General features: G+C 46.0%; 1 protein-coding gene across 2 annotated transcripts; it reads left to right on the top strand.

Annotated features, from left to right (window-relative positions):
* Positions 1-26,152: 26,152 nt before the first annotated feature.
* Positions 26,153-59,365, top strand: ASRGL1 (asparaginase like 1). Of its 2 annotated transcripts, XM_025357669.1 has the most exons (7): positions 26,153-26,423; positions 26,815-27,015; positions 42,247-42,389; positions 42,911-43,068; positions 55,125-55,243; positions 57,498-57,608; positions 58,051-59,365. In XM_025357669.1, exons 2-7 carry the CDS (start codon positions 26,826-26,828, stop codon positions 58,254-58,256), a joined length of 927 nt encoding a protein of 308 aa, XP_025213454.1. In that variant the 5' UTR covers positions 26,153-26,423; positions 26,815-26,825; the 3' UTR covers positions 58,257-59,365. The 2 variants fall into 2 exon arrangements, with proteins under 2 accessions (XP_025213454.1, XP_025213455.1); XM_025357670.1 differs by lacking the exon at positions 26,153-26,423 and having other exon boundaries at positions 26,459-27,015.
* Positions 59,366-71,868: the final 12,503 nt, after the last annotated feature.

Raw genomic sequence — 71,868 nt, 5'->3', positions numbered from 1 at the left:
CACCACCTGCTCCTCCCCACACCACCACAGCTGATACTCTCTGGAAAGCACCACCTCCTGGCAGGAGGCCAACCAGCACAAAAGTAGTGCATTAAATCAACAAAGCTAAGAACCCTCACATAGTCCATTTCACTCCATTGCCACCTTCACCGGAACAGGTGCTGATATCCACGGCTGAGAGAACCACAGACGGTTCATATCATAGGACTCTCTGCAGACAACCCCCAGTAGCAGCCCAGAGCCTGGTAGACTTGCTTGGTGGCTAGATCCAGAAGAGAGATAACAATCACTACAGCTCAGCTCTCAGGAAGCCACATTCATAGGAAAAGGGGGAGAGTACTGCATCAAGGAACACCCCATGGGACAAAAGAATCTGAGCAACAGCCTTCAGCCCTAGACCTTCCCTCTGACACAGCCTACCCAAATGAGAAGAAACGAGGAAACCAGCTCTGGCAATATGACAAAACAAGATTATTTATCACCTTCAAAAAACCACAGTAGCTCATCAGCAATGCACCCAAACCAAAAAGAAATCCCTGATTTACCTGAAATAGATTTCAGAAGGTTAGTTATTATGCTAATCAGGGAGGCACCAGAAAAAGGCAAAACCCAATGTAAGGAAATCCAAAAAATAATACAAGAAGTGACGGGAGAAATATTCAAGGAAATAGGTAGCATAAATAAAAAACAATCAAAACTTCAGGAAACAATGGACACACTTATAGAAATGTAAAATGCTCTGGAAAGTCTCAGCAATAGAATCAAACAAGCAGAAGAAAGAAATTCAGAGCTCGAAGACAAGGTCTTTGAAATAATCTAATCCAACAAAAGCAAAAACAAGGAATAAGAAAATATGGACACAACCTTTAAGAACACTGGAATTATGTTAAACAATTAAACCTAAGAATAATTTGCATTCCTGAGGAAGAAGAGATATCTAAATTTGGAAAACATATTTGAGAGAATAATTGAGAAAAACTTCCTCCAACTTGCTAGAGACCTAGACATCCAAATCCAAGAAGCACATAGAATACCTGGGAAATTCATCACAAAAATATTATTGCCTAGGAATATTGTCATCTAAAGGTTATCTAAAGTTAAGACAAAGGAACAAATTTTAAGTGCTCTGAGGCAAAAGCACCAGGTAACCTATAAAAGAAAACCTATCAGATTAATGGCAGATTTCTCCGCAGAAATCCTACAAGTTAGAAAGGATTGGGGGCCTATCTTCAGCCTTCTTAAACAAAACAATTGTGAGGCAAGAATTTTGTATCCAGTGAAACTAAGCTTCATATTTGAAGGAAAGATACAGTCTTTTTCAGACAAACAAATGCTGAGAGAATTTGTCATTACCAAGCTACCACTACAAGAACTGCTAAAAGGAGCTCTAAATCTTGAAACAAATCCTGGATACATATCAAAACAGAATCTCTTTAAAGCATACTTCTCATGGGACCTGTAAAACAAACAAAAATACACTTTAAAAAACAAAAACAAAAAATCAAGAAATACAGGCAACAAATAGCATGATGAAAGAAATGATACCTCACATCTCAATACTAACATTGAATGTAAATGGCCTAAATGATTCACTTAAAAGATACAGAAGTGCAGAATAGATAAGAATTCACCAACCAACTATCTGCTGCCTTCAAGAGTCTTACCTAACATATAAGGACTCCCATGAACTTAAGGTAAATGGATGGAAAAAGATATTTCAGGCAAATGGACACCAAAAGCAAGCAGAAGTAGCTATTCTTATGTCAAACAAAACAAACTTTAAAGCAACAGCAGTGAAAAAAGACAAAGAGGGACATTATATAATGGAAAAGGCCTTGTCTAACAGAAAAATACCACAATCCTAAACATGCATGCACCTAATGTGGAAACTGTAGTTTCCACATTTATAAAACAATTACTAATAGACCTAAGAAATGAGATAGACAGCAACACAATAATACTGGGCAACTTCAATACTCCACTGACAGCACTAGACAGTTCATCAAGACAGAAAGACAACAAAGAAATGGTGAATTTAAACAATACCCTGGAAAAAACTGACTTAACAGATATTTACAGAACATTCCATTCAACAACTGCAGAATATACATTCTATTCAACAGTGCATGGAACTTTCTGCAAGATAGACCATATGACAGGCCACAAAACGAGCCTCAATAAATTTAAGAAAAATTGAAACCATACCAAGAACTCTCTCAGGCCACAGTGGAATAAAATTGGAAATCAACTCCAAAAGGAACCTTTGAAATCATGCAAATACATGCAAATTAAATGACTTGCTCCTAAATGATCATTGGGTCAAAAATGAAACCAAGATGGAAATGTAAACATTCTTCAAACTGAATGACAACAGTAACGCAACCTATCAAAACCTCTGAGATACAACAAAGGCGGTTCTGAGAGGAAAGTTCATAGCCATAAATGCCTACATCAAAAAGTCTGAAAGACCACCAACAGCAATCTAAGGTCACATCACAAGCAACTAGAGAAAAAATAATAAACCAAACCCAAACCCAGCAGAAGAAAGGAAATAACAAAGATCAGAGCAGAACTAAATGAGATTGAAACAAAAAAATGTAAAAGATAAATGAAACAACAAGCTGGTTATTTGAAAAGATAAATAAAATTGATAGACCATTAGCAAGATTAACCAAGAAAAAAGGGAGAAAATCCAAATAAGCTTAATAAGAAATGAAACAGGAGATATTACAACTGATACCCCAGAAATACAAAAGATCATTCAAGGCTACTATGAACACCTTTACACACATAAACTAGAAAACCTAGAAGAGATGGACAAATTCCTGAAAAGATGGAAGCCTCCTAGTTTAAATCAGAAAGGATTAGATACCCTGAACAGACCAATAACAAGCAGTGAGATTGAAATAATAATTTTAAATTTATCAACAAAAAAAGTCCAAAACCAGATGGATTCACTGCAGAATTCTACCAGATATTCAAAGAATTGGTACCAATTCTATTGACACTATTCCACAAGATAGAGAAACAAGGAAACCACCCTAAATTATCCTATGAAGCCAGTATCACCCTAACACCAAAACCAGTAAAGGACAAAACGGAAAAAGAAAACTACAGACAAATGCCCCTGATGAACATAAATTCTAAAATCCTCAACAAAATACTAGCTAACTGAATTGAACAACATGTCTAAAAGGTAATTCAACATGATCAAGTGGGTTTCATATCAGGGATGCTGGGATGGTTTAACACACACAAGTCAATAAATGTGATAAACTACATAAACAGAATTAAAACAAAAATCACATGATCATCTCAATAGATGAAGAAAAATCATCTGACAAAATCCAACATCTTTTAATGAATAAAACTCTCAGCAAAATTGGCATACAAGGGACATACTTTAATATAATAAAAGCCATCTATGACAAAACCACAGCCAACATAATACTGAATGGGGAAATTTTTAAAGCATTCCCTCTGAGAACTGGAACAAAACAAGGATGCCCACTCTCACCACTCCCCTTCAGCATGGTACTGGAAATCCTAGCCAGAGAAATCAGACAAGAGAAAGAAATAAAGGGCATCCAAATTGGTAAACAGGAAGTTAAACTGTCGCTGTTTGCTAATGATATGATTGTTTACCTACAAAACCCTGAAGATTCTTCCAGAAAGCTCATAGAACTAATAAAAAGATTCAGCAAAGCTTCCAGATACAAAATTAATGTACACAAATCAGCAGCTTTTCTATACACCATTGACGAAGCTGAGAATCAAGTTGAGAACTCAATTCCATTTACAATAGCTGCAAAAAATAAAATAAAATACAAGGAATATAGCTAACCAAGGAGGTGAAAGACCTCTGCAAGCAAAACTACAAAACACTGCTGAAAGAAAGCACAGATGACACCAAACAAATGGAAACATATCCCATGCTCATGGATAGGTAGAATCAACATTAAGAAAATGACCACACTGCCAAAAGCAATCTATAAATTCAATGCAATTCTCATCAAAATACCACCATCATTCTTCACAGAATTAGAAAAAACAATATTAAAAGTAATATGGAACCAAGAAAGAGCCCCGATAACCACAGCAAGACTAAGCAAAAAGAACAGCTACTAGGGAGGCTGAGGCAGGAGAATGGCAAGAACCTGGGAGGCAGGGCTTGCAGTGAGCTGAGATCACAACGCTGCACTCCAGCCTGGGTGACAGAGCAAGACTCCATCTCAAAATAAAAAAAATAAATAACAAATCTGGAGCCATCACATTACCTGATTTCAAACTGTACTATAAGGCCATAGTCACCAAAACAGCATGGTACTGGTATGAAAATAGGCACATAGACTAATAGAACAGAATAGACAATGCAGAAATAAACCCAAATACTTACAGCCAACTGATCTTTGACAAAGAAAAAAAAACCCATAAAATGCAAAAAGGACACCCTAGTCAACAAATAGTGCTGGGATAATTGGCTAGCCACATGTAGGAGAATGAAACTGGATTCTAATTTCTCACCTTATACAAAAATCAACTCAAGATGGATTAAGGACTTAAATCCAAGACCTGAACTATAAAAATTTGAGAAGATAACATTGGAGAAACCCTTCTAGACAATGGCTTAGGCAAGGACGTTATGATCAAGAACTCAAAAGCAAATGCAATGAAAACAAAGATAAATCATTGGGACTTCATTAAACTAAAGAGCTTTTGCACAGCAAAAGAAACAGTCAGCAGAGTAAAAAGTCAACCCACAGGGAGTGTTCCAAAATGGCCAAATAGGAACAGCTCTGGTCTGCAGCTCCCAGCATGATTGATGCAGAAGACCGGTGATTTCTGCATTTCCAACTGAGGTACCTGGTTCATCTCACTGGGACTGGTTGGACAGTGGGTGCAGCCCACAGAGGTTGAGCTGAAGCAGGGCAGGGTGTCGCCTCACCTGGGAAGTGCAAGGGGTCAGGGGATTTCCCTTTCCTAGCCAAGGGAAGCTGTGACAGACTACCTGGAAAAACAGGGCACTCCCTGCACAAATACTTATTATTTTCTGCCTTAATTTCATTATTTACCCAACAGCCATTCAGGCGCAGGTTGTTCAGTTTCCACGTAGTTGTGCAGTTTTGAGTGAGTTTCTTAATCCTGAGTTCTAATTTGATTGCACTGTGGTCTGAGGGACTGTTTGTTATTATTTCCATTCTTTTGCATTTGCTGAGGAGTGTTTTACTTCCAATTAGGTGGTCAATTTTAGAATAAGTGCATTGTGGTGCTGAGAAGAATGTATATTCTGTTGATTTGGGGTGGAGGGTTCTGTAGATGTTTATTAGGTCCACTTGGTCCAGAGCTGAGTTCAAGTCCTGAATATCCTTGTTAACCTTCTGCCTTGTTGATCTGTCTAACGCTGACGTGAGGGGTTAAAGTCTCCCACTATTTTTGTATGGGAGTCTAAGTCTCTTTTTAGGTCTCTAAGAACTTGCTTTATGAATCTGGGTGCTCCTGTATTGGGTGCATACATATTTAGGATAGTTAGCTCTTCTTGCATTGATTCATTTACCATTGTGCAATGCCCCTCCTTGTCTCTTTTGATCTTTGTTGGTTTAAAGTCTGTTTTATCAGAGACCAGGGTTGCAACCCCTGATTTTTTTTGCTTTCCATTTGCTTGGGAAATATTCCTCCATCCCTTTATTTTGAGCCTATGTGTGCCTTTGCACATGAGATGGGTCTCCTGAATACAGCATACTGATGGATTTTGACTCTTTTTCCAATTTTCCAGTTAATGTCTTTTAACTGGGGCATTTAGCCCATTTATATTTAAGGTTAATATTGTTATGTGTGGATTTGGTCCTGTTATTATGATGCTAGCTGGTTATTTTGCTCGTTAGTTGATGCAATTTCTTCATCGTATCTATGGGCTTTACAATTTGGTATATTTTTGCAGTGCCTGCTTCCGGTTGTTCCTTCCCCTGTTTAGTGCTTCCTTCAGGAGCCCTTGTAAGGCAGGCCTGGTGGTGATAAAATCTGTCAGCATTTGCTTGTTTGTAAAGGATTTTATTTCTCCTTCACTTATGAAGCTTAGTTTGGCTGGATATGAAATTCTGGGTTGAAAATTCTTTTCTTTAAGAATGTTGACTATTGGCCCCCACTCTCTTCTGGCTTGTAGGGTTTCTGCAGAGAGATCCACTGTTAGTCTGATGGGCTTCCCTTTGTGGGTAACTCGACCTTTCTCTCTGGCTGCCCTTAACACTTTTTCCTTCATTTCAAACTTGGCAAATCTGACAATTATGTGTCTTGGGGTTGCTCTTCTCGAGGAGTATCTTTGTGTTGTTCTCTGTATTTCCTGAATTTGAATGTTGGCCTGTCTTGCTAGGTTGGGGAAGTTCTCCTGGATAATATCCTGAAGAGTGTTTTCTAAATTCGTTCCATTCTCCCTATCACTTTCAGGTATGCCAATCAAATGTAGGCTTGGTCTTTTCACATAGTCCCACAATTCTTGGAGCTTTATTCATTCTTTTTCATTTTTTTTCTCTAATCTTGTCTTCATGCTTTATTTCATTAAGTTGATCTTCAATCTCTGATATCCTTTCTTCTGCTTGGTTGATTCATCTACTGATACTTGTGTATGCTTCACAAAGTTCTCATGCTGTGTTTTTCAGCTCCATCAGGTCATTTATGTTCTTCTCTAAACTACTTTCTAGTTAGCAATTCCTCTAACCTTTTATTTTGTTTGTTTATTTTCCCTCTAACCTTTTTTCAAGGTTCTTAGCTTCCTTGCATTGGATTAGAACATGCTCCTTTAGCTAAGAGGAGTTCGTTATTACCCACCTTCTGAAGCCTACTTCTGTCAACTCATCAAACTCAATCTCTGTCCAGTTTTGTTCCCTTGCTGGCAAGAAGTTGTGATCCTTTGGAGGAGAAGAGGTGTTCTGGTTTTTGGAATTGTCAGACTTTTTGTGCTGGTTTCTCCCCATCTTCGTGGATTTATCCACATTTGGTCTTTGATGTTGATGACCTTCAGACAGGGTTTCTGAGTGGACATCCTTTTAGTTGATGTTGATGCTCTTCCTTTCTGTTTGTTAGTTTTCCTTCTAACACTCAGGCCCCTCTGCTGCAGGTCTGCTGGAGTTTGCTGGAGGTCCACTCCAGAGCCTGTTTGCCTGGGTATCACCAGCAGAGGCTGCAGAACAGCAAAGATTGCTGCCTGTTCCTTCCTCTGGAAGCTTCGTCCTGGAAGGGCACCTGCCAGATGCCAGCCAGAGCTCTCCTGTATGAGGAGTCTGTCAGTCCCTGCTGGGAGGTGTCTCCCAGTCAGGAGACACAGGGGTCAGGAACCCACTTGAGGAGGCAGTCTGACCCTTAGCAGAGCTCGAACGCTGTGTTGGCAGATCCACTGCTCTCTTCAGAGCTGGTAGGCAGGGACGTATAAGTTTGCTGAAGCTGTGCCCACAGCTGCCCCTTCCCCCAGGTGCTCTGTCCCAGGGAGATGGGGATTTTATCTATAAGTCCCTGACTGGGGCTGCTGCCTTTTTTTCAGAGATGCCCTGCCCAGAGAGGAGGAATCTAAAGAGGCAGTATGGCTGCAGTGGCCTTGCTGAGCTGTGGAGGCCTGGTTTTGTTTACATTGTGAGGGGAAAACCACCTACTCAAGCCTCAGTAATCGCGGATGCCCCTCCCCTGACCAAGCTCAAGTGTCCCAGACTGACTGTAGACTGCTGTGCTGGCAGAGAGAACTCCAAGCCAGTGAAACTTAGCTTACTGGGTTCCACGGGGGTGGGATCCACTGAGCTAGACCACTTGGCCCCCTGGCTTCAGCCCCCTTCCCAGGGGATTGAATGGTTCTGTCTCACTGGCACTCCAGGTGCCACTGAAGTATGGAAAAAAAAAAAAAAACTCCCGCAGCTAGCTCGACGTCTGCCCAAACAGCTGCCCAGTTTCGTGCTTGAAACCCAGGGCCCTGGTGGCATAGGCACCCAAAGGAATCTCCTGGTCTGTGGATTGCAAAGACCATGGGAAAAGCATAGTATCTGGGCCAGAGTGCACCATTCTTCATGTCACAGTCCCTCACAGCTTCCCTTGGCTAGGGGAAGGAGTTCCTTGATGCCTTGTGCTTCCCTCGTGGGGTGACGCCCCACCCTGCTTCAGCTCACCCTCCGTGGGCTGCACCCACTGTCTAGCCAGTCCCAATGAGATGAGCCAGGTAACTCAGTTGGAAATGCAGAAATCACCCGCTTTCTGCATTGATCTCGCTGGGAGCTGCAGACTGGAGCTGTTCCTATATATATAGGTTTAATTTTCCATCAATCCTTTAACTTATTAGTACCTGTGTTGTTCCCCAAATAAAACAAGTGCACTAGCTCAGTCTCACCTCCCTTCAATCACTTCTACATTATACCTCCATCCTCACCATTTTACAACATCTAAAATTAATCCCTGGTTGTCTCAGTTCACTTTCTCCTTTTTTAGATCTTGCTTTCTTGGAATACAATAAACTTTACTAAAATATTTGCTTTCCCACACCTCTCATATCAGCATTCTGGTTTTATTTCTCTTCTTACTGAAGTTCTTTCTTTAAGATTCTGTTCACAGAAAGTTTTTGTGTGGCAAGTCGTATTAGGCTACGTATTAGTCCATTCTCACACTGCTATAAAGAAATACCTGAGACTGGGTAATTTAGAAAGAAAAGAGGTTTAATTGACTCACAGTTCTGCAGGCTGCACTGGAAGCTGGTGGCATCTGCTTTGAGGTTTCAGGGAGCTTTTAGACATGGTGGGAGCCAAAGTGGGAACAGGCATCTTACATGGCAGGAGCAGGACCAAGTTGGGGGGAAGACCACACACTTTTAAACAACCAGATCTCACGAGAACTCACTATTGTGACAACAGCACCGAGGAGAAATGACGTTAAACCATGAGAAACCGCCCCCATGATTCAATCACCTCCTACCAGGCCCCACCTTCAGCACTGGGGATTACATTTCACTATGAGATTTGGGTTGGGACACAGATCCAAACCGTATCAGGCTACATGTATCAGTTAGAAATATATTTGGCTACAAATAACACCCAAATGACTGACATAAACAAGATGGTGGTATTTTGTTTTGTTTTGTTTTGTTTTGTTTTGAGACGGAGTTTCACCCTTGTTACCCAGTCTGGAGTGCAATGGTGTGATCTCGGCTCACTGCAACCTCCACCTCCAGGGTTCAAGCCATTCTCCTACCTCAGCCTCCAGAGTAGCTGTGATTACAGGCGCACGCCCCCATGCCTGGCTACTTTTGTATTTTTAGTAGAGATGGGGTTCACCATGTTGGCCAGGCTGGTCTCAAACTCCCAACTTCAGCTGATCCACCAGCCTCGGCCTCCCAAAGTGCTGGGATTTCAGGCATGAGCCACCGTGCCCGGCCGGTTTCTCTTCTTTTATATAAAAGAAATCTGGAACTAGTTGTTGTAAAGTTGGTACATTGACTCCAAAATAATCAATTTCCCAGGCTCCAGGCTCTTTTTCTCTGTCTGAATTTCACCCTACTCAGTTCATGGTTTCAATACTCAAGGTGGCCTCATATTCTAAGAATGCCAGAGCTCCAATCATCATGTCCATGTTCTGCGAAGGGACAAGGAGAGAGGGAGAGCAAGGGGCACATTTCCCATCCAGATGTGCTGCCTGGGCCGGGTGGGTGAGGGCTGCACGCAGAGCAGAAGTTCATCTGGAGACTTACACATCCACCACATAGAAGCTCATCTGAGTCCCTGGCCGAGTCCTGATCCGGCTGCAGTAGCTTTTTCCCTGTGAAAGTTAATCTTCAGGAAATGGGCATCCCACTCCGTATGTGGCAATGAATTCCAGGGCTTCCAGGTTGAAGCTCCTCTGCCTCTGTCACCCGCAAACGTCAGGCAGCAGCGGATGTTCAACAGGACCGGCCCGCGGTGCTCTCTGCCGCTGCGTCACAGCACCAACTGCTGGTCAGGAGACTGCTTGGCATCCCCGCCGGGGCTGGAACTACTGCCACCTCAGGTCAAGAGCAAGTGGAACCTCTCCTGCAGATAATGCACGATGAGAGGACATTACAAGAGGCCCCAAGCCTGTAATCCCAGCACTTTAGGAGGCCAAGGCGGGCAGATCACCTGAGGTCAGGAGTTTGAGACCAACCTGGCCAACATAGTGAGCACCCCGTTTCTAATAAACTACAAAAATTAGCCGGGCATGGTGGTAGGTGCCTGTAATCCCAGCTACTTGGGAGACTGAGGCAAGAGAATAGCTTGAACCTAGGAGGCGGAGGTTACAGTGAGCTAAGATTGTGCCATTGCACTCCAGCCTGGGGGACAAGAGCGAGACTTCATATGGAAAAAAAAAAAAAAGACATTACAAGGAAGTGCCACAGCCGGCTGGGTCCTCTGCTCTGGCTGGTACTATAGAAGGAGGCATGGAACCCTTGACAGCATTTTCAGGGCAGGGTAATTCCCCATTTTATGCTCAATCGCAAGACCTTATTTCTTTTCTTTTTGTTTATTTTCTTTCTTTTATTTTCTTTTTTCTTTTTTTTTTTTTTTAGATAGAGTCTCATTCTGTCATCCCAGCTGGAGTGCAGTGGCACAGTCATAACTTACTGTGGCCTCAGCCTCACTGGGCTCAGGTGATTCTCCCACGTCAGCCTTCCAAGTAGCTGGGTCAACAGGCGTGCACCACCACACCCAGTTAATTTTTGTATTTTTTGTAGAGACGGGGTCTCATCATGTTGCCCAGCCTGATCTCAAACTCCTGGCTCAAGCAATCCACCCACTTTGGCCTCCTAAAGTGCTAGGATTACAGGCATGAGCCACCGCATCCAGCCTGGCCGTTAAGCCTTAATTCAAGGCAACCAGTTCTTTCCAATCCCTACACTCTACCTTCCAGGCCAGCCCAGAATAAGACTAGCACCTCCCACCTCATGAACCCAGAACTACCCTTCTTGCCGCCTCAGAAACCAGCTCTCCACCCCAGAATGAAATCACTTCTCATTTAAGCTCTCAAAATACATAGGGTCTTATCATAGTCTTCTCCTCAGATGCACGGGGCCTCCTTCCCTACTCCTGTGCTTCCAAGGATGGCTACTGCGATGGAGGTCTTGCATTGGTACCCACTCCACCTATCATAATTTATAATTCTCTATCCTGCTCTAGGACCTGGTGGGCTAACCTGTGTGTTCTACATAGACAGACCCCTTTGCCCTCTGGATTCCAGTTGGATTTGTCCAATGAGAAGCACTGGCAAGAGATGAGGGAGAGAGCCTGGGCACGATGGCTCATGCCTGTAATACTAGTACTTTGGGAGGCCAACACGGGCGGATCACCTGACCAGCATGGCAAAACCCAGTCTCTACGAAAAATACAAAAATTAGCCTGGGGTGGTGGATGTGCCTGTAATCCCAGCTACTTGGGAGGCTGAGGCAGGGAGAATTGCTTGAACCCAGGAGACAGAGGCTGCAATGAGCCAAGATCTTACCACTGTACCCCAGCCTGGGCAACAGAGCATTACTCTGTCGAGAGAGAGAGAGACAGACAGACAGACAGACAGACAGAGATGAGGGAGAGAGGAGAAAGAGATCAAGTCTTTTTTTTTTTTTTTTTTGAGACGGAGTCTCGCTCTGTCACCCAGGCTGGAGTGCAGTGGCGTGATCTCGGCTCACTGCAAGCTCCACCTCCCGGGTTCACGCCATTCTCCTGCCTCAGCCTCCCGAGTAGCTGGGACTACAGGCGCCCACAACCGCGCCCGGCTAATTTTTTTTTTTGTATTTTTAGTAGAGACGGGGTTTCACCGTGGTCTCGATCTCCTGACCTTGTGATCCGCCCGCCTCGGCCTCCCAAAGTGCTGGGATTACAGGCGTGAGCCACCGCGCCCGGCCGAGATCAAGTCTTTATTTCCCCACTTCCCCCTTTGTAAGGTGGCAGCATCCCTTGACCAAAGGCCACAGCTCTTATCAAGCAGCTTCCTCCGCAGAGCTCTTTCTGACCCCAGGTTCTGGTAACTGCTTATTTCCCTTGTATCTTCAGGGCTAGGAGAGGTCACAGAGCCCTGTCGCTAGGGTACTGTGCTATCCCTTGTGTTTCCTACCTCCGGCCCACACCTTTGTAAAGAGTCCCCCTATGTATTTCTCCTTGATCTGAGTGTGCGCTCTTCTGCCAGGAGCCTAAGACAGTTACCTTCAGTGGCAGTGATTTCAAGGTGGTTTTTCAGTACCAGGATGCGCTGTAAAAACCTAGAGCTTTTCTTGCTAAAGAAAAGAATAATCACAAACTAATCCCAAGCAGGACAGGCCTCTACAGAAGTTTTCCCAACCTAATTTACAGAGATGATTTTCACAAGGGTTATGTCTTTTGACCCTAAACTTTTATATACCATACAAGCAAAATCATATTGACTGCTAGGTGGTTGGCTAAGTCCCTTTGAGAGCTAATTGGCTGACTCCCTCCCACTAACCTTGAAACATGAATGATTTTACTTTATACCTCAACAAAAATACAAACTTCTGGGAATATTCAATCTGGGAAGGCCAAGAGTAGCCAGCTTCAGAGGGAAAACACAGTGACCAAAGAAGGCACAGGACACGGTGCTCAGGCCACCCAGCTCATCCTCACCAGGTGAGGTCACGTAAACCATACCCCACCCCTCCCGTACACGGGACAGCATCTCAGGGAGAGAAGCAGGGGCGGGGTGCAGGCCAGTTGAGAGTAGAACAATTTTATCCAAAAGAGGGTGAACCCTACCTAAAGGTGATTTGCTAATCAGATCCTAAGTTTTTAACTGGATTGGACGTTTAGTGAAATGTTTTTGTTTTTTGTTTTTTTTTTTCTAACCAGTAGGTAGGGGACTTAGGAGGAAGGCCAGATAAGTTACAAGAAAAAAAATTTTAATTATACTTTTTCTGTATTTCTAAGTTGTGATATAGGTTAAATTTTTGCAACTTGTCACGCTTACTAAGGAGCATTTCTGTCAAGGAAATCAAAGGGAAACGTGACTTGGAAAAGAGTCTTCCGCGGAGAGTAAGGAAGTGGGAGACCAACTGGGCGCTGGTGCCAATGTAACCATAGATACTATATCTATCCTATATAGATATGCTATACTATATAGCATATACATGCTACTATTAATATTAAAATAGTATGTATACTATAGTATACATACTGAGTATATATGAGTAATAATATATTACTGTTTATACATAAAAATAATTATATATTATGTAATAATATATTTGTATGATAGATTATTGTATACATTGTTACATTGTTATATTATTAGTATAACTATTAGTATAATAATACATTATTATATATAATCATATATAGTTATATATTATATTATTATATATAATTATAGTTATTACATAACTCTATATACATAGCTAGTTAAGTATATAATAATCTATCATACAAATATAATTAAATTATTACATAATTAATACATAATTATTATGTATAAACAGTAACATATTATTACAGCTTTATATCTGTATACTCAATCATATATAGATACACACTACACACACACGCACACACGCACATACACAAATGTGTACATCCAAGTGTTTCTGGTGCTATCTCCATATATTAATACTTTAGGTGGGAATGTTCCATCTGGGAAGACCAAGAGTAACCAGCTTCAGATGGAAAAGGCAGTGACCAAAGGAGACACAGGACACTGTGCTCAGGCCACCTACGGATATTTTTCTTTTAACAGAATTTGAATATTCTGGTTACACCTGCATTTGATATTTCAGGTGAATTTGTTTCCACAGATCTTACTCATTCCCTTAATGTTTCTGACTCAAGCACAGGGCTTTGTGGCTGGCTTGCAAAGTAAGGCGAGAACACAGTATAAGATTCTCCAACCCCAGCCCTTTCCCTCCAGCAGAAACCTTCGCAGATCCGCGTGGAGACTCTGGCCCAGCAGCAGGGTGTTGGGAGCCCCTTGACATTCTCTTGGTTGCTGGTATCTGGCCCCACCACGAGCGCTGCAGTTGGAAAGCGGCAGAGGCAGGGGCCTCGCATGCACCTGGAGGGCAAGGTTCTGCAGCTTACATCCGACTAACGGGGTCACTGATGGCTTCTTGGCACAGTAAGGGCAGCACATGGAGCTCCCAAGGGTGAGGAGCCAGACTTCGGTCATATTGATCTTTGGTCTTTTCTTCACACCCTCTCCTTGACTCTCCCTCTCCCTCTGCCAGAAAAGTTGCAGATCCCTTCGAGAATAATCTATGGAGCCTCCTTATCAAAAAACTCTCACACTTCAACATGATCCTTCCATGCTGAGTTCCCATAATTTTCTGGTCTAGAGACTCTTTACTGGAAGGTTTTGGGAGAGGCAGCTTGCTCCCCTAAGGAGATACTAAGAAGTTGACGGGGGCACTATTGGGCTGCGGTGAAAAGCACAGGCTCAGACATCCATCGACTCTTGATCCCAGTCCTTTGCTGTGTCACCATGAACAAGTTACTCAACCTATCTAATCTTGATCTCCTCACTTGTAAAATACAGGAAATAATACATACTTCATACAGTTGTTGTAAGGATCAGCTGAGATGTGCCTGGAAACTCCTTATCACAGTTTCTGGCTCTTAGTAAACAGTAAATTATCGTTATAATTATGACTGCAGGGAGCCCTCTTCTCCCCATTCTTTCCAGATGCTTAGTGAGGACCACTGTGCATAACAGAATCTTCCCAATGGGGACCTGTGGCCCATGTGAGCCCTGCGGAGTCAGAACAAAGATCTAGAACCACTTCATTCGCCAATTCTGCCCAACCTCATACATTTGGGCACATATACTTGCTACCCACGCTAGAAAGAAAGTGTCTTGCAGAAATGTCATATTCCTTTTGTATCCTCCACAATGTCTACAAATCCCAGGGTTCGGCATGCTATTAATATTTGATAAATGCTAGTTGATGAATTGTTGCTAGTAGTACACTGGAAAGTAATTAGGATGAACAGTGGCCTATCATCATCGGAAAGCATCTGGCATCATGGAAAAGTATTTACTGCCTACCATTCATCCATTTAGTAGAAATAGCTCCCTGCCTATAAATTAGAAACCCTAATTGTCTTGATGGATGCCTCTTTTGCAGCCTCAGGTAGTTTGATTTTGCTTACTGTTAAGGAGGTGTTCAAATTATTTAAAACAATTACTCAAATTGTTTTGCAAAGCCTGGAGAGCATCATAAAAACTCTAGATCATAAATCAGAAAGAAAAACAAGACAGAGGCAAAGTCACAGATGTGACCTTTGTTTTCAGTATTCTTTCCAATGAACAGCTTGGAACTGCCACGATGTCAAAGCCATGGCTGCCTTAGTTTTCATGTAAAGTATTACTGCCTTTTTCCAATCAATGAACAGTGTCCACTATGGGCCAGGTTCTATACTGAGCTCTGAGGCCATAACAGTGAAGAAGACGGATAAGGCCCCTGTCCTCCTAGAGTTCACAGTCATGGCTTTTGTGTTTGGCGGCGGGGGTACTTGTGTCCTTCAAAGATGTTGTCCATTAACCTAGGGATTAGCACTTTGTAACATTCTGTGTGTCACTTTTAGAGAGGCAGCTCCCAAAAGACAGGGCCCGTGTGAGATCCATGGCATGATGCCTATAATGTGCCACATGGGGCAGCCTCCAGCCTGGGAATAGAGGAGATGCAGAACCGAAAAGAAGATGGGATCTAAACAAAAGTCAGTGTCCACAGGAGACATGCAGGAGAAAGTGAATATCGAGTGACAAAAACAAAAGTCAAAATGAGGCTGGGCGTGGTGGCTCACGCCTGGAATCCCAGCACTTTGGGAGGCTGAGGCAGGCAGATCACTTGAGGTCAAGAGTTCAAGATCAGCTTGACCAACATGGGGAAACCCCGTCTCTACTAAAAATACAAAAACTAGCTGAGTGTGCCAGCGCATGCCTATAATCCCAGCTACTGGGGAGGCTGAGTCAAGAGAATCGCTTGAACCCAGGAGGCAGAGGTTGCAGTGAGCCGCGATCATGCCACTGCGCTCCAGCCTGGGTGACAGAGACTCCATCTCAAAAAAAAAAAAAAAAAGTCAAAATGGATGCGCCTTCGCCAGGTGAATCAAAATCCATCCCTGCCTGCGCCAGGCCCCATGGATACACACGGGAGCCAGAGAGCCACAGAGCTGACAATGCAGACGGGGAGAGCCATCATGGACTCCAGCTGCACGGTTACTGATTTCAGCGGGGAAAGACTCTCCAAGGGAGAAATAGCGGTTCTACGAACGCATCGTACAGGGACCTATCCTGGCCTGAAGGGACTGCTATATCCTTTCCAAGAAACCTAGACATAAAAGATGAAATAAAGGCCAGGCACGGTGGCTCACGCCTGTAATCCCAGGACTTTGGGAGGCCGATATGGGCGGATCACGAGAGGAGATCAAGACCATCCCGGCTAACACGGTGAAACCCCGTCTCTACTAAAAATACAAAAATTAGCCGGGCGAGGTGGCGGGCGCCTGTACTCCCAGCTACACGGGAGGCTGAGGTGGGAGAATGGCGTAAACCCGGGAGGCGGAGCTTGCAGTGAGTGGTGATCACGCCACTGCACTCCAGCCTGGGTGACAGAGCGAGACTCCGTCTCAAAAAAAAAAAAAAAAAAAAAAAAAGGTGAAGTAAAATAAACATGATAGAAGAACTGGACACACGGGTGGGTAAGGAAAAACCAAAAATTCCAACTTAGCAACTGGGAACTGATGGTGCTGTTTATGAGGTGGGGAATTCTGGAGACAGAAAAGATTTGGAGGAAGCATATTAAGTTCAGCTTGGGATGTGCTGAGTTTGAGATGCCTAGAGGACATCAGAGTAGCCAAAGTGATCATTTAAATTGTTCCATAGAGGCTGGGCGCGGTGGCTCACGCCTATAATCCCAGCACTTTGGGAGGCCGAGGCAGGTGGATCTCCTGAGATCAGGAGTTCGAAACCAGCCTGGCTGGCCGGGCGCGGTGGCTCAAGCCTGTAATCCCAGTACTTTGGGAGGCCGAGACGGGTGGATCACGAGGTCAGGAGATCGAGACCATCCTGGCTAACACGGTGAAACCCCGTCTCTACTAAAAAAAAATACAAAAAACTAGCCGGGCGAGGTGGCGGGCACCTGTAGTCCCAGCTACTCGGGAGGCTGAGGCAGGAGAATGGCGTAAACCCGGGAGGCGGAGCTTGCAGTGAGCTGAGATCCTGCCACTGCACTCCAGCCTGGGCGACAGAGCGAGACTCCATCTCAAAAAAAAAAAAAAAAAGAAACCAGCCTGGCCAACATGGTGAAACCTCATCTCCACTAAAAATACAAAAATTAGCCAGGTGTGGTGGCGCATGCCTGTAATCCCAGCTACTCAGAGGCTGAGGCAGGAGAATCACTTGAATCCGGAAGAGGGAGGTTGCAGTGAGCTGAGATCATGCCACTGCACTCCAGGCTGGGTGACAGAGCAAGACTCCATCTAAAAAAAAAAAAAAAAATTGTTCCATAGAACCTTCCAGTGGCTTGCCAGCAGAAGCCACACTTAGGATAGAAGCCACACTTTTTCCTTTTTTTTTTTTTTTTTTTTTTTAAGGCAGTCTGGCTCCGTTGTCCAGGCTGGAGTACAGTGGCACAGTCTCGGGTCAATGCAACCACCGCCTCCGGAGTTCAAGGGATTCTCCTGCCTCAACCTCCCGAGTAGGTGGAATTACAGGCACATACCACCATGCCCAGCTAATTTTTGTATTTTTAGTAGAGACAGGGCTTCACCATGTTGGTCAGGATGGTCTCAAACTCCTGACCTTGTGATCCACCCATCTCAGTTTCCCAAAGTGCTGGGATTACAGGCATGAGCCACCGTGCCCAGCCATGAAGCCACACTTCTTACCAAGGTTTTTGGGGTGTGGACCTTGCTGACTGGCACAGCCTCATCTCATGTTTCTCTCTCTTACTATGCTCCACCCACAGCAACCTTCTCTCTCTTTCCTGAGTACGCCAAGCCTGCTCCTCCTTCCCTGGACAGATCTACCCCTGGATTTTGCACAGCTGATTCTTTCTTACTATTCACAGTTAAACCTAAATATCCTCCCATCAGAAAGAGCTTTCCTAACTAAAGAGGTATTCATATGCTATCACCCTGTTTTATTTTCTTCAAATGCCTTTTGCTCTCTGAAATTATCCCATATACTCGTTTGTGTCTGTCTTTCGACACCCTAATTTTACCCAGAATGTAAGCTGCTCCATGTGGGTCGGGGGAGGATGTACTGTGAGTACTTAAAACATGGCCTGGAACATAATGGAAGCTCAATAGCCATGGAATGAATGGATAAGATATTAAGGAACACGTAATATATGTGGATTTGCAAGTGAGATAAAAGGTCTGACTGCAGGTAAATACCTTGGAGTTGTCAGTGTACAGATAACAACTGAAGCCAGGGAAGTAGTGGGTCTAGGGAGAAAGATTACAGTTAAAAGAAAAAAAAATTTTTTTAAGCCAGTCTAGGCTGGAGCCTGAAAAACACCCAATAGGTCAGGTGGGGCTCATAATGGAAACTGAGAAGGAAGGTCCAGAGAAGGAGGGAGGAAGAGGCCTAAGAGAGTGCGAGGCCACCGAGAAACGGAGAGGAAATTTGGAGGACAGAGCGGTAAAAAGACTCAAATGCTACTGTGAGACCAAGCAAGACAAGAATTACGAAGTGTATTTTAAATGTAGTGCCTTTTAAAAGTTTTTTATTTTTAATTTTGTGGGTACACAGTAGGCGTATATATATTATTTTCGAGTTACATGAGATATTTTAATACAGGCATACAATCTATAATAATCACATCAGGGTAAATGGGGTATCCATCACCTCAAGCATTTACCCTTTGTGTTATAAACAATCCAATTATACTCTTTTAGTTATTTTTAAATGTACAACTGAATTATTATTGACTATACTCACCCTGTTGTGCTAGCAAATACTAGGTCTTATTCAGTCTTTCTATTTTTTTGTACACATTAACCATCCCCACTTCCTCCCACCACCATCCCCCACTACCCTTCCCAGCCTCTTGCAACCATCCTTCTACTCTCTGTTTTCTTTTTTTTGTTTGTTTGTTTTTTTGGTTTTTTGCTTTTGAGATGGAGTCTCACTCTGTCGCCAGGCTAGAGTGCAGCAGCACAATCTCAGCTCACTGCAATCTCCGCCCCCCAAGGTCAAGTGGTTCCCCTGCCTCAGCCTCCACAGTAGCTGGAATTACAGGTACGTGCCACCCAGCTAATTTATTTTATTTATTTATTTATTTATTTATTTATTTATTTATTTATTTATTTTCTGAGACGGAGTCTTGCTCTGTTGCCCAGGCTGGAGTGCAGTGGGCAATCTCAACTCGCTGAAGCTCCGCCTCCCGGGTTCACACCATTCTCCCACCTCGGCCTCCCGAGTAGCTGAGACTACAGGTGCCCGCCACCACGCCCGGCTAATTTTTTGTATTTTTAGTAGAGACAGGGTTTCACCATGTTAGCCAGGATGGTATCAATCTCCTGACCTCGTGATCAGCCTGCCTCGGCCTCCCAAGTGCTGGGATTACAGGCGTGAGCCACTGCCCCCGACCTACTCTCTATCTTTAGGAGTTCAATCGTTTTAATTTTTAGCTTCCATAATTAAGTGAGAACATGCAGTTTGTCTTTCGGTGCCCGGCTTGTTTCACTTAACATAATGACCTCTAGTTCCATCTATGTTGTTGCAAATGGCAGGATCTCATTCTTTTTATGACTGGATAGTACTTCCTTGCCCATATGCACCACACGTTCTTTATCCGTTCATCTTTGATAGACATTTAGGTTGCTAACAAGTGTTGGCTATTGTGAATGGTGCTGCAGTAAACCTTGGAATGTGGATATCTCTTCAAAATCCTGATTTCCTTTCTCTTGGGTATACGCCTACCAATGGGATTGCTGGATCATATGGTAGCTCTGTTTTTAGCTTTTTGAGGAACCTCCAAACTGTTCTCCATAGTGATTGTACTAATTTACATTCCCAGCAACAGTGTACAAGGGTTCTCTTTTCTCCACATCCTCACCAGCATTTGTTATTGCCTGGATTCCGGATATAAGCCACCTTAACTAGGGTGAGGTGATATCTCGCTGTAGTTTTGATTTGTATTTCTTGGATGAGCAATGATGTTGAGCACCTTTTCATTTGCCTGTTTGCCACTTGTATGTCTTCTTTTGAGAAATGCCTATTCAGATCTTTGGCCCACTTTTAATCAGATTATTATTTTTTTCCTATAAAATTGTTTAAATGTGGCCAGGCATGCTGGCTCACGCCTATAATCCCAGCACTTTGGGAGGCCAAGGCAGATGGATCACTTGAGGTCAGGAGTTCGAGATCAGCCTGGCCAACATGGCAAAACCCCATCTCTACTAAAAATACAAAAATGAGCCAGGTGTAGTGGTGGGTGCCTGTAGTTCCAGCTACTCGGGAGGCTAAGGCGGGAGAATCGCTTGAACCCGGGAGGCGGAGGTTGTAGTGAGCTGAGATTGCTCCACTGCACTCCAGCCTGGGCAACAGAGTGAGACTCTGTCTCAAAAAAAAAAAAAAAAAAAAGAATGTTTAAATGTAATGTTTGAGCAGACAGGTTGACCTTGGAGGGAAGAGTTTGGATGACAAGTGTGCTGGTGGCAGGAATGGAGTGGGGTGAGGAGTGAGTGGGTGGTGGGATGGGGACACAGGGAGAGAAGAGGATTTTAGAGAGAAGATAACGCAGTTGGCAGATTCTCTAGAGCCTATTAAGGCATTGCCTTGTGGGATGAAGTCATTATAAATATGGGATCTCAAAAAAACAATGGGTATAGAGATCACGCAAAATCATGAATTTATGTACAAAGCCTCAGCTGCCCACATATAAAACAGGCCAGTGTGAAACTCCCAGTTAACCATGCTTCTGAGGAGAGTGTCTGTTCATCTGAGGCTAAGGCAACACTGACCATTATAGCTCCCACTGAAAGCTGATGGTTCTGGCTTTCAAGTCAGGGACCTGTGGTTATCAGTCCTGGATAAATTTAACAAAAGGAGTGACAGGCAGAATTGCCTGCAGCAGTAATGAGAGAATCCAAAACCAAAAAAGATATATAGGATGACTCCTCCAGGATACTTGGACATGCGCCTGGAGGCTCCGCAGTTAACCTGCATATAGGAAGGGAGGAGCCTGGGATTCTGTCGCTGACACTCCAGCTTCTGTTGCATCCCCTCCCCACTTTTCCCAAAGGCACAGCAACTCCTTGGGTCATCGTACATTGGCAGGAGAAAGCTGGGTTTGCCATCAGACAAAGAGGATGACCTCGGTTAACAAAAGTAAAGCATTTGGGAGGCCAAGGCGGGTGGATCACCTGAGGTCAGGAGTTCAAGACCAGCCTGACCATCATGGTGAAACTCCATTGCTATTAAAACTACAAAGTTAGCTGGACATGGTGGCACATGCCAGTAATCCCACCTCCTTGGGAGGCTGAGGCAGGATAATCACTTGAACCCGGGAGATGGAGGTTGCAGTAAGCCGAGATCACACCATTGCACTCCAGCCTGGGCAACAAGAGCGAAACTCTGTCTCAGAAAGAAACACAAACAAAAACAAAACTAAAACAACAGGAATGCCAACGACAAAGGGCAGCTCTGGGTCAGCAAGCACACCCTTCTTTGTCCAAAGGGCAGAACCCAACACCAGCAGCAGACAAGGAGCCCAGGATAACCTGGAGGAAGACATCAGCTGGCAGTCAGAAAGGCTGCTCCGGGGCTGGTCAGGCAAACGAAATGAACTCAGCCAAGCCTATCTTATAAAATAACAATCATGTCCAATATATCATTCTAGTCTACATCTCATAAAGTACTTTCACATACATTATTTCTTCTCATTAATCAATTGGAAGGAACATATTCTAGAGTGGCTCCTGGAAGAGAATGGTCTAGATTTATTTGAGCATAGGGAGGATAACAGTATTTGTCCAGCTCAGCAGAAGCAAGTGAGGCTGCCAGGGTCACCCAAGGCAGACACACAGCATGGGAATTTTGGCGTGGGCCCTTGACCCTAAGATGCACAGGAATGGAACACTCAGGCTTCATTTTAAGCTTTCCCTGCTTGTGAAGGTTAATTTCAGGTGTCAGCTTGACTGGATTAAGGGATACCCAGATAGCTGGTAAACCACTGTTTCTGGGTGTGTCTGTAAGGGTATATTCAGAAGAGGTTGGCATTTGAATCACTGGGAAGATCACCCTCACCCAGCGTGGGCCCAATCAGCTGAGGGCCCACATAGAACAGAAAGGCAGAAGAAGGGTGAGTTTGCTCTTGCTGTCGCTCTGCTGGAGCTGGGACACCCTTCTTCTCCTCCCCTAGGCCATAGGAACTGGAGGTTCTCTGGCCTTTGGACTCTGGAACATACATCAGCTGCCTCCCAGTTTCTCAGGCCTTCGGCCTCAGACTTCCATTTCACAATATCAACTCCTCTGGTTCTGAGGCCTTTGGGAGTGGACTGAGCCATGCTTCAGGCTTCCCTGGTTCTCCAGCTTGCAGCTGGCCTGCCATGGGACTTCACAGCCTCCATCCTCACATAAGCCAATTCCCCCTAACAAATCCCCACATATATTTATACAGATAAATAGTTATATATAATCTCCTGTTGGTTCTGTCTCTCTAGAGGACCCCAACTAATACACCACTCCATACAGCTGTACAGTAATGGAGGTCTAAATGATAATCTTAGTAAAATGTTTGCTAACTACCTGCCATCTCTAATTAGCTACCCCGTTAGCTAGATCAAATAGCTAATCAACTAGCTAGACCAACATGCAAAGGAGAGAATCCTCCTCTCATTACACATACTTCTGGAAAGGCTAATAAATGTAGAAGAAAGAAAAGTGTCAATCGCCTAACTCACGATCAGCAAACTTTCTGCAATGGGCCAGGAAGTAAATATGTGAGGCTTTGTAGGCCACCATACTCTGTTCCAGCTACTCAACCCTGCCACTCTAGGGTGAAAGCAGCCGGAGGCATTATGTAACAAACAAATGAATGTCAACTAATAAGAAATAAGGGCCGGACACGGTGGCTCACACCTGTAATCCCAGCACTTCGGGAGGCTGAGGCGGTAGATCATGAGGTCAGGAGATCGAGACCATCCTGGCCAACATGGTGAAACCCCATCTCTACTAAATTACAAAAAATTATCTAGGCATGGTGGTGCACGCCTGTAGTCCCAGCTACTCAGGAGGCTAAGGCAGGGGAATCACTTGAATCCAGGAGGCGGAGATTGCAGTGAGCAGAGATCGCACCACTGTACTCCAGCCTGGCGACAAAGCGAGACTCCGTCTCCCCCACTCCTCCCCACAAAAAAAAGAAAGAAAACCCCTGCAGGGCAGCAAACAAGAGAGGAATTGCAATGCAGGAGACACAAATCTAGCAAGCAGCTAAATCATGTTCCCTCCAAGTGAGGTTGAGCAGGATATTATAGAGGTTTACTGTAAATTTACACATGTGGGATAATTTAGCATGGTCTATGATTAATGGTGATTGATTGACAGCTTCGAGTGTCTCTAGCAGATGACCAGCTTATGTTGGCACAGCTCTCTCCCCAGGAGATTTGTGATCAGGCCCAATATAAATAGGTTAAACTAAAAGTACCTGCTTCTTCAGGATGTTTACAGTTTGGCCCAGTTCCACAGGTGACATTCTGTCTGGGTGTATATAGGCCTGGGTCCAACTCTTCCGCCCACCCAGCAACTTTTTAGATGCCTCTGACATAGCCATTTCCATCCTGGATTTCCTTCCATATGAATGTGTTTGTTTCCCAATAAGACTTTATTTCTGAACCCTGAAATTTGATTTCACATAATTTCCATGTGTCACAAAGTACTGTTCTTCTTTTGATTTTTTTAACCATTTAAAAATATAAAATCCATTCTTAGCTTTCAGAATGTATCAAACAAACAAATAACAAAAAAAAATGTAGGGCTGGAGTTGGCCCACAGGCCATGGTTTGTGAACCTCTGATCTAACTCACTAAAGATTGCCAGCCCAGGTAAGATTTACTAATTTTCACAAACCTTCAAGGATCAGATCATTTCCATGCCATTTTGACTGTTTCAGAGCACAGGTCAAACAACAATAGCTAACATTTATTGCGCGTTTAGCGTGTGTCAGGCAATGTGTTATGTTCGTTCTACCTACTATTTAAATAGTCCATGTTCCAGAATACCAAACTGAGACTCAGAAAGGGTGATTTGCCAAAGGTCACAAAGCTAGTAAATGAATGAAAGGATCAGGATTTGAACCTGGGTCCTCTGCCTCCGGAGCCCACACTGTTGCTTTGAGGGTATGAAGGCATCACATCTCTTCTGAGTTTTGAATCAAGTGAAAAACACGCCTGGGAGTAAAATATTACTTTTAATGGCGAAAACCGCAATTACTTTTGCACCAAGCTAATAGCCATCACAAGATCTCAACATCAAGTTAGATTCTAGGCCAAAATGAACTTTGCGAACCACTGTGGCTCCATCTTCAGGCCTGCCCCACTGAGCTTAAAAACATTCAGAAGGGCCAGGCACAGTAACTCATGCCTGTAATCCCGGCACTTACTTTGGGAGGCCAAGGCGGGCAGATCGCCTGAGGTCAGGAGTTTGAGACCAGCCTGGCCAACACGGTGAAACCCCATTTCTACTAAAAATACAAAAATTATCTGGGCTTGGTGGAGGGTGCCTGTAATCCCAGCTACTTGGGAGGCTAAGGCAGGGGAATCACTTGAACCCAGGAAGCGAAGGTTGCAGTGAGCCAAGATCGTGCCACTGCACTCGAGCCTGGGTGACAGAGCGAAACTCTGTCTTAAAAAATAAATAAATAAATAATTTTACAATGATAAAACTCAGTTTAAAATAATAAAGCAGAGGGCTGGGTGTGGTGGCTCACACCTGTAATCCCAGTACTTTGGGAGGCCAAGGCGAGCAGATCATGAGGTCAGGAGATCGAGACTATCCTGGCTAACACGGTGAAACGCCGTCTCTACTGAAAAATACAAAAAACTAGCCAGGCGAGGTGGCGGGCGCCTGTAGTCCCAGCTACTCGGGAGGCTGAGGCAGGACAATGGCGTAAACCTGGGAGGCGGAGCTTGCAGTGAGCTGAGATCCGACCACTGCACTCCAGCCCTGCGACAGAGCGAGACTCCGTCTCAAAAAAAAAAAAAAAAAAAAAAAAAGAGGGAGGCAGGACAGTCAGAGTCTGAGAAGAAAATCGTGATTACGGTGACAGAGAGAGAAGTGACACAGCAGCAGAAACAGAGGCCAGAGGGAGAGAGAGTTAAAAGATGCTAGGCTGCTGGCTTTGGCAATGGAGGACGAGGCCATGAGCCAAGGATACAGGCAGCTTGTCGAATCAGGAAAAGACGGATTCTCTTCTGGAGCTTCCCCAAGGGACTCAAGCCTGCAGACTCGGTTTGAATTTCTGATCACCAGAACTGTAAGATAATGTGTGTTGTTTGAAGCCAATAAATTTGTGGTAATCTCTCACAATAGGTCACTAGAAGGGGAATGACCGATCCTTAGTGGGATGCCAGGGAGGCTTTGCAGGAGGGGTTCATTTAAACTGGGCCTTAAGGCAGGAAACGAAGGTAAAAAGGAGTAAAGGGAATTCCCAAGAGTGGTAAAATATGTTATTAGTGTGGGTAAACAAGAAGGGAAGGGATTCCCTGATCCACAGGAGATCAATCACAGTTTGCCTGGATCTGTCCCTGTTTATGCCCATTGTCCCAGTATAATTTTTTTTTCTTTTGTTTCGGAGTTTCACTCTTGTTGCCCAGGCTGGAGTGCAATGGCGTGACCTCGGCTCACCGCAACCTCCGCCTCCCGGGTTCAAACGATCCTCGTGTCTTAGCCTCCCAAGTAACTGCGATTACAGGCATGCGCCACCACGCCCCGTTAATTTTGTGTTGTAGTAGAGACAGGGTTTCTCCACATTGGTCAGACTGGTCTCGAACTCCCGACCTCAGGTGATCCGTCCGCCTCGGCCTCTCAAAGTGCTGGGATTACAAGCCTTGAACCACTGTGCACAGTCTAGCGTAGATTTTCAATCTGCAATTACAAAACTGTGGCACGCCACTTCACGCTTCTCGCCACCAACCCAACCACCCAGCCCCTGCGCTGGTCAGGAGGAGGAGGGTCCCCGCATGCCACTACTAAGCTCGCGCGGGCCAAGAGCCGAGACTCAGAAGAAGAGTGAGATCTGTGCGTGCCGGCCGGGCTTCGAGGCTTTACGGGAACTGGGCGGTGCGGCGGCCCCGCCCTCGTGCGCAGGCGCAGAACCGTTGTGGCCGGAGCGGTTGCGAACTGAGAGGTTTCAAGCCGGCGTCCGGGAGCGGCGGTACTGGGCGATTGCGGGGGCGGCTCGACCCAGCCTGAGGCCTCGGCGTCCGCCTCCCGCGGTGCCCTGGGTAAGTCGGCGGCCCTCCCGGAGCAGCCGCCCGAGGCGCGGGAGGGCGAACGAAATAAACGAAAATAGACATTTTCCCGAAGGCGAAATAGACATCCTCCCTCGGCGCCGGGGCTTGGAGGGGGGCGGCGGTGGGCGCGAGGTAACGTCCCCGGGGAAACTGAGACCCCAGCAGGTCCGGGCCGGGGGCGGAGATGAACGCAGGAGGGCGCCGGGCCCCTGGCCTGTTCATACCAAGCTCGACCGAGCTGCCCCTACGCACCCCCAGCTGCGAACCCGGCCTCGCATAATAGAGACTGGGCATTATCCCACCGGGGTCTCCCGAGGACCTTGTGCCCGCGCGACTTCCTTGGGCTGGCTTTGGACGACGCTTTCGCCTTCCTACTGCCTAGGATCCGCCGACATGAATCCCATCGTAGTGGTCCACGGCGGCGGAGCCGGTCCCATCTCCAAGGATCGGAAGGAGCGAATGCACCAGGGCATCGTCAGAGCCGCCACCGTGGGCTACGGCATCCTCCGGGAGGGCGGGAGCGCCGTGGATGCCGTGGAGGGAGCTGTGGTCGCCCTGGAAGACGATCCCGAGTTCAACGCAGGTAAATGTGCCTTTCAGCTAGTAAATAATGTGAGTCAGGTCAAGCTCCTTCTTCAGAATAAATATAACCTACGTAAAGCGTTAGGGAATCTAATGAGCCTTGGGGTGAAACTCTGTAAAAAAGAAATAATATTTAATTTTTCTACCTGTGATGAAGAGAGTCAAACGCTAAAATATTTGGAGAGATTTATACTGAGCCAAATATGAGTGACCAATGGTCTGTGATACAGCTCTTGGGAAACCCTGAGAACATGTGCTTTTAGAGACATAAGATGTCAATCAATACATACTAGAGGTACATTGGTTCCATCTGGAGAGGCGAGACTACTGGGGGAGGGGGAGTGGCTTCCAGGTCATAGGTAAGATTCAAAGATTTTCTGATGAACAGTGGTTTAAAGTTTTGTCTAAAGACCTGGAATCCACAGAAGGGAATGTCTGGATTATATAAGGACTTGAGACTGCAGATGGAAGTAATAGAAGGCGGTTTAGCATGGTGGCTCGCTCCTGTAATCCCAGCACTTTGGGAGGCCAAGGCCAGTGAATCACCTGAGGTCAGGAGTTTGAGACCAGCCTGGCTAACAGGCGAAAGCCCATCTCTACTAAGAATACCAAAAAAAAAAAAAAAAAAGCCGGGCATGGTGGCAGGAGCCTGTAACCCCAGCTACTGGGGAGGCCGAGGCAGGAGAATCGCTGGAACCTGAGAGGCAGAGGTTGCAGTGAGCCGAGATCATGCCACTGCACTCCAGCCTGGGGGACAGAGCAAGACTCTGTCTCAAAAAGAAAAAAAAAGCTGAAAAAAGAAGGTGTGCCTTAAGATAAGGGGTTGGGGAGACCAAGATTTCCTTTATGCAGAGGAAGTCTCCAGGTAGCAGGCTATTGAGAGAATAGATTGTAAATGTTTCTTATCAGAGTTGATCTCTTCTGAATCAGGAAAAAGGCCTAGGGGATTTTCAGGATCAGGAAAAGGAAGGGGATTCTCTTCAGAATGTAGATTTTCCCCACAAGAGATAACTTTGCAGGACTATTTCAAGATATGTCAAAGAAACATAATTTGGGGTAAAATACTTCACTTTCAAGGCTTACTGTCATGTGATGTCATACTAGAGTCCCGCTGCAATTTGGTATGTTATTGCTACAAAGTCTGCTTTGTCTGTCTTAAGATCTGTTTTATTGTAAATGCTAGTCAACTGGGCTTGAATTCCAAAAGGGAGGAGGGAATAATGAGGCATGTCCTACCTCCCCCGAGAAGGTTCCAAAGTTTTCAGGTTAACCTTGGAATGCAGAGTGTATTCCTTTGTGTTTCGCTCCTTTCACTCAGTTCACTCTTTTTTAGAATACTAATCATTATAGCTAATATGAGTATCTACCATGTATCAGGACGTGGTCTAAGAAATTTACTTGATTTATTTAATCTGAACATTAAATGAGTTGATCATTTAACTCAGTTAAGTTGGTTAATTTGTGTTAAACTAACTCATGCTAACTCTTAATGAACATTAAATGATTAATTCACTTATGAGTTAATCACTTAAACTCACTTGAGTTAAATGAGTTAGGTATAAGTTAGGAATAATTATTATCCTCATTTCTCAGATCAGACTAAGGCACAAAAAGATTAACTTGCTGGAAGACATTCATCTCTTTGTTTTAAAATGGAATACCTAACATCTAGGCTAGGGATTGAAATACTTCTTGGAATTATACCACCCACCCAACATCTGTCAGGGAAAAGAATTTCAGGAAATCTTAATTAATCATCAAATATTTACTGTTCGTTCTGTCCCCTTTACACAACACTCTTTAACACTTGTGAAAAATTGTGTGAGTCTTCCTGAGACTGGCGCAGTGGCTCACGCCTGTAATCCCAGCAATTTGGAAAGCTGAGGTGGGTGGATCACTTGAGCTCAGGAGTTCAACGCCAGCCTAGGCAACATGGCGAAACCCCATCTCTACACACAAAAAAAATACAAATATCAGCTGAGCATGGTGGCATAAGCCTGTAGCCCCAGCTGCTCAGGAGGTTGAGAAGGGAAGATTCCTTGAGCCCGGGAGGTCGAGGCTGCAATGAGACAAGACTGCGCCACTGCACTCCTGCCTGGGTGACAGAGTGAGACCCTGTCTCTGAAAATAAAACTAAGTCCATCTGAATTTAAAATGAGACCTAATAGTGTGCTTTCATGGCTCCGTTTGTAGAGCCAGAATTTACCAGATAGGGACTGACTTTGCCAGCAGAGGGAGCAGCCAGCTCTTTCTGTGGGTGACTTGTTAAACCATGTGCCTCTTAGCACTCAGAGCCCCCTGGGCTGACAAACCCTCACTTATTTATACAGGACCTTCATTTGAAATGGGTCATTCTGGTTTCCGACCATCTCTTATTCTAACCATTTGTCATGTGCATGAATTGGGAAGCACAGATTAGGGAATTGGAGCAGCTAGTTCTCATTATTTTTGCTCTGTATCCAGAGGCCTTCCTTCTCAATGTCTGCCCTCTCATCTTTCAAATGTCGTCTATTCAGCACATTGAGGAAGAAAAGAGTAGAGCTGAAAAGAAGGAAAGCAAAGATTATGGGGGGAAAGGTGGGACTTTTAACGGCATACTGTGTACCTTGGCTTTTCCCGAGGTCAGTACAGGCAGGCAACATTCCCAGCAGCCTCTGCTATAATTCTCTAGAATAAATAACTGTTTGGGAACTTCGTACAAAAAGCTGACTCTCAGTAGATATTGAGTTCAGTGGCAGTGATTAGCATTCATGACAACTTCTCTGAACATTTGTAAAAACATTGTTTATTTACATTCTACTCCTGTTTCAGTATGGATTTTACTTTATGTTTAAAGCTTATTTCATAGTAGTTTATTAAAAAGTAGTTGATTTTTAGATACCAACACTGTAAAGATTGAACTTTTAAATTTGAATGCTAGAAATATTCTTTAAAAACTTACTTAGATTGGCAACCAAATGACCATTTGCTTTCACTAGAGTTCAACGATATTTACACAGCACTTGAGATATTCTCTCTACAATTCAATTTTATAAGCTATTAGAGAATCTTTGAGATAATAGGATTTTTTCTTTTTTTTTTTTTTTGTTTTGTTTTGTTTGAGACTGAGTCTTGCTCTGAGACTGAGTCTCACTGTGTTGGCCAGGCTGGAGTACAGTGATGCGATCTCGGCTCACTGCAGGCTCTGCCTCTCAGGTTCAAGCGATTCTCCTGCCTCAACCTCTCGAGTCGCTGGGACTATAGGCGCCCACCACCACGACTGGCTAATTTTTTGTATTTTTAGTAGAGATGGGGTTTCACCATGTTAGCCAGAATGGTCTCAATCTCCTGACCTCGTGATCCGCCCGCCTCGGCCTCCCAAAGTGCTGGGATTACAGAGGTGAGCCACCACGCCCGGCTGAAAACAGGATTTTTTTTCATTTATCCACTCTCTTTCTGGACTTACAATGTAGAATCAATGAGGTAAAATCTGTGGTGGGGTCTAGGAATTGTGATTCATTTCTTTGTTTTGAAGATTCCCAGGCGATTCTGAGATACAACCAGGTTTAGAATCTACTAGCCTAATACCATACAACTGGCCGGGCGCGGTGGCTCAAGCCTGTAATCCCAGCACTTTGGGAGGCCGAGACGGGCGGATCACGAGGTCAGGAGATCGAGACTATCCTGGCTAACACAGTGAAACCCCGTCTCTACTAAAAAATACAAAAAAAAAAAAAACTTAGCTGGGCGAGGTGGCAGGTGCCTGTAGTCCCAGCTACTCGGGAGGCTGAGGCAGGAGAATGGCGTGAACCCGGGAGGCGGAGCTTGCAGTGAGCTGAGATCCGGCCACTGCACTCCAGCCTGGGTGACAGAGCGAGACTCCGTCTCAAAAAAAAAAAAAAAAAAAAAATACCATACAACTTTAATGGGTTTGGTGTTGGTTTGTTGGTATAATTTGCATACAGTAAGATCCCCTTTTTAGTATACAGTTCCATAGGAGTGACAGATACATATAGTCATGCAATTACCACCACGATCAAGATATAAAACAGTTACATTACTCTCCCACATCCCTTTGAGTCCACGCCTCCGTTCACTCCCAGCCCCTGGCAGCAACTAATCTGTTTTCTATCCCTGTCGTTTTGTCATTTCCAGGATGTCATATGTTTGAAATGTTTGTTTTTTGGTGCCATAAAGAAATAGTACTCGAACATAAATTTATTTAGTAAGGCCATTTTTATTTTTTTGTAGGAAGAGTACACTTGTCACCAGTTTCGTCACGAGAGTATACTGAACACAGGGACCAGGGTTATTTATAACCTGACGCATTTACCCTACTGCTGTGTCCAGTTTCTATTGGCTGGAACGGGACCTTACATTTTGTATTTGTTTCGATTGACTAGCAACTTAGAATTTCTTAAAAGAGGCAAAGGTAGAGGAGAACAAAGGAAGGAGGAAGTAACCTGTGGAATGCTGAGAAAGGTAAAAACACCTTTAAATAAGGAAGAGGAACAGGCTATGACCTAATGCTTGCTTGGACCAATATAAGCCTGCCAGGGCAAATATTTAGGCTACATTGTGGGAGCTAAGAACGTAAAGTACAGTGATTTGTTTATTTCGGCTAGCAGATGCTTAAGAACGTTAGCACAGGTCTTTGAATACATTTTGCTTCTAAGAGAAGTTGCTGTTTATTCCTAATTAGACAGGAAGGAAAGTCTTTGAAGAGGAACCTCCACTTTACTTTTTACACATAAATGGCAGCGCTTTCGGAGGCCGAGGCAGGTGGATGATTTGAGGCTAGGAGTTCAAGAACAGCGTGTCCAATATGGCAAAACGCTGTCTCTACTAAATATACAAAAATTAGCCAGGCATGGTGTGGCACACTTGCAATCCCAGCTACTCAGGAGGCTGAGGCACGAGAATCACTTGAACCCAGAAGGGGGAGGTTGCAGTGACTCAAGATTACACCACTGCACTCCTGCCTGAGCAGCAAAGGGAGATTCTGTCCCAAAAAAAAAAAAAAAAAAAAAGTCATAAATGGAATCATGCAATGTGTAGCCTTAGTCTGGATTCTTCGGTTCACATAATGCATTAGAGTGTTACCCGTGTGGACATGGGTATCAGTAGTTTTTCGCTTTGTATTGAGTAGTATTCTACTGTATGAATATGCCACAGTTGGTTTAACCGTGTAACAGCTAAAGGACATGTTCCATTTGGGGCCATTATAAATAAAATCACTGTACACATGTGCATACAGGTGTTTATGTGAACATAAGTTTTTATCTCCCTTAGGTGAATACCTGGGAGTGGGACTGCTGGCTTATGGCAAGAATTTAACTTCAGAGAAACTGCCAGCCGGGTGCGGTGGCTCAATCCTGTAATCCCAGCACTTTGGGAGGCCAAGGCAGGCGGATCACCTGACATCAGAAATTCAAGACCAGCCTGGCCAACATGGCGAAACCCTGTCTCTGCTAAAAATACAAAAATTAGCCAAGTGCAGTGATGGGCCCCTGTGGTCCCAGCTGCTCAGGGAGCTGAGCAGGAGAATCGCTTGAACCTGGGAGGTGGAGGTTGCAGTGATCTGAGATCGCGCCACTGCACTCCAGCCTGGTTGACAGAGTGAGACCCGGTCTCAAAAAAAAAAAAAAAAAAACTGCCAAACTTGGACATTCCCACTAGCAATGTATGAAAGTTCCTCTTACAGGCCGGGCGCGGTGGCTCATGCCTGTAATTGCAGCACTTTGAGAGGCCAACATGGGTGGATCACAAGGTCAGGGGTTTGAGACCAGCCTGGCCAACATAGTGAAACCCTGTCTCTACTAAAAATACAAAAATTAGCCAGTTATGGTGGCACACGCCTGTAGTCCCAGCCACTCAGGAGGCTGAGGCAGGAGAATCACTTGAACCTGGGAGGCGGAGGTTGGAGTGAGCCCAGGTCGTGCCACTGCACTCCAGTCTAACAGAGTAAGACTCCAGCTCCAAAAAAAAAAAAATGTTCCACTTAATCCACATCTTCACCAGCACTAACGAGTGTCAGCATGTTTTATTTTGGCCACGCCAGTAGGCATTTAGTGGCATCTTATTATGGTATTGATTTGCATTTCCCTAAATGGGAAGAGATATTTAACATCTTTTCATGTGCTTTTTTGTTGTTCATTTCTTTTTTTTCGTTTTGAGATGGAGTCTCATTCTTGTTGCCCAGGCTGGAGAGCAGTGGTGTGATCTCAGCTCACCACAACCTCCGCCTCCCGAGTAGCTAGGATTACAGGGCGTGTGACCCCACACCCGGCTAATTTTTGTATTTTTAGTAGAGATGGAGTTTCATCATGATGGCCAAGCTGATCTTGAACTCCTGACCTGTGATCTACACACTTCGGCCTCCTAAAGTGCTGGGATTACAGGCATGAGCCACTACGCTTGGCCTGTTGTTCATATTTCTTCAGTGAAGTATCAAAGTCTTGCAGATTTTTTGGTTGGTGTTGTTGCTTACTATTGAGTTTTAAGAGTTGATATATTCTAGATATACCTTTTATCAGATGCGCCAATGTGGTCTGCAGATATTTTCTTCCAGGCTGTGGTTTGTCTTTTCTTTCTCAATATTTTATTGGAAAAAGCAGAAGTTCTCAATTTTGCAGAAGTCCAGTTTATCAGTTTTTTTAAAATCAGTCATGCTTTTTGTGTTATATCTTAATATTTGCCTAACCCAGCATTGCAAACATTTTTCTTATGTTGTCTTCTAGAAGTTTTAGGTCTGTGATTCACTTTGAATAAATTTTTGTATAAGATGCAAGGTATATATCAAGGTTCCATTTTTTATTTTTGTTGGGTTTTTTGTGGCTACTTAGTAGGTGTATTTATTTGTGGGACTACATGAGATACTGTGATACAGACATGCAATGCGTAATAATCAGGGTAAATGGGATATTCATCCCTTCAAGCATTTATCCTTTGTGTTATAAACAATTCTATTCTTTTAGTTATTTTGAAATGCATAATTAAATTATCAACTATTTGATAGCACTGTTGTGCTATCAAATACTAACTCTTATTCTATTTTTTGTACCCATTGCCTATCCCCCCTTCTGCCCCAATCCCACTGTCTTCCCAGCCTCTGCTAACCATCTTTTTACTCTCTATGTTCATGAGTTCGATTGCTTTGATTTTTAGCTCCCACAAATAAGTGAGAAAGTGTGAAGATTGTCTTTTTGTGCCTGACTTATTTCACTTACCATAATGACCTCCAGTTCCATCCATGTTGTTGCAAATGACAGAATCTCTCCATTGTGTATATGTGTCATTTCTTTATTCATCTGTTGATGGACACCTAGTTAGCTTCCAAATCTTGGCTATTGTGAACAATGCTGCAGCAAGCAAGAAGTGCAAATAACTCCTCCATATACTGATTTCCTTTCTCTTGGGTGTATAGCCAGCAGTGGGATTGCTGTATCATATGGTAGCTCTATTTTTAGTTTTTTAAGGAACTCAGGGTTGTTTTTTGTTTTTGTTTTTGTTTTTTCCTGGAGTGCAGTAGCATGACCTCGGCTCACTGCAACCTCCACCTCCTGAGTTCAAGCAGTTCTCCTGCCTCAGCCTCCCAAGTAGCTGGGATTACAGGCACCCACCACCATGCCTGGCTCATTTTTGTATTTTTAGGGGAAACAAGGCTTCACCATGTTGGCCAGATTGGCCTTGAACTCCTGACCTCAAGTGATCCACCCGCCTCAGCCTCCCAAAGTACTGAGATAACAGACGTGAGCCACCACCCCTGGCGCAGCACCAATTGTTGAAAAGGCATATTGCAAGTCCCCTGGTTATGCACACTTCTGTCCAACGTGGCCACAAATCAAGGGTTACCATGACCCCCTCCTCAGGCTTGATAATTTGCTAGGATGGCTCATAGAACTCAGGAAAACATTTATGTTTACCAATTTATTATAAGAATATGATAGAGCAGTGGTCCCCAACCTGTTTGGCACCAGGGACCAGTTTCGTGGAAGACAGTTTTTCCACAGACACTCGCTGGCCCAGTTCACAACAGGGTGCACACTCCTATGAGAATCTAATGCTGCCGCTGATCTGACAGGAGGCGGAGCTCGGGCAGTAATGCTCACTCGCCTGCCACTCACCTCCTGCTGTGGGGCCCAGTTCCTAACAGACCACAGACCAGTACCAGTACTGGGGGATTGGGGACCCCTGTGATAAAGGATACAGATGAAGAGTTGCACAGGGCGAGGTCAATTCAGTTCTGACGCTGTCTATCTGGGGTCAGAGTCCAATCCCACAGGTTCAGGGCTCAGTCCCGTAAGACTGTGTCCTACTTCAGATGCCAATCTTTAGTAGTAGCTTGTCACTTCTACTTCTGACCAACCAGCTATAAATCGGGGTTCCCGTGACTACCTCCTCGAGTTCAGTTAATTTGCTAGAGCAGCTCGCAGAACTCAGAGAAATGTGTTTACCGGTTTATTGTATGAATAATGGATATAATGGAGGATACAGACAGAGAGATGAAGAGATGCAGAGGGCCAGGTGTGGGGGAAGGGGTGTGGAACTGCCCTGCCCTCTTCAGCACACCACCCTCCTGGCACCTTCACATATCCAGCAATCCAGAAGCTCTCCCGTCATCAGCCCTATGGGTTTTTAGTAAAGGCTTCTGTGCGACTGAGTAACAAATGTAAGAAGTCATGTTTGCTCATTTCTACATGCCAACGTCATTTCACAAAGCCCCAGACTCTGTGACGATGTGCAGATGTGCCGCTCTCTGAAAGAATGATTTGAAGACAAAACTGGATAGAGCACACGGCCTCCATGTCGCTTGCCTGAGTCACTGTATGTCTTAAAAGATAAATGGGCCGGGCATGGTGTCTCACGCCGGTAATCCCAGCACTTTGGGAGGCCAAGGTGGGTGGATCATAAGGTCAGGAGTTCAAGACCAGCCTGGCCAAGATGGTGAAACCCCCGTCTCTACTAAAACTATAAAAATTAGCCAGGTGCGGTGGCAGGCTCCTGTAATCCCAGCTACTTGGGAGGCTGAGGCAGAAGAATTGCTTGAATCGGGGTGGCAGAGGTTTCAGTGAGCTGAGATCACACCACTGCACTCCAGCCTGGGCATGAGACTCTGTCTCAAAAAAAAAAAAAAAAAAAAAAAAGTAAATGATATATGATCCTAGTCCTTGCCTTTACCTACACTTAAGATAACATCTGGGCCGAGAGTGATGGCTCACACCTGTAATCCCAGCACTTTGGAAGGCCAAGGCAGGCAGGTCACCTGAGGTCAAGAGTTCGAGACCTGCCTGACCAACATGGTGAAACCCCGTCTCTACTAAAACTACAAAAATTAGCCAGGCATAGTGGTGGGTGCCTGTAATCCCAGCTACTTGGGAGGCTGAGGCAGAAGAATTGTTTGAACCCAGGTGGCAGAGGTTGCAGTGAGCTGATATCACGCCACTGCACTCCAGCCTGGGCATGAGACTGTCTCAAAAAAAAAAAAATGGTAAATGATATATGATCCTAGTCCTTGCCTTTTCCTACACTTAAGATGACGTCTGGGCCGAGTGTGGTGGCTCACACCTGTAATCCCAGCACTTTGGGAGGCTGAGGCAGGTGGGTCACCTGAGGTCAGGAGTTCGAGACCTGCCTGACCAACATGGTGAAACCCCGTCTCTACTAAAACTACAAAAATTAGCCAGGCATAGTGGTGAGTGCCTGTAATCCCAGCTACTCGGGAGGCTGAGGCACGAGAATCACTTGAACCCAAGAGACGGAGATTGTGGTGAGCCAGGATGGAGCTGAATTTGTCTCACGCCAAGTACTCTAGCCTGGGCGACAGAGCGAGACTCCGTCTCAAAAAAAAAAAGGATAACATCTGACAGGGTTAGTGATTATACATACCTCTGTCATCTATAGCCAGATGCACTCTTGCACCCAAACTGTAATGTGATTCTGCTTTAATGTAACTTCTGAGCAAGTCTCATGTAACCTCTGAGCCTGTACTAACCCTCCACAACCTGTGTATCAGCTGTGAACGGAGACACGGTTTGGGAGCAGTTTGAAGCACCTCTCTGAAGGACCCCTCCGTACTGTAGTCATCAGTCTGTAGTCCTCAGTAAGATTTCTAAATAAAATGAATTCTTTAAAAGCTCAATTATTTTTTTCTCTAGTTGACATTTCATGGCATAGGCACAGTTGATTAAATCGTTGGCCATTAGTTATCAACCTTCAGCCTCTCTCCCCGGAGGTAGAGAGGTGAGACTGAAAGTTCTGGCCCTCTAATCACACGGTTGGTTCCCTGGCAACCAGCTCCCCATTTTGAGGCTATCCAGCCCCTAACCATCGGTCATCTCGTTGGCATACAAAAAGATGCTTTACCACTTTGGAGCTTCCAAGTGTTTTGGGAGCTGTGTGTCAGGAAACAGGAAGACCAAACTTTGTGTCCAGGCCTTCCACATCTGTGGATTTACCTAATCTCAGGTTGAAAATATTTGGGGAAAAAAAAATCCATAGAAGCGTGCCTTTGCAGGCCAGGTGTGGTGGCTCATGACTAATCCCAGCACTTTGGGAGGCTGAGGCGGGTGGATCACCTGAGGTCATGAGGTCGAGGCCAGCCTGGCCAACATGCGAAACCCCATCTCTACTATAAATACAAAAATTAGCCGGGCGTCGTGGCTCACACCTGTAATCCCAGCTACTCGGGAGGCTGAGGCAGGAGAATCACTTGAACCCGGGAGATGGAGGTTGCAGTGAGCCAAGATCGCACCACTGCACTCCAGCCTGGGCAACAGAGCGAGACTCCTTCTCAAAATAAAAAAAAGAGAAATGAAAGGGGGCTAAAACTGTCCTCTTTTGCACTGAATTGTTTCTGGGTGAGGCCACAGGGGAGGGGGTTGGCAGGTCCAGGTAGAGCCATGCATGTCAGACATGCATAAAAACCTAAAAAGATATTGCAAAAGGCCAGTCTGCAGTAGTGGTGGTATCTGAAGGAATGGTTGGCAGTCTGTGTCTACACCTCATTAGAATCAGGTTCCCCTCCTCCCCCAGCTTGATGAACTTTTTATTTTTTTGAGATGGAGTCTCGCTCTGTTGCCCAGGCTGGAGTGCAATGGCATGATCTCGGCTCACTGCAACCTCCGCCTCCCAGGTTCAAGCAATTCTCCTGTCTCAGCTTCCTGAGCAACTGGGATTACAGGCATGCACTGCCACGCCCAACTAATTTTTGTATTTTTAGTAGACAGAGTTTCACCATGTTGGCCAGGCTGGTCTTGAACTCCTGACCTCATGTGATCCACCTGCCTCAGCCTCCCAAAGTGCTGGGATTACAGGGTTGAGCCACCGCGCCCGGCCCCCTAGTCATTCTTTTAGGTTAGGCCTGCTGGCAACAAATTCTTTCCATTTGCCTTTATATGTGTTATGGACTGAATGTTTGTGTCCACCTGAAAATTCAAGTGTTGAAGCCCTAACCTGGCTGTGTTTGGAGATGGCCTCCGAGGAAGTAATTAAAATGAAGTGAGGTCATAAGGATGGAGTCCTGAACCAATAGGATTAGTGTCCTTATAGGAGGAGACACCAGAGAGCTTGCCCGCTCTCATGGGCACAAGGAGAGGTCATGGAGCAGTGTGCACGCAGTGAGATAGTCACCACCTACAAACCAAGACAAGAAGCCTCAAGGCTGGGCGCGGTGGCTCACGCCTGTAATCCCAGCACTTTGGGAGGCTGAGGCAGGTGGATCACTTGAGGTCAGGCGTTCAAGACCAGCCTGACCAACATGGCGAAACCCTGTCTCTACTAAAAATACAAAAATTAGCCGGGTGTGGTGGCACATCTGTAATCCCAGCTATTCAGGAGGCTGAGGCACAAGAATCACTTCGACCCAGGAGGCAGATGTTGCAGTGAGCCAAGATCACACCACTGCATTCCAGCCTGGGCAACAGAGTGAAACTGTGTCTAAAAAAAAAAAAAAGGCCGGGCACTGTGGCTCACGCCTGTAATCCCAGCACTTTGGGAGGCTGAGGCGGGCAGATCACGAGGTCAGGAGATCAAGACCATCCTGGCTAACACGGTGAAACCCCATCTCTACTAAAAAATACAAAAAATTAGCCGGGCGTGGTGGTGGGCGCCTGTAGTCCGAGCTACTAGGGAGGCTGAGGCAGTAGAATGGCATGAACCTGGGAGGCGGAGCTTGCAGTGAGCTGAGATTGCGCCACTGCACTCCAGCCTGGGTGACAGAGTGAGACTCTGTCTCAAAAAAAAAAAAAAAAAAAAAAAAAAGCAGCAGCAGCCTCAGAATGAAACCTACCCCTTTTTGGCACCTTCCTAATACAATCTGAGAGTGTCTTGATTTCTCCTTCGTTCCTGAAGAATATTGTTGCTGGATATAGAATTCTGGATTGATAGTTCTTTTCTTCAGCACTTGAAAATGCTGTTCTTCCTTCTGGCCGCCATGGTTTCTGGTGACAAATTGTTTTGTCATTAAAATTGGTTTCTCCCCTATAGGTAAGGTGTCATTTCTCTCTTGCTACTTTGAATATTTTTTAGTCTTTAGTTCACTGGTGGTTTGGTTATGATGTGTCTTAGTGTGAATGTGTTTGTGTTTAGTCCTATTTAGGGCTTGCTCACCTTCTTAAATTGGTAGATTTATGCTTTTTGCCAAATACAAGGAATTTTCAGCCATTATTTTTTTGAATACTTCTCATTCCCACCCATTTCTCCTCCCCTCTGGGAGTCTAATGACTTGAATGTTAGTTCTTTTGTTATGGTCCCACTGGTCTGGGGGACTTTGTTCATTTTGGTGTTTTCCAGGCCCTGTTCTGCTGTTCAGACTGAGTGATTTCTAAGTCCAGTATTACATTTTTTCAGCTCTAACTTCCATTTGGTTTTTCTTTACATCTTATATTTCTTTGCTGAAACTTAATAATTTTTTTAGTTATTTCAAGTTCATTGAAGCATTTTTATGATGCTGCTTTTTTTTTTTTTTTTTTTTAAGGGACAGGGTCTCAGTCTGTTACCCAGGCTGGCGTATGGTGGTGTAATCACAGCTTACTGCAACCTCGAACTCCTGGGTCAAGTGATTCTCTTGCCTCAGCCTCCCAAGTAGCTAGGGCTTTGAGTGTGTGCTACTATGCCAAGCTAATTTTTTTTTTAAAGATGGGGTCTTGCTATGTTGGCCAAGTTGGTCTTGAATTCCTGGCCTCAAGAGATGCTTTTGCCTCAGCCTCTCAAAGTGCTGGGATTACAAAGCACAGGTATGAGCCACCATGCCTGGCCAATGGCTGCTTTAAAATTCCTGTCAGGTAATTCCAACATCTGTGTCATCTTGGTATTGTCATCTGTTAATTGTTTTTCCTTAGGTTGAGCTGTTCTTGGTTCTTCGTATGATGAGTGATTTTCTCTTGGATTCTAGACATTTTGCATATTATGTTTTAAGACTTTGGATCTTATTTATTTAAATCTTTTATCAGGTCTTCTCTAACCTGTGTGGATCAGTGTAAGGGGATGCTGCCTTGTCATTGCCAGATGGAAAAGGTGTGAGCTGCTTTGGCAGAAGAAAGTAGATGTCTAAGCCACACACCTGGATTTCATTCCTTGCTCTTTACCCAGAAGACATTTGATACTGGGAAAGTTGCCTTTTTGGTTTCCCCACCTGTGAAATTGGCATGTAATCAGGGCAGCATACACTTACTGTTTACCTCCACATGCTAGACATTATTCCAAGTGTTTAATATGCAATACCTACCTCATTGATGGTTGTAAGGATTAAACAAGTTGATGTTCTTACTCATTTTACTCATGAGGAAACAAGCACAAAGAGATCGAGAAGCATAGCTGGATTGGTAGGCATTATCTGGGCAGAGAAGTATGGAGAAAGGGTGCTAGTGGTAAAAACAACAGCATGTGCAAAGGCACAGAGACACGCAGGCTCCTGGTATATAGTAGCCCTCCCTTATCTCTGGGGGATGTGTTTCAAACCCCCAGTGGGTGCCTGAAACCACCAGTAATACTCAACCTTTTAGCAACTGGTTTGGTTTTTTTCTTTTCATATATACATTAATTAGCCACAGTAAGAGATTAATAACAACTGATAATAACATAGAACAATTGTAACAGTATACCAGCATCACTACTCTTGTGCTTTGAGATCATTAAGTAAAATAAGGGTTTCTTGAACACAAGCACTGACAGGTGCTACTGCAGTTGATCTGCTTGATACTCAAGACAACTGCTAAGTGACTAACAGGCAGGTAACCTATACAGTGTGGATATGCTGGACAAGGGGAGGAATCACATCCCTCTGAAGGATAGAGTATGATGGTGCAAGAAGTGTTTATTTCTGGAATTTTCCATTTAATAATTTGGGGCCATGGTTGACCGAGGATAGCTAAAACCCCAGAAGCAAGGCTATAGATAAGGGGACTACTGTATTCAGGGAAAGCTAGTATTTCAGTAAAATATAGCCATAGCCAAGAACAGAAAATGAAGCTGGAAAAGCAGGTCAAAGGCCAGGTTAGGAAGGGCTTTGTACTTTTTATTTTGTAGGTCATGGAGTGCCAAGTCAGATTTCTCTTTTTTTTTTTTGAAACGGAGTCTCACTCGTCACCCTTGGCTCATGGCAACCTCCACCTCCCGGGTTCAAGTCATCAGCCTCCCAAGTAGCTAGGATTACAGGCACGCACCACCATGCCTGGCTAGTTTTTATATTTTTAGTAGAGACAGGGTTTCACCATGTTGGCCAAGCTGGTTTCAAACTCCTGACCTCAAGTAATCCACCTACCTCCTTCTCCCAGAGTGCTGGGATTACAGGCGTGAGTCACCACATCCAGCCTCCAAGTCAAGATTTCTCTCTCTTTTTTTTTTTTTTTTTTTTTTTGAGACAAAGTCTTGCTCTATTGCTCTATTGGAGTGCAGTGCCGTGATCTCGGCTCACTGCAACCTCCACCTCCCAAGTTCAAGCCATTCTCCTGCCTCAGCCTCCCAAATAGCTGTGACTACAGGTGCGGGCCACCATGCCCAGCTAATTTTTTGGATTTTCAGTAGAGACGGGCTTTCACGTGTTAGCCAGGATGGTCTCAATCTCCTGACCTCGTGATCTGCCCACCTCGGCCTCCCAAAGTGCTGAGATTACAGGCATGAGCCACAGTGCCCAGCCAAGATTTCTCTCTTAAAAAAAAAAATAGAGGATGGATTAAAGGGGGCAAAGTAGAGGAAAATCTGGAGCCATTTCTAAATTCTTAATTCTTGCTTTTCAACTTCTTTTTGGTTTTAGGTTGTGGGTCTGTCTTGAACACAGTTGGTGAGGTTGAAATGGATGCTAGTATCATGGATGGAAAAGACCTGTCAGTAGGAGCAGTGTCCGCAGTCCGGTGTATAGCAAATCCCATTAAACTTGCTCGGCTTGTCATGGAAAAGGTATATGTGACTAAAGCAGCCTTTTCTTATGAATTGTTATCACTATACTTCAGTGATAAGGGCTCCAACTGTGTGGAAATACTTGAGATCACTGTTCTCCTAAAATATATATACAAAACAGAAGCAGTGTATTTGAGTTTCTCACATCAGCCAAGATTGTTGACTAAGAATCACTTGACCAGTGAGTGATTACTTTATCTTCCTGTATTGTCTTCATACCACATACAAACTGACCAGACCAGCTATTTAATAGCATGTGTTAAAGATGGATTGAGTTCTCTAAATTTAACGTAATATGTAAATCGCATCTCTAGTAATGTTCCATCAATTGGGGTCTTTTCTTTTTTAATGCAAAAACTCAGTCAGGCTTTTTTCAGCATACAGAAAAGCAAACCACTGGAATTTGTATTTTGGATCCTTTGCACGCAGAGAGAAGTAATTATTTTAACACAGTTGGAACAGTTAAAAAGATTTAAAATTTTCAAAAAAACAATCATTTTCTCTTTTCTTTCTGGCCTCAGACACCTCATTGCTTTCTCACTGACCAAGGTGCAGCACAGTTTGCAGCAGCTATGGGGGTTCCAGAGATTCCTGGAGAAAAACTGGTAACAGAGAAAAACAAAAAGCGCCTGGAAAAAGAGAAGCACGAAAAAGGTGCTCAGAAAACAGATTGTGAAAAGTAAGTTATCAGGGGAACCCACCCCCAATAATTCAACGTAGTTTCTTTTCTATTTGCCTAAGTGTCGGCCGGTCTGAGAAATAAAGGGAAAGAGTATAAAAGAGAGAAATTTTAAAGCTGGGTGTCTGGGGGAGACATCACATGTCAGCAGGTTCCGTGATGCCCCCTGAGCCATAAAACCAGCAAGTTTTTATTAGCAATTTTCAAAGGGGAGGGAGTGTACAAATAGGGTGTGGGTCACAGAGATCACATGCTTCAAGGGCAACAAAAGATCACAAGGCAGAAGGTCAGGGCAAGATCACAAGGTCAGGGCAAAACTAGAATTACTGATGAACTTCCGTGTCCTGCTGTGCACGCATTGTCATTGATAAACATCTTAACAGGGTTCAAGAGCAGAGAACTGGTCTGACTAGAATTCGCCAGGCTGGAATTTCCTAATCTTAGCAAGCCTGGGGGTGCTGCAGGAGGCCAAGGCATGTTTCATCTCTTATCTGCAACTGCATAAGGCAGACGCCCCCAGAGTGGCCATTTTAGAGCACCCCCCCGGAATGCATTCTTTTCCCAGGGCTGTTAATTATTAATATTCCTTACTGGGGAAAGAATTCAGCGATATTTATCTTACCCATTTTCAGTAATAAGAGAAATATGGCTCTGTCCTGCCCGGCCCACAGGCAGCCAGACTTTAAGGTTATCCCCTTGTTCCCTGAAAATCGCTGTTATCCTGTTCTTAAGGTGCCCAGATTTCATATTGTTCAAACACACATGCTCTACAAACAATTTGTGCAGTTAACGCAATCGTCACAGGGTCCTGAGGCAACATACATCCTCAGCTTACGAAGATGACGGGATTAAGAGATTAAAGACAGGCATAGGAAATTATAAGAGTACTGACTGAGGAAGTGATAAATGTCCATGAAATCTTCACAATTGATGTTCTTCTGCCATGGCTTCAGCTGATCCTGCCGTTCGGGGTCCCTGACTTCCCACAACAGTCAGTCTTACCTGCGGCTCACATTATTTGGGAGTTATTAAAATATGAAAGTTTGGCAAATACCTGGTTATCTACAATTCATTTGTTATGTCTTTTGTTTGTTTGAGACTGAGTCTCCCTCTGGAGTTGCCCAGACTGGAGTACAGTGACCTGATCTTGGCTCACTGCAACCTCTGCCTCCCAGGCTCAAGCGATTCTCCTCCCTCAGCCTCCTGAGTAGCTGGGACTACAGGTGCACACCACCGCACCCGGCTAATTTTTTTTTTTTTTTTTTTTTTTTAATTTTTGGTAGAGATGGGGTTTCGCCATGTTGGCCAAGCTGGTCTCAAACTCCTGACCTCAGGTGATCCGCCTGCCTTGGCCTCCTAAAGTGCTGGAATTACAGGCGTAAGCCACCGCGCCCAGCCTCTGACATGATTTAGTAGAAGAATTTCATGTATTAATGTATCAGTTATCTGGATTCTTCTTGATCAGTTTATCTTAAATAGACTAAACAGGTTATCTGTGATCTAATGTATCTTATAAACGTAAGTACTCTTTCATAGTTTAGAGAAATCAGCACAACTCTTAGAAATTCAAATTAGTCACGTTCTGAATTACAGTTTTCTGTTACAGATTTTTAAATCCCAAATAAAAGACCACTTATTTAAAGCAAAATTTGAAAGTAAAATGTGAATATGGCCTGGGAGTTTATAATGGAATTTAATCTATTGACTCTGCGTACTTTTTAGAGTAATAATATTTAACCAGAGGTATACCTTGTATCACCTAGGAGCTTTTTCAAAATATACATGTTTAGGCCACCCCGCCGGAAGAATCAGGTTTAAATAGATCTGAGGTGGAAAGGCCAGACAGGTATGTTATAAAAAGTGTTCCCAGGTCATTCTGATGTGTTCCTCGGGTTCAGACTCTGTTTTGAAAGATTGGCCTTGGCCGGGCACGGTGGCTCACACCTGTAATCCCAGCACTTTGGGAGGCCGAGGCAGGCGGATTGCCTGAGCTCAGGACTTCAAGACCAGCCTAGGCAACATGGTGAAACCCCGTCTGTGCTAAAGATACAAAAAAGTAGCCAGCCTTGGTGGCACATGCCTGTAATCCCAGCTACTCGGGAGGCTGAGGCAGGAGAATCACTTGAACCCGGGAGGCGGAGGTTGCAGTGAGCCAAGATCCCGCCATTGCACTCCAGCCGGGGTGACAAGGCGAGACTCCATCTCAGGAAAAAAAAAAAAGATCGACCTTACGTTGGCAGCTGTTGACGACCTGACTGAGTGTGCTTTTGTGTCTGTGGGCTAGAGTCATAGGAGTGGGGTTGCCTTATTCATGATTTACGTTCATTTTGAAAGATGTCACCACATTGCTTTCCAGAAATTCAGTAACACCTCTCCAGCAGCCCCTGCTGCTTTTCCACGTAAGCAAGAGGGGCTCCTGCCGTGGGCCCCGCACTTTAAGGACCTTCATATCATAAACACACAAAACAATTGACTTATTCCAGAACACATAGGACCCCTTTGTCACTCAACATTGGCACAGCTTGACCCATAACCCTAATCATTGCTCTTGTGACTAACACCATTCAGCCACCGAGGAAATCTCCACATCCCTTGCTCTGTGTCTTGGAAGCAAAAGGCACCTGAGTTCAAAGTTTGGGGGTAATGCCACTGTTGACCTCAGAAATGGACACTGCTTTGGAGTGTGGGGAAAATTCAAACAGCAGAAGGACTTAGGTAAGAGAAAAAGACTAATTAATTAACTGGTGAAATAGATTCTTGCCTCACAAAGTATTATTTCCCTGTAGTGCCAGGTATCCATTTTCTTGCCTCTCTACGTGTTGGAATGTGTGGTTCTGAAGATTTTCACAGGGAGGGGTTCTGTGGTGTAATGGTTAGCACGCTGGACTCTGAAAATTTTCATGAGTTCGTATAGTGTCTGCAGAAGTTGCACATGGGGACTGTTACTTTTCAGTTTGTGTATGGGTAGGTCTAGAACAGCACCGTCCAATAGAAATACTGTGAGAGCCACAAATGTAATTTAACATTTCCTAGTGGCCACATCCACAGTGGCTCACGCTTGTAATCCCAGCAGTTTGGGAGGCCAAGGAGGGTTGATCACATCTGAGGTCAGGAGTTCAAGACCAGCCTGACCAATAGGGTGACCCCTGTCTCTACTTAAAATACAAAAATTAGCTGGGTGTGGTGGCGGGCACCTGTAATCCCAGCTACTCAGAAGACTGAGGCAGGAGAACCGCTTGAACCCAGGAGGCACAGGTTGCAGTGAGCCGAGATCACGCCATTGCACTTCAGCCTGGGCAACAAGAGCGAAACTTTGTCTCAAAAAGAAAAAAAGTGAAATTAATAATATATTTTATTTAACCAAATGTATCCAAAATATCATTTCAACATGTAATGAATATAAGAAATTATGAAATGTCTTGCTCTTTTTTTATACTAAATCTTCAAAGTTTGATGTGTTTTACACTTACAGTACGTCTCACTGAGAACAGCCACATTTAGCTAGCAGCCACTCAGTAGCCACATGTAGATGTAGCTTCTGTAAGTGCACAGCACAGGTCTAGACAGAACCTGTGTGAGAAAAACTGATAACAGAGAAAAACAAAAAGCACCTGTAGTTGCTAATTCTCCATGTTAGCAACTACATGGACGTTAACTATTAGAATTATGAATGGTTTTATTTTGATGAAAATATTTAAAAGATGTAGTTAATTTAAAAACTATAGTGTTAAAATTTTTAGCTTTTATGTATTGTATTTACTAATTATAATTCATGTTTTAATGTTAATAAAATTTTGTATATTTTATAATTACTTATATAACTTTTTGGAAATTATATCTGCAAATTACTGTTTTTTTTCTTTTTTCTTTTTTTTTTTTTTTTTGAGACACCGTCACACTCTGTTGCCCAGGCTGGAGTGCAGTGGCACGATCTCAGCTCACTGCAACCTCTGCCTCCCAGGTTCTAGCAATTCTGCCTCAGCCTCCTGAGAAGCTGGGATTACAAGTGTGCGCCACCACACCTGGAAATTTTTGTATTTTTAGTAGACACAGGGTTTCACCATGTTGGCCAAGCTGGTCTCGACCTCCCACCACCACGCCTGGCTAATTTTTTGTATTTTTAGTAGAGACGGGGTTTCACCATGTTAACTAGGATGGTCTCGATCTCCTGACCTCGTGATCCACCCACCTCGGCCTCCCAAAGTGCTAGGTATGAGCCACTGCGCCCGGCCAACTGTTTGTTTTTTTTTTTTTTTAGATTAGCTCTTTATTTTTTGATGAAAATACATTCTCATTTTTTATACTTTGGATATAAGTACATTTTACTTTTAATCCCTTAGATTATTGAAAATGAGTATAAGTCAAGATTTTGGTAGAATAAGAATGCTAAAGTGGAGCTCACAAAAGAAAAATGAAAAAGGAAGTAAAAATCTTCAAAGAAGCAGGCTGCTTGCATTTTCCAACACTGGAAGCAATAGAAGTAAGCGGTCTTCTTCCAGGGTGACCCACATAAAATTCACTAACCAGACCTTACAAAGGTTTTGTTAAATGAAGATTTACTTGTTAATCAAAACAATGAAAATTAGTAAGAAAATTATTCTCACCAAATCCCAGTTTGAACAAGTCAGATGAAATCCTTTGTAACTTCATCTTCTTTACTAAAGGAAGATTTAATTGCTAATCTCAAAGAATCACACACAAAAAAACACATATCCAGTTACAGGAATTGAGGGAAAGAGGCCAAATAAACAGACAATTGATTTTACCGGAAACAGAACACAATGTAAAATACTGATGTAATATTCTCGAAAGAATAATACAATGTGTCTAATATTTAGCCAAGCCTAATCATTCTTTTCATGACACCATTAGTACAGTGTGTACAAAAAACAATGGAAATTTTCTAGGTTTAGTAAAAGAGATTTCAAAATTTGGTAAAATGCCAAACGGAATTAAGACAAAAGTAATGAAAGTAATGATCATTACCTAGGATGGAGAATTCCAGCAGATTATGAGTTTAATAGGGAATAAAGTGAGATGTGAAGTCATATATAAAAATTTTTTTGTCAATAAATTCTTTGGTTTTGTGGGATTTTTTTGTTTGTTTTTTTGAGACAGGGTCTTACTTTGTCACCCAGGCTCGAGTGCAGTGTTACAGTCATAGCTCACTGCAGCCTCAATCTCCCAGGCTCAAGTGATCCTCCCATCTCAGCCTCCCAAGTAGGTGGGACTGCAGGCATGCACCATGCCTGGCTAATTTTATTTTTAGTAGAGACGGGGTGGTGCCATGTTGCCCACACTCGTCTTAAGCTCCTGAGCTCAAGGGATCCTCCTTCCTGCTTGGCCTTCCAAAGTGCTTTGGTGAGCCACCAAACCTGGCCAAATTTTTTTTTGAGAGAGAATCTTGCTCTGTCACCCAGGCTGGAGTGCAGTGACATGATCCCGGCTCACTGCAACCTCCACCTCCCAAGTTCAAGAGATTCTTCTGCCTCCGCCTCCCGAGTAGCTAGGATTACGGGCACATGCCACCACGCCCGGCTAATTTTTGTATTTTTAGTAGAGACGGGATTTCACCATATTGACCAGGCTGGTCTCCAACTCCTGACTTCGTGATCCACCCGCCTTGGCCCCCTAAAGTGCTGGGATTACAGGCGTGAGCCACCATGCCTGGCCCAAAATTTTTTAATAAAATAGTTACTCAGTTCAACTAGAGTGTACCATGGTACTCATAGTACCATGAGTGTACCATTACTGCTTGAAGAAAAGTCTAAATCATTCCATGTTTCATTGGCTTTATATCTCCTCCTTAAAGTGTGATTTTTGAATTACATGAATAATTGAAAGAAAACTTTCCATTTTAGACATTAATTCAAGGATTGTTGAAGGCAAGCCTGTGATAATGGAGCAAATGTGGTTGGTAAATGAGAGATGTACAAGCAAGAAGCTTGGCTAAGAATCCAGAAGCAAACTATGTGACACATACAGCCCATCGTTTGAAATTTGTTTCTAGGATGCATGACCTCCACTGTGCCACTAGTGCTGATGCTTGGAAACAATAGAGGGAATACATGCAGTGTTTTCTAGATGTGCCCAAAGATGGAATATCCTGATTAAACTTACATTTCACCCTATAACAAGTCTCAGGCGCACCATGAGAATACCAACAAAATGCTGTTGAAGTAATTAAATTGAATTTAGATAAGAAGAATTCGGTCGGGTGCGGTGGCTCACGCCTGTAATCCCAGCACTTTGGGAGGCCGAGACGGGCGGATCACGAGGTCAGGAGATCGAGACCATCCTGGCTAACCCGGTGAAACCCCGTCTCTACTAAAAATACAAAAAACTAACCGGGCGAGGTGGCAGGCGCCAGTAGTCCCAGCTACTCGGGAGGCTGAGGCAGGAGAATGGTGTGAACCCGGGAGGCGGAGCTTGCGGTGAGCCAAGATCCGGCCACTGCACTCCAGCCTGGGCGACAGAGCGAGACTCCGTCTCAAAAAAATAAAAAAAAAGAAGAATTCAGCAAAACCATAAAAAGTCTTCGAAAGAGCAAATCGTGGACTTTAACAAAAAGCAAAATTTTGAACTTGTAGTATTTAGTATAAATCTGATTTCTATTAATAAATTTAACAAAACCATAACCTATATATATATGTGTATATATTTTTTCTGGGAGTACCTCCTTCCTTATCTGACATACACACACACACATATATATATATATAGCTACTTCACCTTTAAAGGATTTAAATTTTTTTTAAGTTTATAGAAACAAAACCGAAACCGCATGTGAGATATACAACAAAATCCAAGGAAATTGAAATAAGGGAACAAAAGTATTTATCTGGCTTGAAGAAAATTCATAGATAATCCCTAAACCAGTTTCCATAGAGACTTTTTTCAATTCATTATAAATCAGAGCGTAGTATCTGAAGAGAGATCTGAACAAAATTGAATAACATTCTCCTGTTTTTGATTTTCTTCAATATGAATATACCAGCATCAAAACTTAAAAGAATTTATCTGCATAGACCTAGATACTGTTTAAAAGATTATAAAAACAACTGTAAGTGATTGTGATTTATATGATCAAGTTAAAAATTTTAATACTCTCTGCAGTCACAATTTATATATAAATCCATACAGTATTTGAGTGTGATGATGTGAAAATCAGGATTCGTCTCTAAATCTAAGTACTGCTTTGAGAATTTTGTTGGTAATTCCAGTTGCTGCTGCTTCAGCAGAAGGAAGCGTCTCCAAATTAAAATTAATTAAAAACTTGCTAAAAACTATGTTGACTCAAGAAAGGTTTTCTTTTTTTTTTGCCATTTTGTCAGTAGAATTCATGTTAAGTATAAGAACATCATCAGGCCGGGCTTGGTGGCTCACGCCTGTAATCCCAGCACTTTGGGAGGCCGAGGCGGGTGGATTGCCTGAGCTCGGGAGTTCACAACCAGCCTGAGCAACACGGTGAAACCCCATCTCTACTAAAAAATACAAAAAATTAGCCAGGCCTGGCGGCATGCACCTGTAGTCCCAGCTTCTCGGGAGGCTGAGGCAGGAGAATTGCTAGAACCCAGGAGGCAGAGGTTGCAGTGAGCCGAAATCACCCTACTGTACTCCAGCCTGGGTGACAGGGCAAGACTCCATCTCAAAAACAAAAAAAAACATCGTCAGTACTCCCTGGAATGAAGCCAAGAAAAAATATTTTTATGGAATAAATACATAATTTATTAAATGTGTCTGCGTGTGTGCGTGTGTGCGTGCCATTCATCTGCCATCACCAGCCAATTAACAAATGACCCTGGTATGCACAATAATAACTAAGTTAAGTCATCATTGGTAGTTTGTCAACTTTCGGTCATGCGAAAACCACAGCTTTTCAATATTTTTCCAGATAAAATAGTATGGAGGTTCCTAAAGAAATTAAAAATAGAACTACCTTATAACCCAGCAGTCCCACTTCCGGGCATATACCCAGAGGAAATGACATCACCATCTAGTAAATATATCTGCACTTCCATGTTCATTGCAGCATTATTCAAAATAGCCAGGATATTGAAACAACTACATTGTCCATCAATGAAGAATGGATAAAGTATAATGTGTATATACAGTGGAATATAATTCCACAGTAAGAAGAGGAGATCCTGCCATTTACAACATGATACTAAGTGAAATAAGCCAGCACAGAAATATACTACATGATCTCACTTACATATGGAATCTTAAAAAAAAAAAAAAAAGAAAAGAAAGATTGAGGTGGGGAGTGGTGGTGGCTCACTCCTGTAATCCCAGCACTTTGGGAGGCCAAGGCAGGCAGATCACCTGAGGTCAGGAGTTCGAGACCAGCCTGTGGTGAAACCCCGTATCTACTAAAAATATAAAAATTAGCTGGGCATGTGGCACACGCCTGTAATCCCACCTACTCGGGAGGCTGAGGCAGGAGAATAGCTTGAACCCGGGAGGCAGAGGTTGCGGTGAGCCGAGATTGTGCCACTGCACTGCAGCCTGGGCAACAGAGCAAGACTCCGTCTCAAAAATAAATAAATAAAAATAAATAATAAAATATTTTAATTTTGGGGGGGCAAGTAGATTACTTGAGATCAGGAGTTTGAGACTGTAACCAGTTTAGGATTACAGTATTATTGGCTGGGCACAGTGGCTCACACTTGTAATCCCAGCAGTTTGGGAGGCCGAGGCAGGCAGATCACGAGGTCAGGAGATCGAGACCAGCGTATGGTGAAACCCCATATCTACTAAAAATATAAAAATTAGCTGGGCATGTGGCACACGCCTGTAATCCCACCTACTCGGGAGGCTGAGGCAGGAGAATAGCTTGAACCCGGGAGGCAGAGGTTGCGGTGAGCCGAGATGGCTTCACTGCACTGCAGCCTGGGCAACAGAGCGAGACTCCGTCTCAAAAAAAAAAAAAAAAAAAAGGATTACAGTATCTCCCCCTTACCTGCGGTTTCACTTTCCGTGCTTTCAGTTACCCACACCCAACCGTGGTGTGATGTTTTGAGAAAGAGACCACATTCACATAACTTTTACTACAGTATATCATTATAATTGTATTATTGTATTATTGTTAATGTCTTACTGTGCCTAATTTATCAATTAAACTTTATCATAGGTGTGTACATACAGTATAGGGGAAAACACAGTGTTTGTAGAGGTCAGTGCTAGCTGAGCTTTCGGGCATCCACTGAGGGTCTTGGAACGTATCCCCTGCAAATAAGAGGGGACTACTGTATTACATCTACTGCTGCTGTGAACACCTTGTGTAAGCTTTTTTGGTGAACACCTGTCCACATTTCTGATGGATAGATACACAAGTGTATAATTTGCTGAGTCATGGGATGTGCATATGATCAGTTCCAGTAGACATTGTGAAATGGTTTTCCAAAGATGTTGGTACAGTCGACACTAACAGCAGTATTGAATGAGAGTTCCGGTTCCTGCACATCCTTGCCAGGTTTGATGTGCCTCTTCATTTTAGCCATTCTACTGGAGGGCGGGTGGAGTGGAAAGAATGCTTTTTTTTTTTTTTTTTCTTCTGAAATGGAGTCTCACTCTGTCACTGAGGCTGGAATTCAATGGCACAATCTCAGCTCACTGCAACCTCCACCTCCTGGGTTCAAGCGATTCTCCTGCCTTAGCCTCCCGAATAGCTGGGATTAGAGGCACGCGCCACCACACTCAGCCAATTTTTTTTTTTTTTTTTTTTATAGTAGAGATGGAGTTTCACCATGTTGGCCAGGCTGGTCTCAAACTCCTGACCTCAGATGATCTGCCTACCTCGGCCTCCTAAAGTGCTGGGATTACAGGCGTGAGCCCCCGCACCTGGCCAAGAATGATTATTTTTAAGATTGAACTGAGATTGTGTCACTTCTTTTTTTTTTTTTTTTTTGAGGCGGAGTCTTCACTCTGTCGCCCAGGCTGGAGTGCAGTGGCACCATCTCGGCTCACTGCAAGCTCCGCCTCCCGGGTTCGCGCCATTCTCCTGCCTCAGCCTCCCGAGTAGCTGGGACTACAGGCGCCCGCCACCGCGCCCGGCTAATTTTTTGTATTTTAGTAGAGACGGGGTTTCACCGTGTTAGCCAGGATGGTCTCGATCTCCTGACCTCGTGATCCGCCCGCCTCGGCCTCCCAAAGTGCAGGGATTACAGGCGTGAGCCACCGCGCCCGGCCAATTGTGTCACTTCTTAACTCAAACTGCCCAGTGTCCTCCCATTTAGCTCACAATAAAAGCCTTTGCAATGGCCTAAAGGTAGGATGATTATATTCTTTAATGTTTAAACTGGAACTTAATTTTGAGAGTAAAAGTGGCACTATAATAATACAGCCATGACAGCAGGCATAAATTTGAACTGGCCTGGGTAACTAGTGTGTGTGGTCACCCCACTTGTCAGAGATGTTGTGATCTGGCCTTGGCTGTCCCTCCGATCATTCTCCTACCACGCTCTCTCTCATTTTATTCTCTGCCACCGCGCTTGCCTCCTTCAAATTCCATGCACGTGACAGGCATGTTTGTGCGTCAGGAACACTCGTCCCCAGTAGCTGGCATGGCATGATTGCTCCCCTGTCCTGTAGAGACACCCTGTATAAAACAGCACCTCCCCACCATCACTCTTCCCTGGGGCTGCTTTGTTTTTTGTTTGGGTTTTTTGTTTTGTTGTTTTGTTTTTGTCACCTGACATATTACTGCCCTGTTACTACCACCGTCTATGCCAAACGCAGGCTCCATGGGAGAAAGACTTTGTTTAGCTTACCACTGTGTCCCAGCACTTAAAACAGTGCCTCAAATACAGTTCATTATAGAATCTTGCTGGTGGGTACGGGGTGTTCGTGTACAATTTCTTCAACTTCGTTACAGTCACGCGTCGCATGACAGGACGAGAAATGCATCCTGAGAAGTGCATAGCTGGGCAATTTCATGGCTGTGCAAACACCATAGGGTGCACTCACACAAACCCAGATTGTGGAGACTAGTACACATCTGGGCTGTGTGGTCCAGCCTGTTGCTCCCAGGCTACAAACCTGTGCAGCGTGTGACTGTCCTGAATACGGTAGGCAGTTGTCTCACAATAGTAAGTATTTGTGTATCTAAACATGGAAAAGGTACAGTAAAAATAGAGTATTATAATCTCATGGGACATGCAATCTGTTGATCAAAACATCATAGGTGACACATGACTGTATTCAAGAATTCATAATAAAATGTTAGGGGAAAATTAACTGATTTTATCTTTACAACAACCCCGTGCACAGGGTGCATAGGCAGGCAGCATCAGCAACATCCTGGAGGTTGTCAGAAACGCAGGATCGGCCAGACGAGGTGGCCCACGCCTGTAATCCCAGCACTTTGGGAGTCCAAGGCAGGCGGATCACCTGAGGTCAGGGGTTCGAGACCAACCTGGCCAACATGGTGAAAACCCCATCTCTACTAAAAATATAAAAATTAGCCAGGTGTGGTGGTGCATGCCTGTAGTCGCCGCTACTCGGGAGGCTGAGGCAGGAAAATCACTTGAACCCGGGAGGCGGAGGTTGCAGTGAGCCAAGATTGTGCCACTGCACTCCAGCCTGGACGACAGAGTGAGACTTCATCTCACAAAAAAAAAAAAACCTGCAGGATTTTGGGTCCACCCGGTATCTACCAACTCACTTTTTCCTTTCCTTTCTCCTCTTGGTGGCAGCTTCAGAATCTCTGTGGGCCCAAGGATCCAAGGGATTCTTATACGCACTAAAGTTTGAGATGCACTCTTACTTTTATCCCCATTTTATGATGACACAAAACTTAAGGTCACAGCTAGAAAACGGTGGTGTTGGGATTGGATGTGCTCTTAAAGCTGAGTGGTAGAGGAGTGCCCAGCGATCCTCCTGTAACTTCCACGTAGAATGAGAAGCAAGCAGGTTCTGTCTAGAATGTTGGAATGGGTGCCCCATCTGCCATTAACATCTAACATGAGACTTTAAGTAGTTTTAAGCTATGCTGTTGGTTATGGGGTTCATTCTCATTTTCAACCTGTCGCTTTTTTCCTGTTTATTTTTGGCAGAAACTTGGGAACCGTGGGTGCTGTTGCCTTGGACTCCAAAGGGAATGTAGCCTACGCAACCTCCACAGGGGGTATCATTAATAAAATGGTCGGCCGAGTTGGGGACACACCGTGTGTAGGTAGGACCGAGGGATGGCTCCTGCCCCTTCTCCTTTTCTCCCACCCTCAGGCTCTCCTCATTCTCTATTCCCTGCCCCTCTCCCTTTCTTGATGCGTTGCCTTTTTGCTCTTGGTGCGGCTCCAGGATGTCTGGGAGTGACAACGGGGTTGGAAGGGGTTATCCGGGGTGCTGCCTTGAGAGGGTGTTTGTATCTGGCGCCACTGTTTTTCCTAGATTGCATGCATTTTTGGAACAACCTGGGGAGAGAAGTGGAGACAGGATGCTAACGTTGCCCCCAGTCTACCCTGTAGTGATTCTGTCTTCTCTTTAGCCGCAGTTTCAGGATCTGCAGACTTACTTGAGTAAGGCTTACTCCCAAGACATGGGCAATCTGAGAAATCTGAGACTGCAGTTATTAGATTTGAGCAGCCTGAAAGTGACATACTTCTACAGACACATTACAGATTGAGATGTCGTTTACATTAACGGGGAAGCGCGTCATCTCGTTCCCGGGAGCGGGTGAGAGGCGGGGCCGGGGGGCTGTATGTTTCACTCCGTGCACTTTCACACTTTTCATGCAGGAATCCTCATGAACCCCTGCAGGTGACTGAAGATTTGAGAAGCAGCTAAGTTGTTCCATCTGCCCTAAAGAGCAGCTTATTCTTTCAGAGGAAAATTAGCCTTACCTTCCCTTTTTAATATGTTGCTCTAGTGTTTAGTAATAATCTATACTCTTGACAATTCTTGACACCCTTTTTCCGTCATGAACTCAGAGACCGTGGAAGCTTCCTTAAAGAGTAGGGGCTTGGCAACTCCTCTACTCCTTGGTGTATCACCCAAGAGATGTGAAGTAGTCTACCTTTCTTTCTCCTTGGCAAAAATCCCACCAAACTATGCCTGGTCAGTAGTGCAGCTTGCTTCAGCTGGGTTCAGACCAGGCCACGGGGCCACTCCAGGTTAGATCCTAGAAATTAATTTTAAATTGAGTTACAGTGGTAAATCTTGACAAGAAATGGCATAAGCTAAATTCTCAGAAGTCTTTGTCCAGCCATGAGCACCAGGTATTCTCTGCCTGGCCTTCTGAGGAGCCTCTCCAAGGAGCCCTGCCGCTGGCCAGGCCCCCGCCTGGACAGTCAGCAAGGACAGTGCTAGGCACATCAGTGGTCACCTCAGGCAATGCACTTGTCCTGAGAAATGCATGTGGCGGGGAGGACGCCTTCACATACCCAATGCCTGTGCCAGGATCGCCCTTGGAGACACCTGGCCTTCTGTGGTCCTAGAGTAACTGGAAAGTAAGCAAAGACTTGGCTGCTTCCAAATATTAGGGCACATTGACACCATGGGACTTGGTCAGTTAATTCCCCAGCAGAAGCTTATAAGAAAAAGTAAAGGCGTCTCCTCCCACTGCAGCAGTTCATTTGCTGCCCAATGTCAGCTCCCTCCCGAGCCAGAGCCAGGGATTCTCTGCCTTTGAGAACCCGTGGGGCCTTGTGACAGTCCAGTGCAACATCTCAACTTCTGAGTCCTCGCCCATGTCCAGCATCAGTAAGCAAGGCACATATCAATCATCTATGCTTCTGTATCAACTGCGGGAGGGTAAAGGCAAACCCTTCCAAGGCTAAAGGACTTGCAGGCTGGTAGCAGTGTGTGAACAGATACAAGAATGACTTAGAGAAAGCTATAAGGTTCTTTAATCCAAGACCAAAATAGGGAAGAAATCTTACCAAAGTAGCTTTCACTCCAGACCCCCACTTAAGGGGATAGCCCAGAATAGTTCCCTCAGGTCCAGTTATGCCCACCCTCAACAAATGCAGCTGCCACCCATTGGACAGTGTGCATGGCTGTTAGGTTGTGGGTACACGTTTTCCCCAAATCTCTGGAACGTGATGGCCTTGCTAGAGATCCATGTAATGCAGCCATGCTGTTTCCTCCTTCATAGTAGGTGGGGCATGAGGAGGAGACAGGGAGAGGGTGGCTTCATTGAGCAAAAAGGAGTGGCTATGCTTTGGGGCCAAGGAGACGCTGTCCTGCTGTAGCTGCTCTGTGAAAGGTCCGGCCTGCCCCTCTGAGGCTTCCTTTATCCTCCTAAATTCTGGGGCATCTACATGATGCTTTCTAGTCCACCTTTGCATCTGCGGATCATGGCTACTAACCTGACCTTTGTCTGTACTTGAGCACCCTTCGCGATTTAACTTTTATGCAGTGTCTGACTTCTAATATGGATTTGAATTTCTTGACTGTTACTGCTCAGAACAATCACCCTTTTTGAGCAGGAGCTGGAGGTTATGCTGACAATGACATCGGAGCCATCTCAACCACAGGGCATGGGGAAAGCATCCTGAAGGTGAACCTGGCCAGACTCACCCTGTTCCACATAGAACAAGGTACACAGACCACAGGACAAGTAACATAATTTGTGAAGATAAGTGCATAGAAGGTATTTGATAAGTAAGCGTATGAAGTGTAGGAAACCCTTTCCTGTTGGCTACAATGTTGCTTTCAGGTCCTTAACACCTTGTTTTGACTTTCCGCCTTCCCTTAGGTCTGGAATGGGAGAGCATTGAGTACTGTTACCTTCCCCATCTCAGGAGAAGGGGCCAGTAAAGAGACCCTGAGCCTGGGTGTGGGAGGGAAGACGCCTCCACTTGGGCTAATGCTAGGGCTCTGTCTCAGGGCAAGGAGGTGAGGACCCTCCTTTTAAGCGTTCAGGTGTTCATTTACCAAAAATCCTTGCTAGCTCACTTGGGCATTTCAAATGGCAAATGATTTTCCCGTGAGATTCCTTTCAGTAACGTGTGTTGTTTCTCAACCCCTCCTTGTTTTCAGGAAAGACGGTAGAAGAGGCTGCGGACCTATCGTTGGGTTATATGAAGTCAAGGGTTAAAGGTTTAGGTGGCCTCATCGTGGTTAGCAAAACAGGAGACTGGGTGGCAAAGTGGACCTCCACCTCCATGCCCTGGGCAGCCGCCAAGGACGGCAAGCTGCACTTCGGAACTGATCCTGACGATACTGCTATCACGGACCTGCCCTAAGCCCCTGGAAGATTGTATTCCAGATGCTAGCTGAGAGGTCAAGTACGGTCTCCTCATGAGACGTAGCCTAATCAATTAGATCTAGAATTGGAAAAATTGTCCCGTCTGTCACTTGTTTTGTTGCCTTAATAAGCATCTGAATGTTTGGTTGAGGGGCGGGTTCTGAAGCGATGAGAGAAATGCCTGTTTTAGGAGGAGTGCTCGAGCCTGGGAGGTCAAAGCTGAGGTGAGCCATGATTACTCCACTGCACTCCAGCCTGGGCAACAGAGCGAGACCCTGTATCCAAAAAAAGGAAAAATAGAAAGCAGCAGCATGATCCTGACACCACAGATGTGGGAGACCCACAGCATGCAGACACTGTGGGCTGAAAGGTGGGAAGGGAGAGGCCAATGGAGGTGGAGGCGTTTGAAAGTGAGACAGCAGCAGCAGAGGCACTAGTGGGCCAAGTCCAGGTGACCCTCAGAATGTTGCACAAGAGCATCGGGGGGAAAGAACCAGAATCCTTTAAGGGAAATGTTCTTCATGTACAAGAGAGTAAAGGAATTTTTCTAAGAAGGTTCAGCTCTTCTCTGACTTACCTGGACATTTCTAGATACTTCCAAAGGACCCTGTGGGAACCCATAGCTCCCTAACCTGGAGATGGGAGGTCGTAATGGAGATGCTGTGGGATTTCTTGAAGTTTCTTGGGTTCACAGAGAAGCCCCCTCACTTGTTCTCCCGCGAGCAAGCCTCCACCTGCCAAAGACACTCTGGTCCTCATATAGTGAGTAGTGGGGCTCACGGCCTCTCCAACAACAGAGAGGAGCTGACTGCTGTAGAGCTGGCCCCATGTCTTCCTGAGTCCTCACCCTGTCCAGTGCTTTGAGATTTTTCCCACCTCCCCATCCCCCCAGCTGGATCGGGCGCTGTGCAGTGTGGTCAGCGTGGTGAAGAAAGTCATTTCTTTGGTGGACAATATTCCCCTTTATCTCTCATTACACTGGAAATGTTACTTCTGCTGTATCGTCCATGCTCAAGGTTTTAGTCTGTCAGGGCTCACCTTCTCGCTGGAAAGAATTTGCTTAACTTGACATTCCATGTGCCGCTAATAAAATCTATTTTGAAAGAATAGGGGTGTGGTTGGGAGTCACTGTTGACAAAGACCAGAATGTACACGAGCTCTCCCCTTGGTCTCAGTTCCGACAGGTGTACCACAGAGACCTGGAGATGAGGATGGTGTGGGGGGTGATATGTGCCGCCTTGTGGAGTACTCGTGAGTTTTCCAGAAGAACTGAACTTTTTCTGAGTGGGTCAAGGAAGAAGTCAAACCATGATAGGGTTTATGGCTCAGTCTTCCTGCAGTTTGCCAGCATCCATCCCAGACAGAGGTGCACAGTAAAAACCTCAACATGCAACAGCTCCCCGTTTAGAAACAAGAATTTTATTAGGAGGTGCATTAGTTGAGGATTGCCACAACACAATTCCACAGACTAAGTGGCTTAACCAACAGAAATGTATTAATATTTTCTCACCTCTGGAGGCTGAAAGTCCAACATCAAGGTGTTGGCCGCGTTGGTTTCTCCCCAGGTCTCTCTCCGTGGTTTGTCTAACAGCTGGCCATCTTCTCGCTGTGTCCTCACATGGTCTTTCCTCGACATGCACAGCCCTGCCGTCTGTCTCTGCATGTCCTAATCCCCTCTTCCCATGAGGACACCCGTCATGTTAGATTAAGGTCCACCCTAATGACCTCATTTAACCTTCATCACCTCTTTGAAGGCTCTGTCTCCAAATACACTCACATGCTGAGGTGCTGGGGGTCAGGGCTTTCAGCATGTGAATTTGGGAGGGGACAGAATTCAGCCCATAACAGGAGGCAAAACAGAATCATATTGGGGTTTGGAAAGGGGAGACCCTTTGGAGAAGACAACAATTGCAAAGTAGATAGAAAAAATGAAGGAGGGGCCGGGTGCGGTGGTTCACGCCTGTAATCCCAGCACTTTGGGAGGCTGAGGCGGGTGGATCACGAGGTCAGGAGATTGAGACCATCCTGGCTAACGTGGTGAAACCCCGTCTCTACTAAAAATACAAAAAATTAGCTGGGCGTGGTGGCGGGCACCTGTAGTCCCAGCTACTCAGGAGGCTGAGGCAGGAGAATGGCTTGAACCCAGGAGGCGGAGTTTGCAGTGAGCGGAGATTGTGCCACTGCACTCCAGCCTGGGTGACAGAGTGAGACTGTCTCAAAAAAAAAAAAAAAAAAAAGGAAAAAAGAAACAAGGAAGGAGGAAGCTGGGGGATAGGGAGGCCAGCTGAAAGATCTGGTTTTGAGCTTGTCTCATCAGTTCTCCAGTTCACAAGGAAATTGGCTCTAGTTACTAAAGACTACCGTGGGCTCAGCATGTGGCCACTTGGCCTCTTTGGCTGGGCAGCCCAGGTACTAGGGTACGTACGGGGTCGTCAGCCCCTTTGTGCAAAGCCAAAGTGTGTATTTTTGCCCTCAGACCTGAGTTGTGCCAAAAGCCACCCCCACCAGCCTGGGGGTTCTGTAAGTGGAGACCACGTACAGTTCTTGCTTTTGCCCCGCAGCCAAAGTGTGTATTTTTGCCCTCAGACCTGAGTTGTGCCAAAAGCCACCCCCACCAGCCTGGGGGTTCTGTAAGTGGAGACCACGTACAGTTCTTGCTTTTGCCCCGCAGCTTGTCCATGGACTGCTCATTGTCAAACAGAGAAATGAGCCTGATAGCATCTGAAAAGGGAAGACAATCTTGTTATCACTTCTGTGCCACAAGAGGGCAGCAAACTGTAAACTATCCATGGCTTCAGCCGCCTAAAGGGAAGGTACTGTTATCTGGATCAGAGCAGTCTACTTAGAAAATGTGGAACCAAAAGAACATTCTTCTTCCTGACCTTCATTTTCGTCCCAATACTACAATTTATTTTAGAGCAGAACTGTCCAAAACACAAACGCTAGCAAATGGCCCGAAGAACCCATCCAGATCAACAATGGAAGCTTGCTGTGCCCTGGGTGCTGCCAGATGCCGGATGCCAGATCCCACGGTGAGCAAGCTCTGGCAGCCAGGCCCTGCCCCCACTTGCTCCTTCCAGCCGGGAAGACAGATACATCGTCATGTGACTGCACCCACCAAAATGGTAGGATAATAAGGAGCACAAGACGGGCCCCGAGCCGAGGGCAAGTGTCCCCAAGGAAGAGATGCTGCAGTCAGGACTCAGGCCCACTGCTGGGCTGCAGGGAAGAATCCTGGGTAAGGAAGGGCCTTGACCTTGTAGCTGTTGCATAATACACATTTTTCTCAAATAATATTCCTAGACTTCTTCCTCTCTAGCTTGAGGGATTGTAAACTCTGAGAGCAAAAGAAGGAGTGGGGCGCATGTTAGTCCCCTTCAGTGTCCTGTTTTCAGGGGTGATGGTGTGTGGGGAAGGCTGGGAAGGGACACTCATTCTTCCCGCCCCCACCTGCTCCTCTGAAGTCCTCCCATCAGCCTTCATCTTTGCACAAAACCATCACTGCATTTGGATTTTGTAACTGTTTTTTTTTTTTTTTTTTTTTTTGAGACGGAGTCTTGCTCTGTCGCCCAGGCTGGAGTGCAGTAGCACGATCTTGGCTCACTGCAAACTCCGCCTCCCAGATCCAAGCAATTCTCCTGCCTCAGCCTCCCGAATAGCTGGGATTACAGGCACCTGCCACCATGTCCAGCTGATTTTTTTGTACTTTTAGTAGAGACGGAGTTTCATCGTGTTGGACAGGCTGGTCTGGAACTCCTGACCACAAGTGATCCGCCCGCCTCGGCCTCCCAAAGTGCTGGGATTACAGCGCCACCCCACCCAGCCTTTGTAGCTGTTTCATGGGAACAAGGAAGTGGCCCCATCAACCTTGTCTGGCTAAGAAAAATGCAGGTGTCCTCTCCCTTTTGCATAGGTGTAGGTGTGACCCAGAGAGGAATGGGGATAGGCAGAAGGACAGAGGCAGAACCAGGCCTAGGAATGGGAGTGGAAGTATGGGCCTGCAACACAGTGGAGGTTGGGGGGGGTGGGGGGGGTGGGGAGGGTGCCCATTAGTGGTTGCATCCAGAGTGTAAATGCCATTAAACAGAAAACCAGCCTTTCCACCTCACCCCACCCCACATCCACACCCCCACAAATTACTGAGCCACAGCCGTCCATAGTACGTCTCTTCTGAGAAGTTAAAAATATGCAGGGGGAGGCACAGGGATTATTCTACCCTTTTGGAAGTTGAGAAAATAAGGCCTAAAAAAATTGGAGTCTCCCCAGGCTCCCTTCCCTCTAAGGTGAAAGTGAAGTTCCACTCAGCCTCCCCTGTTTCCACATCCTGTGGCTCTCACCGCTAAGCTGCTGCTCCTAGATCCAGGGGCAGCCCCAAAAGGGCCCCAGGCGAAAGCAGGAAAGACCAGCACACATGGACAGCCCTAGCTTTCAAATTCTGGGGTTTTTACAAACCACTACTTCAATGAAGTTGGATTTTCAGTGAAAGAGGTAGGGGCCAGCCATGGACTCTGCTGATCGGGGAAACCAGCCTCGGGTGATTTTTTTTTTTTTTTTTTTAATCACTGATCATCTCAAGAGTTGCCTTTTTTGCTATGCAGTTATCAGCACTTTCTGGATCATGTGCAGAACTCAGATAAGGGTTAGAGTTCTTATCTACAGCAGGGAGCCAAGGAGAAAAGAGGTTGGATCTTCCTGTCCTGTCCCTGTAAGACCCTGGCCCGCTCCTCTCAGCGGCCACCACCTCATGCCTGCCCCCCTTGGCCCTGGATTGTCACCTTGCAGGGCGGCAGTTATTAAACTTTTTTTTTTTTTTTTTGAGACGGAGTCTCACTCTGTCGCCCAGGCTGGAGTGCAGTGGCGCGATCTTGGCTCACTGCAACCTCCATCTCCTGGGTTCAAGCGATTCTCCTGCCTCAGCCTCCCGAGTAGCTGGGACCACAGGCACGCACCACCACACCCGGCTAATTTTTGTATTTTTAGTAGAGATGGGGTTTCACCATGTTGGTCAGGATAGTCTCAATTTCTTGACCTTGTGATCCACCCACCTCAGCCTCCCAAAGTGCTGGGATTTCAGGTGTGAGCCCCGCGCCCGGACAAGAATAATGAAAAATTTAAAGCACATGTGAGGAAACCAACAACAAAAAATAGGGGATGCTGGGCATGGTGGCTCATGCCTGTAATCCCAGCACTTTGGGAGGCTGAAGTGGGCAGATCTCCTGAGGTCAGGAGTTCAAGACCAGCCTGACCAACATGTAGAAACGCCGTCTCTACTAAAAATATAAAATTAACTGGGCATGGTGGCCTGTAATCCCAGCTGCTGGGGAGGCTGAGGCAGGAGAATCACTTGAACCTGGGAGGTGGAGGTTGTGGTGAGCCAAGATCACGCCATTGCACTCCAGCCTGGGCAACAAGAATGACACTCCGTCTCAGAAAGAAAGGGGGGGGGGAAATTTCTTATCAGCCAGTGAATATCACCATTAAGATCTTACTGTATGTTCTTCTAGATCTTTTTCTGGGTGTGTATATGCATAATTATTTTTTCAAACGTGAGACCATACCATATATGTTTCAGTTAACACTCTCCACCTTTCCTTGCCAAGAAATGTTCACCTTACCTAATATTTGGTCAATATTCAAATTTCCCCAGTTTTCTCAAAAATTGTCTTTTTAGCAGAATTCAAATCCTGCACTTTTCTTACTGGCACTGCTTGCTGGGTAGTTAGCGCCCCGGGCCCCTCAGTGTCACGTCTTCCACTTGGTCAAGCTGCCCCTCGCTGAGTGAGGGAAGCACCTGGCTGAACACCGTCACAGGCACTGGGGGCCAGGCCGACCATTCCAAACAGAAACATGGACACCCTGCCGCCGCAGGAGCCATGCAGCGCTGGCCTGTGGGCTGGGGAGGGTTTGGAAAGGGAAATATGGGTTGTGCCAAAGCACAAGGCCCCACCCAGAAGTTTGGCAAAGGGTGACTTAGAGTGAGAAGAGCAGGTGGGGAGCGAGTCCGCCCTGCGCCACCACCAGGAAAGGATCTGCCCCCACCCTTCCTCAGCGGCCTCTTCCCAGGTCAGTTTCCCTCGTACAAAAAGCGTATGTGCTCCCTTCCCAGCTCCCCTCGCCTCAGCCTTTCCCACACAGCTAGGAGCCGGAGCTACTGCACTACGTGTTGGCCAAAGGGCCACTTTCAGGAGTGTTTACAAATTAGCTCAGGTGGAGGCCACTCACACCAAATCCAGGAACGTTTACCTTGAGCCCAGGATCCCATGGTTCCCCTGTCTTTGAGAACCACGTTCCCCTGGCTACCCAGTGAAGATCCCGGGGGCTTGAACTCCCAAATTCTCCCAACTTTCTATTGAGACACCAAGTATTTCGTCTTTTTTAAAAGTGAGAAACACCAAGGCCAGTTCCCTTCCTCCTCCCATCTGCTCCCCACCCGTCCCCTGGGCCCCCTCCGCCCCAGCTCACTGCAGGCCCGCATGCCTCCCCGGTGACCTCACCCCGGATCTGGCCTTTCTCTGTCAGGCCTCACAATCTTCCCGGCCATCTTTGTTGTCTTATCTCTGGCTCTGGCACAAATATCACACCCTGGATGCCTCACGACTAAAAGTCCGTCACTTCCCCAAATCCTTTCCCTGTCTTCCCTAGAAATTCCAACATATGGCCGAACGCAGTGACTCACACCTGTAATCTCAGTACTTTGGGAGGCCAAGGCAGGCAGATGACCTGAGGTCAGGAGTTCAAGACCAACCTGGCCAACATGGTGAAACCCCGTGTCTACTAAAAATACAGAATTAGCTGGATGTGGTGATGGTGTGAAACGCCATGTCTACTAAAAGTCCAAAATTAACTGAGCGTGGTGGCGCACGCCTGTAGTCCCAGCTACTCAGGAGGCTGAGGCAGGAGAATTGCTTGAATCCAGAAGGCCGAGGTTGAAGTGAGCTGGGATCACGCCACTGCACTCCAGCCTGGGCGACAAGAACAAAACTCCATCTCAAAAAAAAACCAATAAAGAAAAAATAAAAGAACTTCCACCATATTTGTCCACTGCTCTCAAGCACAAAGGGTCAGGACTCAGGGCAAGGCACCCTGCAGAACTGAGAATTCTCCCCACACTCGCCTCCTTAGCATTCCCAGCCCAGAGTTCGCACTTGGACTCTGTAGAGAACAGGCAGCCAGTTCGTGTGGTTGCAGATCCGCTGCTGCTGTTCTGCCGGGTGCCCCACCAGTGTGTCTGCACCAGCTGCTTCAGACAGGACGCATCCATCGTGCCAGCTCTGCAGTGGCCTCCCTGGCAGGGGGCTCCATTTTATTTGAGAGAAAGGGTATCAACACTGCTCCTGTCTCTAACCACCATGGCTATGGCCCTCCTGCCTCCTCCCCAACTCGGCCAGCCCCTGGCCAGGCTCTGCCTGCAGCAGGCTCAGATGGGGAAGGCATGAGTGTCCTGCTGGTGTGAGCAAGATGCTCCAGTCACCCCTAGGACCCAGCGGGCAGCACTGCCCTGACCTGCTTGGGGTCAGCTCCCAGGATGGGGTGCAGTAGCCCCTGGAGAGCTACTGTGAGGGCTAGGGCACAAGCAGCATCAGGACCAGATTGCAGGCCATTTGGCTGCCACCCTGGCCCTGCCTGGGCTCTGAGACCCCATACCACACAGCCTGGCTTTTGAGCCCATCTCAGCATCAAAGCTGCCCGTGGCGGCCACTAGAGTGGCAGCTGGGCCTGTGCTCAAGGATGAAGACCCAAGAGTGAGGAAATCCCACCCCTTCCGTGAACTCTCCACCCATGCCACTCCCAGAAGCGCCATCCTGTGGGGAAAAGAAAGATCAGACTATTACTGTGTTTATATAGAAAGAAGTAAGACATAAGAGACTCCATTTTGTTCTATAGTTGAGATGCTGTTAATCTGTGACCCTACCTACAACCTTGTCCTTGCAAGAGACATGTGTTGTGGTGACTCAAGGTTTAACGGATTTTGGGCTGTGCAGGGTGTGCTTTGTTAAACAAGTGCCCGAAGGCAGTATGCTTGTGAAAAGTCATCGCCATTCTCTTAATCTCAAGTACCCAGGGACACGTACACTGCCAAAGGTCGCAGGGACCTCTGCCTAGGAAAGCTAGGTATTGTGCAAGGTTTCTCCCCATGTGATAGTCTGAAATATGGCCTTGTGGGAAGGGAAAGACCTGGTCATCCCCTAGCCTGACACCCATGAAGGGTCTGTGCTGAGGAGGACTAGTATAAGAGGAAAGAAGGCCTCTGGACAGTTGAAATAGAGAAAAGCATCTGTCTCCTGCCTGTCCTGGGCAATGGAACATCTCGGTGTATGTTCTGTTTACTGAGAAAAGAGAAAACCACCGTAGGGCTGAAGGTGGGACGTGCTAGCGCAATGCTGCTCTTTATGCATTAAAAAGGTTTATGGAGATGTTTGCATATGCCTATCAAGTCACAGCACTTTTCCTGAAACTTATTCATGTCACAGAGATCTTTATACACATGTCTTACTGCTGACCTTCTCCCTATGATGATGCTATTATCCTGCCACTTCCATTTTTCTAAGATGGTAGAGATAATGATCAATAAATACGGAGGGAACTCAGAGACCGGTGCCGGCATGGGTCCTCTGTATGCTGAGCGCGAGTCACCTGGGCCCACTTTTTCTTTCTCTATACTTTGTCTGTCTCATTTCTTTTCTCAAGTCTCTCGTTCCACCTAACGAGAAACGCCCACAGGTGTGGAGGGGCAGGCCACCCCTTCACATCCCACCCACCCTCCAGAATGAGGTCACGCAGGGGGCTCCAGGGGCTCCTCCTGCTGCCTGGATCCAGTCTAAACCCCTTGGCTGCCCTTCAGGGTCCCATAGGCCAGCCTCTCCTGGCTGTAGGCCGGGCCCCCCGCTGACCCCCAGGATATGAGGGGCTCCCCAAGCCTTTGCACACCCAATTCCCTCTCCAGAAATGCCTTTCCTCCCTCAAAGGTCCTCACAGGGGGAGCAATAGTAACCTCTCTGAGAGGGTTGTTACGAGGATTGATTAACAACTGGAAACTTCTCAGAAGTGTGCCTGCCCCTTCGTAAGCCCTCGGTAAACGTTAGCTATTATTTTATTAACCATACCAACCAGAGTGAGCCCTTCCTTTTCTGAGCCCCGGCCCTCATGTTCACCAGCCAGCAGCTTCTGAAATGCACCTCTGTTCCATGGACCCAAAGTTGCTTTGACCATTTTGGACATGTGGACCAGTGGGGGCGCGGCTATTTCTGTGCGGGGCTTGGCCACTGGGCAGAACCCCAACCCTCTATGCTATGAACACAGAGGAGAACCCCAGCTTCATATTTTATGCTTTATGAAACATGTTTGCACCTATTTCTACTTTGTGGAGTAGCCAGGGCAGAAATCGTCATTGCCATTTTCCAGTCGGGGCCCCCGACGCTCAGGGCTGTGGAGTGCCTTACCCGCGTCACACAGCAGCTGAGTGGCTGAGGCAGACTTCGAGGCCAGCTCTGCTCGATCCCAAGCCCAGGGCTTCTTCCTCAGCACCGAGCTGGGTCACAACCAGTTAAGTGCATCTCCCTTCTTCTGAAAAGCAGCTCAGATGCCAGAGGAATTAGAGACGGCCGCACAGTGAAAGCCAGACGCCCTGCCCCTCGTCCCTGGACCGGCTCCCAGGAAAGGGAGGACAGCTGGCTGATATGTGGCCTCTGCGGCCCGCCCTGCCCATGAGCTCAGCTCTGGCAGAAAGAGCTCCTCACTAGGGAAGGCCTGGTGAGCCCCTCGGCCTGGGAAAGCCTCTCCACGGAGCCAGGGCCAGACCGCAGGGCAGCCGAACTCCAGAGGTCAGAACAAGGCGTGCCCAAGGCCAGCCGCATGGCCATTAACCCTCTGTAACTTTCCCAGTCCTGCAAACTAGGTGCTGTGCCTGTTTTTCAGATGAGAAAACCGAGGTATGGAGAAATGCGATTTTCACGCTAGCAAATGAGGATGCCAGGATGTGAGCCCATATCCTTGCAGCTGCACCTTCAGGCCAGTTCTGGGAAGCTCATAGTTGGGGGTTGGGGGAGCGGCTCTCCCTCTGTGGCTGCCTTCAGGACAGAGACCACCTCTGCCTTGCTCATAGCCATTCTCCGGCACCGTGAGCAATAAATATCTGTGAAAAGGAAGAATGAATCCCTAGGTGCGTCCTTCACTCATCCTGAAGAAGGCGGGATTACAGCTGCTTCTGCCCCGGCTGCGAAGGTGCCTGGTTGAGGCAAGCCCACCCTGAGGCCTGGGAAACACAGCCAGCCCTGCCCACCAGCCCTCCAAACCCACAGCCTACAGGGCAACCCTATGCACACCAGTCACTTCGCAGGGTTGGGGTCCCTTTGCCCTCACTCCCTCCCTTGCCTTTGAGGACAAGAGCTCAGCCCCCAGTCACTGGTGAAGCTCTCACAGGAGGGTCCCCTGCAGGTCAGGGCCTGCAGGAAGAGAGGGCAGGGCTCCATGAGAATGAGAGTTAGGGTGGAGGGAGCAAATGTGGGGGTGGTAAGAAGCTGAAAGCAGAACAGGGGGATACAGGAGTACACACCTGAGAGCCCCCAAGTCACTGGCCCTGTGCACAAGGTACTGTTGCCTACAGGAAGGCCCGTGGGACTGAGGGCAGAGCCAGGCTGTGTGGAGCAAGGGGAGGCCCTGGCAGGGCTCAGGCCTGCGTGGGTGGTAGCGGGGTGGGATCCAAGTCCATGAGCCCAGGCAGAGGGATCATTCACATTCATTTAACAAACATAACAACAGCCATGGCCACAAAGCAGAAATAACAATGAAACCAAACTCCACCCCAATCCCAGCCCGCCCGCTGCTGGCCGGGAGAGCTCAGCACGCAGATCTCAAAAAGACCCTGAACTGAACTGTGGCCCCGGCGCCTGGCTGTGCCCACCTCCCTCCCACCCCCCAACAAACCCCATTCTCCAGTCCCTGGGGGCACTTCCTCCTCCCATGACCGCTGCCCTCACCACCCCAGCCCCGCCTCCTTTGACCCCACTTTCATGCCTTTTGTAGTGTCCCATGGACTCCCAGGTGAAACCTCAACGCCTCTTTGGCACTCACAGCTATGGTCTGGCCCTGCCCTGGGGTCCCAGCCTTGTGAGCACTCAGCGCCTCTGTGCCACGTGCTCCACTTCCTCCCACCACCGAGCTCCACCCTCTTCCCTCTGCCCACAGCGCTCTTCCTCCCCACTTCAGACACCAACAGAGCTCACTCAGGGCCACCTCCTCCGACCCCCTCACCCGGTGATCCCTCCAACACCCCTGAATCTCTCCTTCCTGGAAACTGTCGCCATTGCAATGAGCATCTGTTTCCCCCACTAGACAGTGGCCCAGTGCTAGCACCAGGCGTGGCCTTCTTTTGTGTGTTGGATGAAAGAGCCTCGAACAGAGGCTCCTGGCCTCTCACGGCTCTGACCTTGCTTCCTCCCATGAGGTCTATCCCAGCCCCCACCAGACCCAGCCCAGACACCTCCTCCAGGAAGCCTTCTGCACCCACCCAGAAGTTGTGTTTTTTTCCTCTCAGCAATTCTTAGGGGACTTCCCACGAACTATGGTCAGATTTGTCCTTCTGTCTCCCCATTCAACTGTGAGACCCTTGAGACGGTACCAAACCCCTGGGCCCGACCCACAACAGTGTCTTCCCACGCCAGCCCCTCGGCCACACCAGCCCACACCCTCCGGGAGCTTTGATTCTTCCCTTCACTTAACAAGCTGTGGCAGCCCCTCTGATGTAGAGGCTGGTGGCCTCCACCAGCCCCAATTTACAGATAAGACCTCCAAGGCTTAGAGAAAAAAAGTGGAAAGTTCAGCTTTCAAACGTCCACATACTTGGCACTGTGTAGACTCTTGTGGGATGGAGTCCCAGAAGTGCCCGCCTTAGGGCCTGAACGTTTCACATGAAGGTCCCACCCTTCAGAAGAAAGAAAGAGAGACAAAGAGGACTTCATTACTTTAATCAGGACTGTATTTTAAAACTTACTCTTCAGCAGCTTAGACCACAGAGAAGTCTGTGATTTCATGAAAATTCTCAGATGACATTTACAGCAACTGCTTTCTGTTGGTCAAAGTTCTGTCAGTCCCTCCCATGGTATGATCTGTTCCTTCAAAACTTTTATATCTGATTCTATGAAGCCAATTTTTATTGGCAAGAATAATATAACAAAGGATGATATTGGCACCCCATCAGTCACCACCCCGTCAACTCCATCACTGCCTCAGAAAGAGGACCAGCCTCAGAAAGAGGGGTGGTGGCTCAAGCCTGTAATCCCAGCACTCTGAGGGGCTGAGACAGAAGGATTACATAAGACCAGCATGGGCAACATAGTAAGACCCTGTCTCTATAAAAAGTAAAAGAATCGGCCGGGCGCGGTGGCCCAAGCCTGTAATCTCAGCACTTTGGGAGGCCGAGACGGGCGGATCACGAGGTCAGGAGATCGAGACCATCCTGGCTAACACGGTGAAACCCCGTCTCTACTAAAAAATACAAAAAACCAGCTGGGCAAGGTGGCGGGCGCCTGTAGTCCCAGCTACTCGGGAGGCTGAGGCAGGAGAATGGCGTAAACCCGGGAGGCGGAGCTTGCAGTGAGCAGAGATGGCACCACTGCACTCCAGCCTGGGCGACAGAGCGAGACTCCGTCTCAAAAAAAAAAAAAAAAAAAGTAAAAAATCAGCTGGTGGGGTGCTGCTGCAGTGCCAGCTACTCAGAAGGCTGAAGTGGGTGGGATCACTTGAGCTCAGGAGTGAGTGAGCTATGATCAAGCCACTGCACCCCAGCCTGGGTGACAGAGCGAGACCTCGTCTCTTAAAGAAAAAAAAAAAAAAAAGAGGCCAGGCACAGTGGCTTATGCCTGTTAGTCCCAGCACTTTAGGGGGCCAAGACGGGTGGATCGCTTGAGCTCAAATGTTCAAGACCAACCTGGGCAATATGGTAAAACCCCGTCTCTACCAAAAAAATTACAAAAAGTAGCTGGGCGTGGTGGTGCATGCCTGTAGTCCCAGCTACTCAGGAGGCTGAGGCAGGAGGATCACTTGAGCCCAGGAGGCAGAGGCTGCAGTGAGCTGAGATTGTGCCACTGCACTCCAGCCTGGGCATCATAGGGAGATCCTGTCTCAAGAAAGAAAGAAAAGAAGGGGACCAAAACAGAAAGGGCTTCAGTTGGGGGGAAGAAGGGCCAGAATTAAATTCCATTTCACCCAGCAACTGTTGTTGAGACTCAGGGTGTACAGAGGTTCTAGGAACAGCAAGGAGGACTCAGCCTCAAGATGAGGACACTTAATGGAAGGCATCCAGCAGGGACCAGTGCTACAAGTGAGGGGAGAGGTGAGGTGGGGCTGGAGGATGGTAGACTCATCAAGGCAGGTGTAGACAGTGGGTTTGGACAGTGGACTCAGCAGGCAGGTATAGACAGTGGGTTTGGGCAGCCTCCTGGTGTTTAAATCCTAGCTCATCTCCTTGCTGACCATAGGGCCTTGGGCAGCTTCCTGAGGCTCAGTTTCTCCATCTTTAAAATGGGGACAGGAGCAGTGCCTACCTCAGAGGATCATTTCGAAGGTTAAATGAGATACTGCATTTAGCACAGGGCTGGCAGAATGCAGATGTT

Source organism: Theropithecus gelada, chromosome 14 (genome assembly GCF_003255815.1).
Source record: "Theropithecus gelada isolate Dixy chromosome 14, Tgel_1.0, whole genome shotgun sequence".
Classification (NCBI taxonomy): Eukaryota; Metazoa; Chordata; class Mammalia; order Primates; family Cercopithecidae; genus Theropithecus; species Theropithecus gelada.
This window is presented reverse-complemented; position numbering and strand designations above follow the sequence as displayed.

Coding starts and splice junctions, on each gene's coding strand:
- ASRGL1 (XM_025357669.1), top strand. CDS start 26,826: ATGAATCCCATCGTAGTGGTCCACGGCGGCGGAGCCGGTCCCATCTCC. Junction 43,069..55,124: donor CAGAAAACAGATTGTGAAAA/GTAAGTTATCAG, acceptor TATTTTTGGCAG/AAACTTGGGAACCGTGGGTG. Junction 57,609..58,050: donor CCTGTTCCACATAGAACAAG/GTACACAGACCA, acceptor CCTTGTTTTCAG/GAAAGACGGTAGAAGAGGCT.